The sequence below is a fragment of the Talpa occidentalis genome, unplaced genomic scaffold (genome assembly GCF_014898055.3).
Source record: "Talpa occidentalis isolate TD23 unplaced genomic scaffold, MPIMG_talOcc4v2.1 talOcc4.17, whole genome shotgun sequence".
Lineage (NCBI taxonomy): Eukaryota > Metazoa > Chordata > Mammalia > Eulipotyphla > Talpidae > Talpa > Talpa occidentalis.
In genome coordinates this window covers 36,027,325-36,099,413 of record NW_023601754.1, presented here as the reverse complement: position 1 = coordinate 36,099,413, position 72,089 = coordinate 36,027,325, and the positions used below count along the sequence as shown (strand labels likewise).

At 37.4% G+C, this 72,089-nt stretch overlaps 1 long non-coding RNA gene across 1 annotated transcript; it reads right to left on the bottom strand.

Annotated features, from left to right (window-relative positions):
- Positions 1–51,470: 51,470 nt before the first annotated feature.
- Positions 51,471–58,287, bottom strand: LOC129146078 (uncharacterized). The gene is made up of 3 exons (XR_008552484.1): positions 58,149–58,287; positions 53,235–53,463; positions 51,471–51,513 (listed from the first exon to the last, which is right to left on the bottom strand). It is a non-coding gene; the product is annotated as an uncharacterized LOC129146078 (long non-coding RNA).
- Positions 58,288–72,089: the final 13,802 nt, after the last annotated feature.

Sequence of the window (72,089 nt, the reverse complement as noted above, 5' to 3'; positions counted from 1 at the left end):
AGATCTGAAACACTATAGGAAAAATACCCCCCCTCTAGAAGAAAGAGGGATGCTTTGCTTTCTTCCAGGAAAAACACCCAAAGCTTCCAGGGTCCCTCAGGCTGAACACACACTGTTGGTCTCAGAGAAATCAATATTGGCCTTTGTTCCATTTTGAAGAATCAAACAGCCCCATGCCAACTGGAGTGGGATGTGCAAAGCATATGATAGCCTGTTCTGGCCCAGTCTGGCCAGCAATTGTAAAGGAGGCTACTTGATAACTCTGGTGACTATGACAATGAAACCCACTGGAAACTTGAAAATGAAAATGTCACTACATCACTTATATTTATTTCTTAAAGATAGAAGTGGAAACATTTTAAAGCAAATACTGTCTTGAAATCATGGAATATCTCCAAAACCTTTTGCTGTTGAGCTAGTCCAAGATCTGGGTCTTCTTTATACACAGTTTCAAATGTTTCAAATGTTTTTTGACTATGAGCTCATGTGTTGTTCAGAGAAGTTCAGGAATGGGACAGGTAACAGTAGACCTGTTCCACTTGAATGGCCTGTAACATTTCTGGCCTCCACATCCCCTTCTCTCTCAATGACATCAAATTCCACAGTCCCCATCTCCTATAGCAAAGATACTTCATGGGATTATTCTTTCTGGCAGCCTGATGTACAAATACATCTTCCTTGGGGTCATCCTTATTTATGAAGCCATACCCATTCCTTGCATCGAACCATTTTACTGTACATAAACCTTCCTGGTGATCATCATCTTGTCCCCACTGGTGAGCATAGCCTATAAGAACTCACGTGCTGCTGCCAGTGGTTTGGGTGTGGTGTCTGCAGTTTGGAGGTTTGGTTGGGAGACAGGTGCTGCTGGGTTTTGGTCTTGCTGCTCATGGTTGTGGTGATGGTGATGATAGTGGCGGTGGAGATGGAGATGGAGATGACGATGATGATTTCAGCTATGGCAGCTGCCACTCCTTCTGGAGTGTGGTGGTAACAAGGCAGGTGGAGTTAAGGTTGTTTAGGGCTCTCTTTGGTGTCAGCTTTCCTCTCCTGCTACCAAGCTGCAATGTTATTCTTGACTCAATGGGAAGAAATTATATAATTAAAAAAATCGAACCCTTGATTTTGAGATAATTGCAAATTCACATGCAGTTGTCAGAAATAATGCCAATAGGTCCCTGTACTCAGCTTTCCTGGTGTTAACATCTTGCATCATTGTAATGCAATATCACAACTAGCATACTGACATAGATGCAATCCCCCAATCTTATTCAAATTTTCCCAACTTTACTTGTACTCATTCATGTATATAATTGGTGCTGAGCTATTTTATCACCTGTGCAGAGTTATGTGTCCATCACCACAGTCCAGACACGGAACAGTTCTCACTGCATAGAACCTTCCACCCACCATCACATTCATGTCCCTGCCATTCTCATCCCCCGTCCTATCCCCTGGCAACTACTAATCCATTTTCCACAATTTTGTCATTTCAAAAATTTTCTATGAATGAATTTTACACTTTATATAACCTTTTGGGAGTTTCTTTTTCAATAACACCTTGTCAATATGCATGTATGACTAGTTTGTTTCTTCTCATTGCTGAGTATGAATGTACCATATTTAATTTAATCACTACCCACTGAATTGTTTTCCATTTTGGTTGTTAAGAGTGAAACCCCTATGAATTTACTTATGTATGAATGTAAGCTTTCATTTCTCTGGGGTAAATGCCTAAGGGTGCAATTGCTGGTCAAATGGTAACCATGTGTTTAACTTTCTTTTTTATTTTAAACTGCCAACATATTTTCCAGAGTTACTGGATTATTCTAAGCATGGGTTAATCTGCCTATTTATTGTTTTTTTTTTCTTTGCAATAACTTTTATTGTCCTCATTACTTTCTATTATAAAAATATGTGGGAAAAGAATTCCAATGTTTTCTAAAACTAGAATTATACTTAGGAATGCTTATGTGCATAAGACTTAGCAGCATGAATATGGGCAACTATAGACCTTTTGCATGAGATAATCCATTTGCAAACTCTACTCTGTTCATTAACCTCTCAATCACTTAATCTTAACTATTATTATTATTATTTTAATCAAAGCCATTCCACATGCTCTTTGGGATGTAAATGACCAGGTTAGGACAGAGGACACCAGCTCTGAGATCAGAGAGTTTGGGTGAGTTTGGGTGAGGGAAGCTTCTCCCATAGGAGATGGAGAGCAGTGGACTGGACCTCAGGCAGAATGTGTAACTTTCCCAAGCCTTCTCTGACTCTTTACAAACTGATCTGTGAAAGGATGCAGTAGAACATCTGTCTAGTAGGATGTTGAAAGTTGCAGAACAAACACACAGAGGACTGGACGTATGTAGGAAGCCCAGGAATAAGAGTGGTCATCTGTGACTTTGGTAGCTATTTGATACGTACAGATTCCTCATTGCCTTTCCTTTAAAAAAATATGTTATACTTCCTGAATTTCTCCTTGTTTGTTTTCTCTGAGTAATCAAGGCCAAATCCATGCCTTCAGTGAGAGTTGTCTTCAGTAAGAGGATTTCTCTTTTTCATTTTGAGATAGCCTTTTTGGCTGTAGAATTCCAATCCATTTTAAAAATACTTATGTTAATGAAAGGATTCTGGGTTTTATGGAGAAAGAAATGATAACTGCAGCTGGTTGGAGATTGTAATCTGGTTAGTCACACTGTGATGGAACTCAAGTGACTGGAAAACTGAACCCGGAACTTGGTGTGCTTCTCAGCGGCACAATCATAGAGAACCTGTGCAATCCCCCTTGTCTCTGGGTTTATAAAAGGTAACCAGGACTGTAGGAAATAGTGTATGAAGTGCATGCCTTGTGCCATATGCTGGACATACTTTGTTTTATTGAATCCTTTATGTAATCCCATAGGGGAGTTAACGGTCTCTCCATTTAATGTATGCAAATACATGTCTTAGAGAGACTCAGTAATTTGCTTAAAAGTAGTTACAATCCTACTGGTTAGTACTACAGAACTAGTAGTTTGCTAAAGTAAACTTGAGATTTACATGAGTCTGGTGGGCAACTTTATTTTTTCTGTGCATAGACGGAATGATGGCAGGCCTGAGGTACTTGAAGCTCTTTGCTACTTTCTGTAATCATATTAATTAGGATTTTCCCAGACTTGGAAGAATATAAGCACAACTCTAAACTGACATCAAATCAAAGGGAATTTATAGGCTGACAGTTAGAAACATTAGCTTTAGGTAGAACTAGACCCAGGTGCTCAAACAATATCATCAAAAGTGAGTTGTCCACACTCCCAGGTTCTATAATTCTGCTTCTGTAATTCAGTTTTGGTTTCCATTTCAGGCAGATGCGCCACTCTGGATGCTCCCACGACATTGCTGACTCACTCTTTCACTTTCCAGGTCTGTAGGGGAGGCCCCTGGTCCAGTTGCTTCAGAAAAGCTCTGGGATTAACTGTGGATTGATGGAAGCTTATACCAAACCTGAAATAAACACTGTGGCCAAAAATGAAACTAAGTAGATTAGAAAAGCCTATTATGTGAGCCAACCTCTAGATCTAGGGGATGTGTCAAACACATAAACACAAAGTGGAAAGAAGTGGCTCCTTGAGAAAAAGATTGGGTTGCTTTATTATAAAAATGGCAGGTGAACATTGGATAGGAAAAAAACAATGATACTCTTATTAACACCATCTTATCAAAATTTCTATTATTTTTCCCTCTTCTTGCTCCCCCCACCTTTTCTCCCTATTTTCTATGAAGTTTACTAAGTTCACTCATATAGACTACTTTCTTGGGTCCTTTATTGCCCATTATAAGATTGCTAATAAATGATTTATTATTACTTTCATTTTATAGAGTAAGACATTGAGAATGAAGTGAACCTCTTTTCTCTACAAGCGTTTGTGCATGAAGAAAAAATAGAACTGGGGCGGTTCAGTATTATCTATATGTCTAAACAAGAGAGGGATAATCATTTGGGCCCATGAGAAATCAAACCTGGAACCTTGACCTCATTAGCACTGAGCTTTTTGGAAATATAAGGCAGTGAATGGTATGAGAGAATTAAAGCACATCCCAAATGTCTAATGTGTTACTAGACTGAGAAGGCCCAAGGGCAAATGTGGCTCATTCTATGACTACAATATGAGCTATCTGTCATTAGGAGCCCTTGGAGAGGATTTATAAAGAAACACACTCTATGTAGTTAGAAGCAAACCCTCTTCTTTATTCATTGTTGATTGTTTTTTTTTTTAACGTTGAGGGAATTGCTGCTTAATCTCTAAAGAAGCTATAAATGTGTTTGAGGCATAGTAGAATGGGATCTGTGGTTCTTCTGGAAGGGTGATAAATCACAGGCATCATTAGCCTGGCTCTCCTTGAGCAAGAGGTGTGTCAAGTTTAAGCTTAGGAAATGAACCTCCATTGCATAGTGTGATTATGTGTTTGGGGTTTAACAGGCTTTATTGAATCATCTACAGCTTTAAGAGATGTCTCTGTCTAAGGTCTGTATTGTCAAAAAAAAGTAAAAAGTGGAATCACATAAAAATATCAGCAATGCTAAGTAATTTTTCTCTACCTTCTATTAAAATCTATCAAAAGGAGGCAGTATACTCCTTGTGAACAATCACTCACATAAGACATGTTTCATAAGTATTTATTGTGTATCTTGCATCTGCCAAGTACTTGGATTAAAATGATGAACAGGACACGTGGTCTTTGCCTTCAAATATCTTAGGTTCTAGATTAGGGTGGGCAGAAGTCAGGCAGATAGCAGATTGAATCTGGATTTTCTCATTAGCAAATCAAATGTTTCTCACAGTCTCTAAAGTCAGTTTTCTTAGCTTTAGATGAGTACATATCACATCCTATAGAAATAAACCTAGAGAATATCTCTAGAACACCTGACATCTGGCAAAGATTAGGATGTCACGTAGTTGAGAATTTTTCCTCTTTTCCATCACTCTGTCTTGACAGCTCACCTTTCTCTCCCTCTTCCCTGCCAATTGATCGAGAACTGAAAGCAGAATTCACTGTGTTGTTTGGGAGGAGTCATTCTGTCCAGATTCTCCTATATTTTCCCTATCCAAGTGGTCACCAACAGAATGGAGGATGCTGGGATGGAGCATAGACATGCTCATCTTAGAGGAAATAAGCATTTCCTCTCAAAGCAAAATAATCAGCATAAATCTAGGGAGCATTAGATGCATATACTTTCTAAATCCAGAAGAAATCTTTACAATCATCTGGCCCATATGTGCATCAGAATTACCTGAAGCCCTGGATAAAATACATTCAAAAACCATGATGCGGTAAATATTGCTTGGGTTTTCCTGTTTGAAAAACATTCACCACTATGGTACATTCATAGATGGATTCAGTGCTAACAAGAAACAAGCTATCAAGTCATGAAAAGACACTGGAGGAACCTTAGGCACTAATTACTAAATGGAAGATGACAATTTGAAGAGCTTATGTACTGTATGGTTCCAACTATATGGCAATCTGGAGAAGGTAAAACTGGAGACAATAAAAAGATTAGTGATTGCGAGGAGTCTGGAAACAGGGATTAGGAGGAGGAGCACAGAGTATTTTTACTGCAGTGAAATGTCTCTATGATACTTACTGGTAGTTATATGTCATTACACATTGCCAAGATCCATAGAGTGTGCAACTTTGGACTTTGATATAAATGTGTTAATGTTGATTCATCAATGGTAACAAAGTTTTTACATTCGGGATGCCAATGGTAGGGGAAGCTGAGTACCTCTGTACTTTCAGTATTGCTGTGAACCTAAAATTACTCTAAAAAATTAAGTATTAATTAAACTAAAGTTGCCAAGACAGAGGCAGCAACAGAGCTTACACCTCCTGACCCTTCTCCAGTGCTCTTCTCCCCTCTCCCCGCACTATGTTCATGGGTCCTGGTAGTGTCCACCAGTGGCCCTGTATTCTGAATAAGCAAAGAATATGGCTCAGCTTCCCAGGTGTCTCACTCCCTTAGCAGGTAGGGAAGAAGTCAAGATGATTCATACTATATTAATTGCTTCTCAAGCCAGATTAGTGGGAAAAGCATCCTGAGATTGTGGAGAATATCCAGGAGCTACGTCTTAATTTTCTGAAATGCTATTGGCATGGTATTTTACTTCTTCCATCTCAGTTTTCCTAACATTTACCACCTGCTGTGTCCTCCTTCTACTCTGTAACGTTGCTAGGAAGGTGACAGTTATATCTCTCTTCAAGGGGGGGATAAAGGCACCACAGCTCCTGTGCATGGACTGTGTGCCCTGTGCCATCTCTTTGAATTACTACAACACTCTCCCACTGTAACTATTTGCTACTAAAATTATCTAGGATGATGCGGAGAGTCAGCAAAATTAGTATATAATATGCAAGGTTGCAGATACAGTCGGTGGCACAACTCCATCTTGAACCTAAGTCTTTCTGACTCTAAAGCCCAAAATCTTTTCTCTGACTCAGGTTGTAAAAGGAGCTGTAAACACAGGAGGTTTACTATTACTCTTTGCTCGTGGGCGCTAGGATATACATCTTCCCAAAGAGGAAAGTTGACCTTTTCTCAGCATATCTGAAAAGACAACCCTGTGGTCCATGGGAAGTTCTTTATACTCCTCAAAATTCATAACGAGCAAGAAGCTTGCCTGGAGTCCATTTGGTAATTTATTTCAGGATGTCTGGCTCTGGAAGCTCATGGGATGCATATCAAGCAGTATGTGAAGCCCTTGGACTGAATAAACAGCTGAAGCAGGAAGTGGTGGATCAGCTTCAGATGGGGCAGAGGTGACTTGGCATCAAACCAGCCAGTGCAGCTCCTTTCATTTCTCCTCATTGGGATGATTACTAAATGTATTTGTTTCATTTTGATATTTTTTTTCCTTTTGGCATAGAAGAGGGATATTTATCTCATGATAGGATTTTAAAGCTGAGTGTCAGGTTTTGGGTCTCTAAATGCCACTCTAGTATTAACATCACAAAATACATTACATTTCAATGTTTGTATGAGAAAAGCAAAACATAACAGAGGCCCAGAGTTGACAGTAAAGGGCTTGGGAGTTATTTGTTCTCTATTGCAATTCCCTAGCCCGTTTGGTGCTTATGATGGGTTAGAAAGACATTGACAGAAGGGGAGAAATAGCCAGGTAATGAAGCTCATTGTAGAGAAATGAATGATATTGCACCATCAAAGTGCAATTCATAAATTAGGATTTGCCAGAAATGGAATACAGGTTCAGAATAGCCAGTGTGTATATTCAAGCTCTTCCATCCACCAGCTTTGTCTCTTGGGAATTTTAGTTTTCCCAAAAGTAAAATTGGAGCAGGGAGGATTCAATGGGCTAAGGCATATAAAGTATTTAAATCCTGCACACTTAGAAAATGCTCAGAAAATGTGAATTCCCTTTCTCTTTATTCCATTGTTCAGGGTTGATATATATGACTAGGAGGAAGACCTCTAGCATAATTTTTTTTGGATGGTAATAAAAAAAACCTCACTCCAAAGAATGAAAAAGAAGGACATATCCGTATCTACTGCAATTTGCGTTGCATTATTTTCAGATATTTGACCATCCTTCTGGTAGAGGATACTTTATATCTCCATGCCTCATGTTCACAGTTTAAGACTTGAACCCTCTCCATCTATTTTTTTAAATTTTATTATTATTATTATTATACAAGAGCTGGGGCACAGGCCAGAGACGTGGGAGGGTGAGAGGATTCACCAGAGACAGAGTGGGGAGCAGAACAAGCAGACGACAGAAATACACTGCTGAGGGGAGCGGCGGGTGCAACAGGAGAGGTCTCCTGCACCATGTGGGAATCTCCCCGGCCAGCTGGGAATTGAACCCGTGCTGCAGAGGCCACGGACAGCTTCACAGTGCTGTGCTCAACCTGCTGCACCACCGGGGAGGCCCTCCATCTATTCTTATGTTTGCTTAATTCCAGAGTCTTGGTTCCTTTTCTTTTCTTATCCTGTGTCTTTCCCTTGAGTAAGGCCATTGCTTCCTGTTCTCTGGGTTGGCCATTGTTCTCCTTCCTATCACCTGCCACCTACCCTTTGATCTCCTCAACTCTAGCTGCTCTCAAGTGAAGGAACCCTATCTTCTGGAACCAATCAAGCCTTGCTTCACTTGACTGAACTCTTTTGCCGACTCAGCTCCCTGCAAAGGGGAACCCAAAAAACTATCTTTACCAGCCAAAACATTTTGTGATGGTCATTGAACTTTTACAATAAACACAAACTTTTAAGAACTGAGCTTGTTCTACCAGTAGTATATTTGAAAAAGCACATTAAGTTGCAAGTTTGTTTTCTTCTTTTTTCCAAGTAGCAATGCAGAAGAGAAGCAACCTAATGTAGAGAAAGAAAATGAAATACTTACAAAGTTGCAGAATGTGAACCCAGTAAGATAAAACCAAGCAGGCCTGTTGGAGATAATGGTTATCTGTTTGCAGTAAACATGAAGTGAGAACAATTCATGACTTGTGATAACATTCAACAGAAAGGAAGTAAATTAGATGTAGACAAGGCCAGGAGAGGATTATAAACACACAGGGCCAGACAATATGGAGGGAGGGAGGGAAGGAGGGGGCAGGATTTTATCTTTATCAGGTAATTGAAATAATTCTTTATATTAGTGTGAGTTTGAAGTGGAAATGAGTCATGAGGAGGTGGTGGGGGGAATAAAAGGGGTAGCGAGACAGATAATAATGCAAAGATCACTAGAAACTATTGGTTTGGGCTGGGAAGCTGAAGAATCATGGAAGATCTACACTGTGCCAAAGGCCTTTTACATAGACAATCTTGTTCCAGTCTCAAGACATGACTGTGAAGTGTGACTACACTCCCATTTTTGATGCAGAGATTCAGATATGTAATTTGTTCAAGTATTTTTAGTTATTAGTGGAGTTGAGATAAAAACTCAGGCGGCTGACTTAAAAACTTTGTTCTTTCTAAATACATCATGGTATCTTATAACTGTGGAATCATACCATTGGAATGCAAAACACTACTAGATACAGTTGGGCTAGTAAGGGTGTGTGATGAACACACACATACATACACACACACAAACACACACACTCAATTACACTAGCGTTTAACTTTGTATATCCATCAGAGTTTATATCTAGAAATCACTTAACAGAGCATTTTGTCCTGTTTGCCATATTTTGTGTCGTATTCGGCTTCTTTGCCTATCTGTTAAGTCATAAAATTGGGCTTTTCCTTCATCCCTTCCTTTCTATTAACCCTGTATTCAGTGACTTTCCATCTTATCATTCTGCCTCCAAAATATTGCCAATTTTCTTCTCTCCATTCACACAACAGAAAAATTCACTTAGTTAACAAAAGGAAAAAAATTAAATTGAGAAAAATCACAATACTCCCATAGCTCTACCTACTAAACATGGCAGTTGTATTTTAATGTATTTTCTTCCAGTCCTTCTTATAGCACAGGTTTAACAACTGGTCTGTACAGATACTCTATTGCAAATTTCTTGCCTTTGTGATAGAGAGACATTTAAAACGACAAGAAGGTTATTTTATTACTAGGAGGTTGATTCTGCTTCAGACATCAACCCAAGCATAAATACTGTTTGGAGAAATTTGAGTGAGGAGATGTTCAACATTTATTTTATGTATGCCACCTGCTAGACCGTGTGTTAGCCATATGAGGAGGGAAAGCAAAATAAAGTTTAGTTCTTCCCTCAAAACACTTAGGTACTTTTCATGGGGAAGGAAGGTTCACATTCATGTTTTATTTCCTGTGAATTGACTGTATTACATTGGCTCAAGCTTGTTCTGCTTAGTTGAGATTATGTTTCTACAGGGCCAAAAAAGAAAGTTTTTTTTGAAGAAGTTTCTGTCAGGGAGTCTCTTTCTCAAAAATAAACAGAAAAATAATCCCCACAGATTAGTCAGTCTTTGTAAAATAATTTTAACACAATATCCAGCTGATCATTTGGGAGGCAAGTGAGTCAGCTGGTGGGGAGTAAACTGTAGCTACTTGGTTGTCATGGAAACTTTTCTTCCAGACCAGGAAAAAGGCAGTCACGGGGAAACATGCCATGTGGAAAAATAGCCCATTTCTCCATGATCTGTTCTCTCTGTTTATCACAAGTCAACATCCTACTGGGACTGGGAGTGAAGAGAATTGCAGGCATCCTCATCACACAGAGGAGAGAAACATTTCCCTGTGTGCAAAGAGAGGCCCACGGGACATGGGTTGAACAGAAGTGTGCAGATAAAAGTTGGAAAGCCAAGGTCATACATTTATTTTTATTCTTTTTCCTTTTACTATTTTTTATTAAAAAAGTGATTGCTTGCAAGTTATTGAAAGACTTACTCTCAGTTGCTCACAGATGCTGGGTGAGGAGGATTGTGGATATGGAACCTTGACTAGCATTTGCCCTGCTGACTGAGACACTTTATGGTACATCTTGCTCAGAAGTGAAGTCTGTGTAACCTGTTTAGCTCATTAGGAAAAAACAAGAGTTATCCTGTGATTGGTTTTAGGATCAGTTTTATGTTAAGGAATATTTAAATTGTATGTAGGTGTAAAAGTTACTTTTTTTTTTTTTTAAGATTTATTTATTTATTTTATACAACAACTGGGATACAGGCCAGAGGCGCGGGAGGGTAAGAGGATTCACCAGAGACAGAGCTGGGAACAGAACAGGCAGACTGATGAAATACACTGCTGAGGGGAGCAGCGGGTGATGCAGGAGAGGTCTGCTGTGCCATGTGGGACCCTCGCTGGCTGGCCGGGATTGAACCTGCGCTGCAGAGGCTGCGGAGAGCTCCATAGCGTGGTGCTCAACCGCCTGTGCCACCAGGGGAGGCCCATAAAAGTTACTTTTAGTATTTGGTCTAACTTGGTTATTGTTTATAAAAGCTTTTGACTCTTTCTAATAACAAGCCAATAATAAATGTGTAATAGAATAATTTCAAAAGGTAGAATTATACATCCCTTACACAACTCTCTTCAAAATGGCGATAGATAGTTGCTTTGATTTTCAACTCTCCTAAGCTATGACCTCTTTAATGCTTTGCTTGATGCTTCATTTGTTTTTGTTAACATTAGCATGGTGCTCAGTTCATATGTGTTTGATTCATTGGGCAAGTTCTACGTACTAGAATGGGTTATATTGATAAACAGTGTTTGTTCAATGAATAATTGGATGAATAGTTGACATTAGTCTGAACTTCTTTGTTATCCATGTTTTGGAGAGTAGACTGGTGATTGATTAGAATAAAATTCATCACAGTTATTTTCCTGATGACAGCCTTCCTGAAATATGTCCTGTTTTTCCCTCTTTCTCATTGGCAAATAAAGTTTTATGCAAAACTCTAAATGTTGAACCCAAATATAGTTCCCCTACTTGAAGCTGGTAATTTCTTAGATGTCTGAATGCTGGGGCATGGAGAAGAAAAAGCATGGGAAATCTCATCTGCTTTTTCTCTCTCTCTCTTTTTTTCTCTAGAACATCTTAAAATTTTAATCCTTTCTTTACAGGTTACTTAGACCACTTTTGATGAAAAAATGGCCTTAAGTTAGTAACTGCCACAAATGGATACTAGGCAGTAGCACTTATCAGTTTTCCAGAATCCTGCTTTGCTGGGTGTGTGAATGCACTGCTTGGGGTCTCTGCTCACACTTGCTGGAATCAGTCATAGCAAATTTTCATATACAGGTCACTTTTCCCCATATTTATTTGTAAACTTTTCAATATTCTTACAGAATTATTGATGGTCCTCGAGTATTCTTTAGCTAGGTCAGCCTGAAAGGGGTATTTGGGCAGGGGTGGTTAAGGTTTTAAATAACTGGAGCTTTTGCAACATTTAAAAATGCTTAGGGAATGGAGTTCCGTGAAGGTATTGGTTTTGTTATGTTCATTTGTGTGTTTCTAGGACTTTTAAAAGCTTGATATGTGCTAGATCTCAGTGCTGTTACATGAATGAATGACTGTCATGATCAAGGTGGTGTGTTACAATTTATTTTTCAGTAAGTTGAGAAAAACGAGTTTTTATTCATTAGTACTGTTTCTTATTCTCTTTTGTGAAGTGAATGACCATGATTAGACCAGTCTATTAGTTTCAAAACAGAGCAGGACAACCTGATCCATGATACCAGTCTAATGACAAACACCTTCTAGTTAAGAGTTACTCAAACACAGACAATAAAATGATCTGGGAAGGAATTGGATTCATGGAACACAAAGACAAGAAATGAACAGACATGTGTGGAAGGACAAATCTGTGAAATTCTTTTTTTTTTTAAGATTTATTTATTTATGCATATAAGAACTGGGGTACAGGCCAGAGGTGGGGAGGGTGAGAGGATTCACCAGAGACAGAGTGGGGAGCAGAACAGGCAGAGTGATTGAAATACACTGCTGAGGGGAGCAGCAGGCCGGACAGGAAAGGTCTGCTGCACCATGTGGGTAGTTTCCTGGCTGGGGATCAAACTCATGCTGCAGTGGCTGCAAATAGCTTCGTAGGTTGTGAAGAAAAATAAATTAGTGAAACCCCATAAATAAGTAAATAAATTAACCCATAAATAAATAAATAAATAAACAGAGAAATACTTAACCCATTTTAAGAGACTGAAAGTTTTACCAAGTTTGTCTATTAGAGAACCTTGATTGACCTTATGAAACTAAATTTATTTCTGTACTGGTCCAAAACAAGTATTTTTCTTATTAAACGAATACTTTATATCACATATTGCCATATAGAAAATATGTTCTCTGTTGATGATTTTGTTTACATTATAGTTATATTGACAATATTTGAATTATCACCAAACTTCTGGCTTCTAGAACGGACAGTTTACCCAGTGAGGGTGGTAAATGGTAATTTAGGCAGTGTTGTTAGTGATGAAGGATTTATTGTAACAGCTTGGATTTTGTTTTTCACACCCAAAGAGGAAAATTACCTTTGATATCTTACAAAGGCCATAAAGATCAATTTGTAATTGGAAATCCCAGTGTACCAGCTTAAATTTTTTATTGTTAAAAAATTTACACATTTACAAATTCTACATTGTTGTGTTTCAACAACAGATTGGTTCATTCAAGATCTATCAATAGTGAATCATAATCTTGATAAAATATCTTGTGGAATTAAATTTATTTTCTCATTTTAAATAACACATGCTATTTTTAAAAATAGTTTATTTTCAATTATAATAGTAATGCTTGTTCATTATAGAGAATTAAAGAAAAAGCATAATCTTAAACACTTAGGGACATCATTGCTTTCATATTTTTAAGCTTTATTTGTTTCATTTGTACAAATTAAACATATTTAGAGAAGAAATTAAGAGAATTCATACGTGCAAACAATAAAGAAATTAAATCACTCATAATTTCACCACTAAGAGATGACTCCTTTTAACATCTTGGCCTCAATACTTATATTTAAGATATGAATTTTATTTTTAGCTAAAGGAAGTATACATATTGAGTTATAATTTTTTGTCATTTAATGCTTTATTTTCATGTTTCTAGGCCAATAAAATTCTTTTATAACACCACTTTCACTGAATCTGTAAAATTTGGTCTCACAAAAATTTATTTTGCCAATCTCATGTTATTAGCATTTTATATAAAAACCTCTGAAAAATGTCTTCACTAAGTTTTTATACCTATGCTTAGTTATAATTTTTGGATAAATTCCTACAAGTGAAAATTCTGTTCAGGGAAGTAGAACATTTTTCATCTCCACTGAGAGTATATGAATTGTCATACATTTTATTTATCATCATGCTCGTGCATTGCATATAATTACATAAATATATGTTAATGTACTGGTGAAAAAGGGGTATTTCATTGTGTTGGTAATTTGACTGGAAGAGCAAATATTCACATACATTATTTCATGTAATGAGAATTTTGTGCGGAAACTTGTGTTAACCAGGCCCATAGAATAATAAGAAACTGGATACCAATGAGTCTAATGCTGAATTGGATAGAGGAAAGTTTTTCAAGATGAAGTATAATTCTTCCCAGTTTGTCTCATCTTCTACCTTCATTACTTCATTTTAACTTCATGTTAAAAAATATTTTAACATTTTATTCCTGAATCAAAAAGCCTGTCTTTATATATAGTTATACATAGGTAGTAGAAAAGAATAAGAGAGAGGAATTCAACTTACTAGCAGAAACATAAATAACCCAACTAAAAAAATGGGCTTAATAAAACTGGAGGGAGGTCTCATGCTCCCCAATTTCAAATGGTTTTATAAAGTGATAATCAAAACAGTATTGAAACAAAAAAAGGCACATGGATCAATGGAACAGAACTGAGGGCCCAGAAATAGACCCACATATAGGGCCAACTAATTGATCACAAGAAAACCTACAGCACAAACTGAAAGAAGGAAATCTCTTTAGTAAATAGTTGTTGCAAAAAAAAAAAATAGATGATTACATGCAAAAGAATGAAACTAGACCACCACTACTGTCTTTAACAGTTTACATAAAAATTAACTTGATGTTGATTAAAGACATGAGTGTGCTACTTGAAACCATAAAATCTATAGAAGAAAAGATAGGTAAGAAGTTCCTTCACTTGGCCTTAGGGATTTCTTGGGGGTTCAACTCTAATGGAAAGGGAAAAAAAGTAAAAATAGACAGGACATATAAACTAAATAGCTCTGCATAGGGAAAGAAACTATAATCAATATGAAAAGGCATTATACTGAATCGGAGAAGATATTTGCAAATCATACATCCAACCAGGGGGTAATATCCAAAATATGTAAAGAACTCATAAAACGCAACAACAAAAAACACCTGATTTAAAAAATGTATAGAGTATCTGAATAGACATATTTCCAAAGAAGGCATACGATGGCCAACAGATACATGAAAAGATGTTCACCATTTTTTATTATTAGGGAATTACAAATCAGAACAACAAGGTATTATCTCATGTTTGTGAGAATAGTTCTTAACAAAAGGGCAGGAAACAGCAAGTGTTGACAAGGATGTGGAGAAAAGGGAAACTGGTAATAAAACAGAAAAGGAAACCCTTGGGCACTGTTGCTGGGAATGTCAGCAGGTACAGACATTATGGAAAACAGTAGAATAGAGTACCATATAATCCTGCTATCTTATTTCTGGGAACTTATCCAAAGAATATGCAAATACTAACTTGAATCAGTATTTGTACCACCATATTCATCACAGCATTATTCACAATAGCCCAGAGTTGGAAACAATCATCTGCCCGGTGGCAGATGATTGAATAAACAAAATGTGATATACATAGACAGTGGAAAACTACTCAGTTGCCAAAAAAAAAAAAAAGAAGATAAAGTCCAATGATACCCATGGACTTAGAGGACATTACACTAAGTGGAATAAGTCAGTCTGAGAAAGACAAAAATTGAATGATTTCACTTATATGTGGTAGATAAAGAAATAAAGCAAACGAATGAACAAAACAGACATAACTTTTAGAGTGTAAGAACAAAACTGTGGCTACCAGAAGGGAAATGGAAAGGAGATCGGTAAATTGGGTACAAGGACTCTGTTGTATGGTGATGGGCGGAAACTAGACTTTTGTAGTATATACAAGGTTGATTTATAATGCTGTAAACTTGAAACATAGTTGTTATAAACCAGTTACTTAAAAAAAAAAAACTGAAGTAATAAACGTTAATGAAAAAATGGGGTTAAGATCTTAGAAGAGGTTGAGTTAGATGGCAAAAATCCTGTACACTGGCTTCTGCATCAGGAAAGTGAGCTGGCTTACTTTGGGCAAAAGTTGTCTTTAAATTAAAATTTAAGTTGATAATATGAAATTTTGGACTATGCTAATTTTTCTATAGCATGTTATAAATATGCTCTTATATTAGTAACGTGTTCAATTTATTATTTTTGTAAAGAAAATCTGGGTATATTTGGTGATCCAGAGATATGTGTAGCCATGGCAAATAGTATAGCAAACACTCCTAGCTCCAGCTCCATAGTATGTATGTGTTACTTTTTTTTTTAGGATTTATTTATTTATACAAGAACTGGGGTGTAGTCAGAAGCACGGGAGGGTGAGAGAATTCACCGGAGACAGAGCAGGGAGCAGAACAGGCAGATGGACCAAAGACACTGCAGAGGGGAGCAGCGGGTGAGGCAGGAGAGGTCTGCCACTCCATGTGGGTTTCTCCCTGGCCAGCCCACTGGGAATCGAACCCGCACTGCAGAGGCTGAGAACAGCTTCACAGCACGGCACTCAACCCACTGTGCCACTGGGGAGGCCCTGTGTTATATTTTTTAAAAAAGTGTATAGATACACTATCACCTCTGAGACTGTGTAGAAGCATGTCGATTTCTGGAAGTAATATGATAGTTTGAGAATCAAACTTCTATTGTGGCTGGATGAACACAGTATCAAAAATCTTTTTTTTTTTCTGAAACACACTAATGTGCACAAGTATTACATAATATTACATGAAGTTGCTAAATAAAAGACAGCTTAATGTTGTGATCACTGTATATACCTGTAGTGATTTATATTAGTGCCAATTTCAACAAAAATGTAAACAATAGGAAAAAAGGGGATATGGTCCTGAGTAGAAATTTTTTAAGAAATGACATAAGTGGCCAACAGATAGATGAAAAGTTGCTCAACATCACTAGTCATAAAGGAAATAGATTCAAAACCACAATGAGAAACCATGTCAGTCAAAATCACCTCTCCCTTCTTAAGACAGCTATTGTTAAGAAGGCAAAAGATCCAACCACTATGGAGAGCTGTGTGGAGATTTCTTGACCTACTAAACCTAGAGCTTCCATATGATCCAGCAATTCCACTCCTAGGTATTTACCCAAAGGACACAGAAACATCCATTCCAAAGAACACCTGCACCCCTATGTTTATAGCAGCACTATTTACAATAGCTAAGCTTTGGAAACAGCCCAAATGCCCAAAAATAGAAGACTGGATCAAGAAGATGTGGTCATATACACCATGGAATATTACTCAGCATTCAAAAAAGATAAACACATGCCATTTGCAGCAACATGGATGGAGCTGGAAGGGAACATGCTCAGCGAAATAAGCCAGAAAGAAAAAGAAAAATACCAGATGGCCTCACTCATAGCAGGAATCTAGAAAACTTAAATAAGGGACCAGGAAAAAGAATAACTATAAGAAAGTAAAAATCAAAATCAACAAACAACTATGAACCAGAGACACTCTATGGGGGGTCAGTAGCGGGGAGGGGAGGGATTGGGGTCAAATAAGGGGGTTGAAATTGTATGGGGAATATAAAAATAAAATTTAAGTAAATTAAAAAAAAAACCAAAAAAAAAAAAAGAAGGCAAAAGATAATGAGCATTGGTGAGATGTGGAGGAAGGGGAACCCTTGAGCACTGCTCATGGGAATGTAAATTGCTCAAAAACTAAAAAATAGAACTGTATGACCCAGCAATCCCACTTTTGGGTCTGTATCGGAAGGATATAAAATCATTGTCTCAAAAAGGTATCTGGACCTCCCATGTTCATTGCAGCAGCATTTACAGTAAACATGTTGTGGAAACAAACTATGTGTCCATTGGTAGGTGAATGGAAAATGAAAATGTCACACACACACACACACACACACACACACACACACACGAACATTTTAAAAACATAAGTAAAGGAGGAAAACCTGACATTTACAAGAATATGGAAGACATTATGCTAAGTGAAATAATCCAGACACAGGAAGGAAAATACTACAAGGTTTCACTTTTATGTGGAATCTAAAATGTCAAACTCAAAGAAACAGAGTAGAGTGCTGTTTACCAGGGTTAAAAGGTTGGGGTTATGTTGGTCAAATGGTACACATTTTCAGTTATAAGATAAATAAGATTGGGAGATCTATTGTACAGTTTGATGACTCTAGTTAATAGCTAAGAGTTGATCTTAAGTAAGATACTTTCTCCTAGCACTTTAACACTCTTCCATTTTTATATTTCACATGGTATTTCATACTGATTTTTCCTCATATTCTTAATTATACACTCTTTATTTGTCATGTTTAAACAATAGAGCATTATGAATATTCCTTTTTGGCAGTGCTTTTGCTCCAGTTTCATAGGTCAACTGGAGTTCCTAGCCCAGTTGGCTATGACTGGAGAAACAGCACTCAGAAACTACAAGAATGACAAGCTGTTTAATAACCCTGTCCACAGAAGGGCCTTTTTTTTTCTGGCAGAAACTCAAAATAGAGTAATTCCTTTTAAAATTTAATTTTCATTTTATTATATGTAAATGGAATTGAATAAATTTCAGATAACCACTGGTCATTTGTATTTCTTATTTCATAAATTTATTGTTAATATTTCATATTCAGTAATTAAAATAAAATGCAAAATATTATTTAACAGGAAAATACTTAATGTGATGTTTTTATTTCCTGTGTGTTTGAATCAAGCAATTTGGAAGTTGAGAGAGTATATTGGAAATTCTTAAATCACTTCAAATTGTTTAGACCCACTATTAATTTTATATCACAAGTGAATAGTTAATGCAGAGTTAGCAAGTTTGTCACTGCGTTTTAATTAAACATAAGTTGATTGTAAAGAGAGAATTATTGAGCATTTGAGAGATATATCTAATGGCTATATAATTAGATGAAAATTACATAAGCACGGAATGCCCAATTTAATTTTTGGTATACTAGCTGTGTATGAAATATACAGATATTTCATTCACATTTATCAAAGTAGCCTACAGCAAGATAACTAGGGAGCCCTTTAGAAAATAGTGGCATTTAATAGACATTAATTAATACCAATCTTCCTTCAAATAGCCTATTAAGTAAAAAAAAAAATTGCATGTGAAATAGTTTATCAATGAAAATCAAAACACCTATCTTTTGTTTGCAAAGTTAATTGCCACTCATTTATTTTTATTTATTTAAGTTAAATAATAACTTTCTTTGCTTTGTTGATAAGTAAATAGCTACTACAGTCAATGAATCTCAATTAAATGTTGATGGTAGCTAACAATCATTTTATAAAAATAATAATACAGGTAGTGAGAAACCATAAAGTCTAAATATATTATGTTGAAGTAATTGAACTATTTGACTAAGTTTCATTTGCATGTCCTTAAGATTAGGTAAAGTTCAAATAATAATTTTTAAAATCCTCCTTTTTTTGTGCACAGCTCTTACACCTTCAGTACTTTTTCCTAAAAACTTTAGTTGCCTTTATCTCTCTAGGCTCTCAGTTCCATTTTCTTTACTCAAGTAGTCTTCCAGGTTTTGTGCTCCTGCAGTGTGGCCATAAGGCTTTCTATGTATTGAGTCAAACATACAGGTCATCTCTTTTGTTCCCCAAATCTTTCATTTAAAATTTTTTTAATTAGTAATTTTTTTCTTACATAGTTGTAGTCCCCATAGTTTTCCCACCACCACATCACCTGTGAACCACCGCCATATTCCCTTGTGTTCATATCTCCCTCTTTTGAACCCCCATCCCCCGCTTTGCTATATGCCTCAGTTCTATGGTCAGCTTTATGCTAGTTTTGACATTTTCTTGACATTTTGTTTGGTTTCCCAAGTTTTTTTTTTTTTTTTATAGAGGCATGCTTTATTTATTTATTTGTTTGTTTGTTTGTTTTGTTTATACATGCACTGGGTACAGTCAGAAGCGCGGGAGGGTGAGAGAATTCACCAGAGCCAGAGCGGGGAGCAGAGCAGGCAGAAGGACCGAAGTACACTGCTGAGGGGAGCAGCGGGCGGCAGGAGAGGTCTGCGCGCCATGTGGGACCCTCCTCCAGTGGCCGGGGAGCAGCCGGGGATCGAACCGGCGCCACAGAGGCTGCGGGCAGCTTCGCAACCCAGTGCTCAACCGCTGCGCCACCGGGGAGGCCCAGTTTCCCAAGTCTTAAGGATCACTTTCCTTTATTGTCTCATGCCCAGTGTCTTGAAAACCATTGTTTCATATATTTCATCCAGTTTTTTTTATCCCCAAGAGTGATGGTTAATCCACCATGTTACCCCAGTAAGTCTCAGAAATGTAAGTCTCTCTGAATAACTTTATTTGAATCATTTATGAGAGTCCTACTATTATTACTATTTTGAGTTAACAATGTGCTAGCTTCCTGACATATTCCTTTCCATTTATTCAATTTAAATTTTAAACAACCTAGTCAGTTAGATACTATTGTTGTATGCATTTCATAACTCAGAAAACAAAGAGCTCAAGAGAATTGTTCATCATCCAACAATTAAATATTGAGGCCATCTTTCAAATCTAGACAGTTTAATTCAAGTTGATATGCACACTTGTACATCACAACAGATTTTGAGAATAAACACAAACTACACATTTTTTAATCATTATACAAGATACTTTTAAATCTATTTTCAAACGTTGTCAGTGTGAGAATTAATTTTATATGTCAACTTGACTGTGATAGGGGTTACCCAGATAGCTGGCAAAATGCTATTTCTAGGTGTGCCTTTGAAGGTATTTCTCAAAGACATTAGCATTTGAATTGGTGAAGTGAATAAGGCAGATGGTCCTCTACAATGCAGGTGAGCATCTTCCAGTCTGTTGAGTGACTGACTAGAGCAAAAAGGTGGAAAAAAGGATAAATTCTTTCTTTTTGCTTACAGTGTGACTTCTATTTATGATCTGCCTCAGATATAAGCATTCCTAGTTCTTTTGTTTTCAGACTCAGATCTATGTGAGTCAACTCCTGCAATAAACATATTTATATACATATGTGAGTATACATTATCTGTTTATGTTTTCATATATTTATATACAAACATGTATGCTCATATATAAACACATTTATATACCTATATGTATATACTATATATAAATAATATGTGTGGTATATATACACTTCATTTACATGCGGTATCACGTAACAGAGTTTTGGTCAATGTTAGCCTGCATATATATAATAGTGATCCCAGTAGGCTGTATCATAAAACCTCAGTGTGTGTAGTATGCTATATGCTCTAGGTTTCTGTAATCACACTCTATAGTATTTGTAGAATGACATTATCCTTTAATGATTCATTTCTTGGAATGAATCTCCATCATTAAGCAACAAATGTATATGTTATTGGTTTATACTGTTAGCTTTATTTCTCTGGAAAACCCTGACTAATGTTAGCTGTGACCTATAATAGAAAAAGGCACAACACACTAAACTAAACTAAACCAAAATGTTTAGTTTAGTATGTAACTAAACTAAACCAAAATTTCATGGCAAAATATTCACTGTTATGGATGCTGGTTGCTTTTTTTTCTATTTTATTTTATTTATTTATTTTAAGATTTTTTTTTATTTATACAAGCACTGGGTACAGTCAGAGTGTAGGAGGGTGAGAGAATTCACCAGAGCCAGAGCAGGGAACAGAGCAGGCAGACTGATGAAATACACTGCTGAGGGAGGCAGCGGACACAGCAGGAGAGGTCTGTCACGCCATGTGGGACCCTTGCTGGTGGCCGGGGATCGAACCGGTGCTGCAGAGGCTGCGGGCAGCTTCGCAGCCCAGCACTCAACTGCTGCGCCACTAGGGGAGGCCCTTTTTCTATTTTATTACTAATGCTTATGTGACTCCTTAAATTAACTCTATGATTAATTAATATATTTGACTTTAATTTGGAAGAACTAAATGGGCAACTCTCGTCCCAAGACCATGCACCTGTGTCTATGCAGGTGTCTCTCTTAACAAAACCGTTCCTTTCAAATGCAGCTCTTTCTGCCTACTTGTGTCTGTGTAAGCATCTTCTTGTCTTTTCCTTTTTTTCCTGATTAACCTGCCCTTTTTGGATTGAAAAAAAAGAAAAACAAAATGACATAATATTAATTGAATTGACTTATTCTAAGACCTCCTTCTGAGATTGCAGACTCTTTCTCTGACTCTTGTTTTGATTTTATTTGATGGAAATTTTTCAGTAATGAAGTAGATCCAAGGGCTAATTATAAGTTCATCATGTCCACCTAAGTTCTGGAAGTTATGACTTTGTAATAGTAGTATTGCAATTATTATTATTAAAATTAAGTTTTGTGAATTTTATCATGAATGGTGTCTGATAGATGCTGTGAACTGAGTGGAAATGTTTATTGCTCCTCATAGTCCTCAGCCAGTCAGTACTTTCATAAAATGAAAGTTCTGATATGATACTCTGCCAACTAATTGCAACCTGCTCAAAAAGGAGGACTTAAAACATTGTTATTGGAACTTTACCTATTTTTTCATTTTTTTAAAGCTTTATTTATCTAATCTTAAGTACTTGCAAATGAAACTTAGTCATGTAGTTTTCTTACTTCAGCGTAATGTATTTAGACTTTATGGTTTCTCACTGCCTGTAATATTATTTTTATAAAATGATTATTAGCTACCATCAACATTTAATTGAGATTCAATGACTATTGTAGCTATTTACTTATTAACAAAGCAAGGAAAGTTATTTAACTTTAATAAATGAAAATATATGCATGACAGTCAATTAACTTTGCAAATAAAAGATAGGCATTTTGATTTTTAGTGATAAACTATTTCATACACAATGGGTTTTAGATATTAAGTTTCATAGAAAATACATAAAATATAAAGAGAAAAGCATGAAAAATGTAAATCTGGAAAGTAACAGCATTTAGGGGATAAGCAGAGGAAGAGAAACCACTAAATGAATTCATTATTTTTTGGAGGTAACTAGGAGCATAAAACTAGAGTGAGTGTGTGTTTGTGTGTGTGTTGGTAGCTGTGAGGTTTTGCACTGAGCTTGTCTTGAAGCTGTATTTTCATTAAAGCACATTGCAATATCTCAGACTGTGTTTATGGGGTAGGGCTGTTGAAGATTAATGTTGTCAGTCTTTCTTGACCACACTGAGACAGACTCATTAAGGAGACTAAGCAAGTAGAGTCAGAGATAAGAAGAGAGTAGACATTGGTATCAAGTGTTGGAGAGCAGGCACATACGATAAGGACTGTAGTTTGTCAGGCTGCCAGCAGGAAACAGATTGCACTCTCAAAGTGGGCTATTTGAGGAGAGCTTAATAAAGAGTGTAGGGAAATGCCATGTGATCTTGCCTTTCATCAGGGTTAGTGAGAGGTGATGCCATGATTGGTCCCCAGTCTAAAGGGCCAAGAGGAGGGAGTGGTAACCAGCACCTGGTTATCAGAGACCTTGGTGGGAGAGTGCTGCTCATGGAGCTCTGCTCTTTGATTAAAGTGCTTTGCAGGGTGGGGCTGGAAGGAAGGTAATTACTCTGACTCTTGACTCCTCCCCTCGCTTATGCCTGTGGTCTCCTTTGAAGCAAGGGAGTGAGTCAATGTAGTCCATCTAAATGAGCGTAGGTGTGTAGAACAAGTTGGAGGAGTGATGGGGGAGGATCTGAAAGGGGCAAATGAAATACAAATAGTACAAACTGAGAAATATCTGTTGGAATTCATTGCAAGAGGTTGATGGGGGATTCTAGCTAAAAACTTTCAGGACAGCACTGGGACAGACGGTAGATAGCAGAGAGTAAATTGAGGTAGGAATGGGAGTGAAAAGGAGGAGTTACTGTTTAAGGGAGTGTTTAGAAATAAATAAAAAAAGGGGAGTGACTAGAAATAAATTCTGAGTAAATGAGTTAAAAGGTGTGTTAAATCAATTCCAAAGAGCACCTGCACTCCTATGTTTATAGCAGCACTGTTTACAATAGCTAAGCTTTGGAAACAACCCAAATGCCCAAAAATAGATGACTGGATCAAGAAGATGTGGTACATATATACCATGGAATATTACTCAGCATTCAAAAAAGATAAACACATGCAATTTGCAGCAACATGGATGGCACTGGAAGGGATCATGCTCAGCGAAATAAGCCAAAAAGAAAAAGAAAAATACCGGATGGTCTCACTCATAGCAGGAATCTAGAAAACTTAAATAAGGGACCAGGAAAATGAATATAAGAAAGTGAAAATCAAAATCAACAAAAAACTATGAACCAGAGACACTTTTTGGGGGGTGGGGGACGGGAGGGGAAGGATTGGGGTCAGAATGGGGCGTTTGCAATTGTATGGGGGAATATAAAAATAAAATTTAATATTAAAAAATAAAATAAAAGGTGTGTTAAGATCCTTATTCATGTGCAAAGTCACTGACTCAAAATAGTGCCTGTTTCTCAAGATCTTCCTGTAGTTATCCAGAACTGCAAGGAAGGCAAAGCCAGATCAATATAAAATGCATTCATTAGGGCCAACAGGTAAGAGATTGTATGTCCGCCTTACTCTACATTCATCCTTATGCCTGTAAGCACCCCACACACTGTCTCCCCCACTGGAGTAGGGATCTTCTTTATGTCATTATAACTTCGGCCTAGTTCAGTGTTTAGAGTATAGAAGTTACTCAGTGAAAATGATTGAATACCAAACTGCTTAAATTCTCAAAACCATGGAAACCTTCCAAAGGTATAATCTGATGTAGGAACACAATTTGATTATACTTCATTGTTTTGTTTTTTTAAAAAAACTATTTAATTCTTCATTAGAGCCTTTCTAGTATATACTGCACATCTTCCCTTTATCACCCTTTTTCTGCCAATGAGTTGTTTTCCTTAAATTAGTTTTAACTTGTCTTCTCAGGAGAGAGTTTGATTTTTTTTTTTCAACATGACCTATCAGCTTTGCACAAATACCAGGCTATCTCTCATGTGAATTTAATTCACCGCTGAAGCTGTTTCACTCCATGAAGTCTCTGGAAGGATTTTCTAGTAGTTGTCCCATCTTAACTGGTTCCATTTCCAAACTGATGATACAGCTCTGAAGTCTAAGATTGAGAAATATTTTCTGTCTCACTGATTGTAAGAGGTTAGACCTTCTTAAGTACATGTCGACTATTTTAAGTGTAACTCTCTTACTTATGAAGGATTTTGATATATTTAGAAAATTTCAATCATGTTTTTGAAGGAAAATATAAAAAGACTCTTGCTTTGCTTTTTTCAACTCTTTGACATTTTTGAACAATTTCCATTTTTCTCTTAAGTTATATATTACTTGAAATGAAATTCTACTTAATTCATTTATAAAAAATAATACCATGAAATACTAAAGCAAACAGCCTAAACAACAAAATATTAAAAGGTAATGAAGCTGGAAAATTGTAAATTCTAAAACAAAAAGTGATATTAATTTTCCCATTATGACCCAGGCTAGCTTCTGGGGTCCTTTATACAGCAGGCAGAAGCATAGTACATAAACAATAATAAATTAAGTTGAATTTATTTTTTTCTGTGATTTTAATAGTTTGCGTTTAACCTCTAAGATCAAACTCTCCAATTGATTGTTGAAACTAGTGTAATAGGATTAGAATGCTTAAATTGTGCAGCAAAAGCAGAACTTCCTGCTTTTGAAATGTACCTGTTTCATGAAATACGCACTTTTACATATGAAGATAGATCAAAATTTTATATTTTTAAGCTTCCAATGTAGATTTGCTACCATGATATACATTTGCAATTAAATACTGGAAGGTTTGTAGTTGCTGACATAATTGTTGCATTGAGACCACTAGAGAATGGATTTCCATGTGGCATAGAGTCCTAAGTCTTTGTGATTCCAAAACACACCGTTTATGGAAATTGTTATACATTGCTCCTAAAAAATACTCATATTTCATTTTTATTAAAATATTAAAAATTATCTATTTGACCATTTGTATTATTTAATTTTGAACACTTTACATTTTGGTGTGTACAAAATGCTATTTAAGTAATTGAGATTTTTTGTAGTAATTTGATGCTACAAATCAGTCTTCTGTAATTAAAAATCTTCAAACTGAACATAGCAGTTGCTTTCCCATATACTGTATTTAAGTGATAAAAATGGATAAAATTTAACCAGGGATTATGCCTATTTCCTATGAAATATCAAAATTCCATTTCATTAAGTTTAGGGTTTTTTTTTTAAAGGAAATAATATGGTCTTGAAAGAAAGAAAATAAACTTCTTAGAAAGATCTCAAAAGATTATTAATAGATGAGATTTGAATAAGACTGATCAAATGCTGAAATGGATGCTTTCTTTCTTCTTCTTCTTCTTCTTTTTTTTTTTTCTTGATTGCCCACATTGTCTGGAGACTGTTCAGCAGAACAAAGGGTTTTATGGATGAAAGACTGATATGAAGAAACATGAATGTCAACTCAGGATCTGAAAGACAGTCTGCTAATGAAATATTCTAAAAGTCATTTTCAAGGTGGTTGAAAGTTCTCACTGATGGGCACCAATGCTTTTGATAAAAAAAATTACACATATCAAATAATTACACGTATTGACTCTGGGGACAGAAAAAATAAGGTTAGCTTAGGTGCACCCAAATATTATGGGAAGATTTGTATATTATACTTTCTTTCCACGGGGGTATAAATGATCAGATGCCTGATAACAGAACTTTTCTAGTGAATTTTTTACCTCTTACATGTGAAAAATGCCTTTTTTCTGCTATGTAGGTTATGCTAACTAGCTGTGACCTATGATTTACTGCCTTAATGGTTGGCTCTTTATGTCCAAAGTGTAGAAAAGAGATGATTATCTTTAAAAATTGAACTTTCCCAAAACATCCTTGAGTGAACTTCCCCGATAAATGTGAGAAGTAATGCCTTTTCCCCAAAGGTCCACTGATCCACTCTATTAATATACCCACCTGCCAATGACACCTACTTATCCTCTATTCTATGGTACATATTCTTTCTCCATATTAAATATTTATAGTAGGAGTATATATATTTTCAGTAATATTTTTAAAAAATATATATCCCCATATGTAAATATGAGATGGATGTATGTAAGGTGTATACATTTTTATTTTTATTTATTTTTAAAGATTTATTTATATAAGAACTGGGGTATAGGCCAGATGTGCGGGAGGGTAAGAGGATTCACCAGAGATAGAGTGGGGAACAGAACAGGCAGATTGACAAAATACACTGCTGAGGGGAGCAGCAGGCGAGACAGGAGAGGTCTGCCATGCCATGTGGGTATCTCCGGGGCTGGCAAGGATCGAACTGACACTGCAGAGGCTGCGGGTAGCTTCACAGTGCTGCGCTCAACCACCTGTGCCACTAGGGAGCCCCAGGTTTATACATTTTTAAATAATATAACTTATTTATATATATTTTAAGTCATTGTGCATTTTTGTCCAATGTTTGCTTCTTTCTCTCAGGTGTAGTCCCCATAAAATTCCCACCATCAGTTCACCTGTGCACCATTACCATAGTCCCTTATTTCTTCCTTCCCCTGTTTTGATCCCTCTCCTTCGCCCTCCCCTGCAGAATGTCTCTGATTTATAGTTGCTTGATAATTTTTTTTAAAATTGTTATTATTTTTTCACGATTCCTTATTTATTTCCCCTATATTCCTCCTATACATGAAACCATCCACTATTTTTCTTTTTCCTTCTAACTTATTTTACTGAGCATAATCCCTTCTAGCTCTATCCATGTTGCTGCGAATGGCATGAGTTTATCTTTTTTGATTGCTGAATAGTATTCCGTTCTATATATAGACCACATCTTCTTGATCCAGTCATCTATTCTTGGGCATTTGGATTGTTTCCATACTTACCTATTACTAATAGTGCTGCAATAAACATAGGGGTGCAGGTATCCTTTTGAATTAATATTTTTATGTCCTTTGGGTAAATACCTAGGAGTGGAATTGCTGGGTCATATGGTAGCTCCATTTTTAGTAGCTTGAGGAACCCTCACATAGCTTTCCATAGTGGTTGCACCAGTTGCATTCCTGCTAACAGTGTAAGAGAGTTCTTTTTTCTTCACATCCTTTCCAACATTTGTTGTTGCAAGTTTTTTTGGTGTGTGCCATTCTCACTGGTGTGAGATAGTATCTCATTGTGGTTTTGATTTGCATTTCTCTGATTATGAATGATGTTGAACATATTTTCATATACCTGTTAGTCATTTGCATTTCCTCTTTGTAGAAGCGTCTTTTTAACTCTTCTGCCCATTTTTTGACTGGATTGTTTACTTTGTTTTTGTTGAGTCCTTTGAGCTCTTTGTAGATTTTTGTAATCAATCCTAGAGAGTGATCTATGTGCACTTGAGAAAAATGTGTCCTCAGATCTTTTTGGGTGTAGTGTCCTATTGATGTCTGTTAAGCACATGAGGTCTAGGTCTTTATTTAGGGCTCTAGTGTCCTTGTTTATTTTTTGTCTCATTTATATGTCCATTGGTGAGAGTGGAGTGTTGAAGTCTCCTACTATGTATATATTTTCTCTAATGTCTGTTTTCAGAGCTGATAATAATTGTCTTATATATTTTGGTGCTCCTCCATTTGGTGAGTATATGTTAAAGAGTATTATATCTTCCTGATGTATTGTCCCGTTAATCATAATGTAGTGTCCATCTATGTCTCTTTTTACGTTTTTTTAGTTTGAAGTCTATTTCGTCTGATACAAGTATAGCTGTTACTGCCTTCTCTTTTGGTCCATTTGCTTGGGCTTTATTTTCCAACCTTTTACTTTCAGTCTATATTTATCTTTTGTAGTTAAGTGTATTTCCTGGAGAAAGCATAAGGTTGAATTTTGTTTTTTAATCCAACCTGCTTCTCTGTGTCCTTTTATTGATGAGTTTAGTTCATTTACATTTAGGGTTAATACTGATACATTAGTGTCTGTATTTGCCATTTTGTGATTTTATTCCTTACCTTACTCTGTTGCTCCTATTCATTCCTCTATTGGTTTTGGTGTTAGGATTTCTTGTAGTATTTTTTGGAGTGGGGTTTTAGTAGTAATGAATTTCTGGAGATTCTGTTTGTCTGAAAAGGTCCTTCCTTATTTTTCCTTCATGGAGGAAGGAGAGCTTTGCAGGGTGAAGTATTCTTTTTTTTTTGTTTGTTTGTTTTGTTTTTAAATTTTTCTAGAGGCATGTTTTATTTATTTGTTTGTTTGTTTGTTTTGTTAATACATGCACTGGGTACAGTCAGAAGCACGGGAGGGTGAGAGAATTCACCAGAGCCAGAGCAGGGAGCAGAGCAGGCAGAAGGACCGAAGGACACTGCTGAGGGGAGCAGCGGGCGGCAGGAGAGGTCTGCGCGCCATGTGGGACCCTCCTCTGGTGGCTGGGGAGCAGCAGGGGATCGAACCGATGCCACAGAGGCCGTGGGCAGCTTCGCAACCCAGAGCTCAACCGCTGAGCCACCAGGGAGGCCCAGGGTGAAGTATTCTTGATTGGCATTTGTTGACTTGGAGTTTGTTAAATATGTCGCTTTATTCTCTTCTTGCCCATAGCATTTCTTTGGAGAAGTCTGATGTCAGCCTGATTGGTTTTCCTTTATAGATTATCTGTTTCTTTTCCCTCATTAGCGTCATTATTTATTCCTTTTCTTGGACTCCTAGAAGTTTTACTATTATTTGTCTTGTTATAGTTTTCCTTTCATTGTGGTAATCTGGTGTATTAGTTTCCTGTATGCCTATTTTCATCTCCTTCTTCATGTTTGGGAAGTTCTCTTTGATTATCTCCTTGAATAGTTTCTTGGTTCCTTTGTCTCTCTCCTCATCTTCTGGGATTCCTATATCTCTTATATTTCCTTTCCTCATGGTGTCAGATAGTTCTTGAAGTGTTTATTGATTCTTTTTCTTTTGTACTTCTCTTTCCTTTTCTTTTTGATTCTTTTCAAATGTGTATCTTCAAGATTACTGATTCATCCTTCCATTTCATCAATTCTGTTGTTTTTTTTACCAATTTCTGTTGCCTTTTCCCCAATTTTTGTTGCTTTTTCCCAGAGTTCTTTAGCTCCACCCTTAATCTTTTAACATCTTGCATTCCTTCATTTCCTTCCTTGAAGACTCAATTTCATTCTTCAGTTCATTAATTATATTTTTCATAGCATTCTTTTCCTTTTCATCTTCTTTATGGTTTTTAATCATGGTGATTCTAAGTTCTCTATATGGCAGGCAGAGAAGTTCTTCCATGTCATTGTTGTTGAATTCTGGGGGCTGATTTTCTTTTGTGGTGTGCCCTTCCCCAGAGGGCTTGCTTGGTTATATGCATTTTTCCTTCTCCCTATTGTTTGTTTTCTAATTTCTCCTTTGCATTGGGACTCTGTGCCACTGTTATTGGCGGGGATCTCTTTGGGGTGCTCCTTTTGGGATGTTGGGAACTAGTGGCCAAGCTGAGTCTGGCACTGTTACACCAGACTCCACAAGGATAGTGATGCTGTGGGTGGATTGATGGGTGCTGTCCCTGATGATCACTGAGTCTCAGCATGTTGCTGCTCTCTTCCCCTACATGCCCATCTTAACCTTTGCTGTACCCTCCCTCTGTTTTTACTCATTTCTAGAAGGGGATCATGCGGTTTCTAGCTTCCAACAGCCCCACCAGCAGGCCCATACTTTCCTGGGACCATAGTCCACCTTGATGGTGGAGCCCTCCCTCCGTCATATACATTTGTGTGTGCTTATAATTTAATACAACTTTGCATTTGGCTGTCCTTGGGATTTGTCTGCATCAGTTTTCTGTGACTTTGATAATAATCATGCAAGGATGATGAGGACTCTCTTTCAGTAGTGTCTATCATGGTGCCCCATACAGAGAGGCCCTTAATTAAGGGTAACAATGGTTCTATGACATGACCAAATTAATGGATGCATGGTTCATTAGGTTTTTTAAACACTCCATATCAGATTGACCGTGGGATGTCTACCTTCTGCCTCTGTCACAATCCCAGGTGACTGACTAAATGACAGTGGTATGACAATAATAATAAACTTTGTATGCCTGGGTCTGGGTTGGACTTAGTTTATTAAAGGAAACTAAACTTGATGGATGGACTCTGTCTCCACTGTATTTTATACTTTCATGAATGAAATTTCAGTGACATGCATTGTGGATACACACAAAAATTTTATGTGATACTTAATGCTCTTTGGGACTGATGTGGTCCTGGTCTCTCAAACCCATCTGCCTTGGTAGAGAATAGGTTATTGACAGTTTATTTTGTTATTATTTTTTAAAGATTTATTTATTTATTTATACAAGCACTGGGTACAGTCAGAAGCGTGGGAGGGTGAGAGAATTCACCAGAGCCAGAGCGGGGAGGAGAACAGCCAGACAGATGGAGGACACTGCTGAGAGGAACAGCGGGAGCAGCAGGAGAGGTCTGCGGGCCATGTGGGACCCTCACAGAAGGCCAGGGATCTAACCGGCGCTGCAGAGGCTGTGGGCAACTTCGCAGCCCAGTGCTCAACTGCTGCGCCACCAGGGGAGACCCTATTGACAGTTTATAATACACTTTCGCCTTAAACTATTTTTTCAAATTGGAGCTCCTTTTCAGCATCCTAGATCCAAACACAATGCTGTCTTTTCTTTGAAATGTAGTGACATTCTCCCAGCAAAGTTGATTACATTGATGGGGCCCTCCTGGTGGCGCAGGCGGTTGAGTGCAGTGCTGTGAGGCTGTCCACAGCCTCTGCAGTGCTGGTTTGATCCCTGCTGGTCTTGGAGCAACCCACCTGGTAAGCAGACCTCTCCTGTCTCACCCGCTGCTCCCCTCAGCAGTGTATTTTGTCAGTCTGCCTTTTCTGTTCCCCACTCTATCTCTGGTGAATCCTCTCACCCTCCCACGCATCTGGACTGCACCCCAGCTCTTATATAGATAAAATGAATCTTTAAAAAAAAAAGTTGATCACATTGTATATGTTGTCATAGTGGGGCTTTTTGGCATATGTATATTATGATAATTTCATATCATATTGTAATTTACAAGTATATTTATACATCTCACACTACTCAGAGAGATCCTAGAGGTTAGGTGCTCACACTTATTCATTAAAAAATCTCCAAGAGCAGAAGTAGGCACCACCTCGGTGAATTTGAATTTCAAAAAATTGTTCAAAGGTAAATTAGAATGTGTAAATTGAATCTGTATAATTAATAAGGAACCTTAAAAGAAAATGGAGTCCAAGATGTGGCAACATTCAGAGAGTTTTAAAAATGCTGTCACTTTGTAGAAAGTTTTGCACTGTTTTGCCCTTTTGCACTGCTGATGGGAATGAGAAAGGATGTAGCCACTGTGGAAAACATTATAGCAGAAATTAAAAGTAGAATTAATATATGATTTAGAAATTCCACTTCTGTGCATTTACCCAACAGAATTGAAACCTGTAAGTTGAAAGCAATCAAAATGTCCATTGATGGATGAACAGATAAGCAAAATGTATGGACAATGGAATAGGCTTCATTGAGTTTGCCAATGAGGAAGGAGGTACACAAAATTAGCATCATATAATTTGGATTTATTTTAGAAATCTGGATTGCTACTGAAGCTAGGTTTCCACATCCTGCCTGTGTTTGCATTTGGAAACCAGAGTATGGATAAATAGATGAAACAGACATGAAGAGAAAGACATTGTCCCAAGAGGCCATAAACAACACTGAGACACAGTTCATTTGTTTATTTATTCAAAAATTTATTAATTGCCAGGTTTGAGTCCTAGCACTATTATATGTATTGGGGATGTAATAGAGTGAGGGTTTTAAGGAGAACAATTTTTTTAATTTAAATTTTTTTATTACATTGTACATCATCTTTCTATAGTTACTGTTCCCCTTAGGTGTGGCCCTCTCACCAATGATTCACCCACCTACCACTCCCCTATGTCTCCCTTCCCCACTCCAGTAACTCCCACTCCTCCCGTGTGTAAACTATAACCCATGTGGGTTTACAGAGCTTGTCTTTTTCCTGGAACCTTGTCCTTTTCCTGGGTGAGGACTTGAGCTCCTGGACCGCAGCAGACCAGGCTGCTCTGACCCCCAGGAGCAACTGTGAGGAAGATAGCAAAGCAGAGCCATTCAGGAACCTCTTGTAGGGCAGGTGTGTGGAGTGGTAGGAGAACAATTATGATGAGATTTTTATTCTCATATAGCTGACATATTGTTGGAGAGACAAAATAAATGAAATAATTTCAAATGACAATACTATATTGACTAACATTACAATGGTCACTACTGTCTTTATGATTAATGACAGTGCAAGTAGTTAGCAAAAACACCAGAGATTTGGCCATAATTGGCAAAGAAAGAGGGAAGTCCTACTTCTTACCAGAATTACACTCTTAGATATAATATTTAAGACTGTGTAGTTAAGAAGTGATGACAGCACATCAAAGAAAAGGTGGATAAATAAATTGTAAACACATTGTCAGCAGGGCTTGGTGCATAACTGCCCTCTTTAGAGTGATGAATTGTGTTGTTTTGAAAAGAAGAAAGTAGTTTTGTGTATGCCTTGTATTTTTATGCTTTATAGAAAAGATTAAAAGGGTATTGTCACATATGACCTATCATTTATTTTAGAAAAGAGTGTGCTAAAAATTTGTAGAGACTCTAAATCAGGCTTTAAGCTATCCTTTAGGGCATGTCCCTTTCTATGGGATGATGTTCAGGTTATGTGTTGTAGGTCATATTTGGAAACTGTCATGTGATATCTGTCATCAACCTCCTCATTCAGTCTCTGATTCCTTTAGTTGTGCCTTTATTTTTGTATTTGCTGAGTATTCCTTATGATGCAGTCACCACGTTGGATACTGAAATGAGCAGGAGAGACACAGTGGGTTGGGAAGTTGTGACCCTGATGCAGGATGGTCAGGGAATGCAACTCTAACATGGGGACTTAGACAGTGGGGCCGTGAGCACCACAGACCTGTCATGTTGAAAAGCCGGAAGCTGGTTGTTCAGAGCATGAATGTAGAAAATAGCCAAATACTCAGGTCCTGAAAATGGGTGGTATCTTAGTTTCAGTAAGTCGGTGACTGAAGGATGAGGAGTGTCACAGGAAGTGGAAAAGGTAGGCAGGAGTGAGACCAGGCTGGACCTTGAGACCAACCTTTTGCTCTGCTTGTGTGACTGGTGTTTAGGTGAGACAGTATGTTTAACTTTGCTCTTCCATCCCTCATCCTTAATGCAAAACAAACAAAACTTGTACCTCTCTAAAATCAGAGGGGGAAGTGTCACATTATGCAACTATGCACTCATATGTCTCTTCCTCCCATTCACACCAGCCATGTCAAACCACTACCTCTAACTCCTCCATGAATGCAGTGTCCATTCTTTGGTTCAGATATTCACAAATGATTTGTAGTTGCTGGAAAGTATTTTATGTTTCCTATTTTATGAGGTGTGCTTAGGGCTATGGGATAGCACAAAGGATAAAAATAAATTTGGGGGCATCATTTATGTATTTATATATATCTATTTTTTCTTTTTCTTTTGTTTTTTACAATATTGGATTTCTCCCCTCAGGTGTGGTCACTATAGTTTTCCTACCACCCAAGCAGCCATGTCCCCCACCATAGTCCACTGTGTGCTCCTCCCATTTTTTTTCTCCATTCCTCTCCTTCCCCCTACCCTTCTGGATGCTTCACATCTATGGTCTGCTTTCAAGAGTTGTTTTTAGTTTGTCTTTGTCTGAACCTTTGTTTGGTTTCTCTACATTCCACATATAATTGAAGTCATCCAGTATTTATCTTTCTCCTTCTGGCTCACTTCACTTAGGATAATCCCTTCCATTTTCAGCTTAAAAATAATTTTTAAGAGACTTTTAACACTCTATACAGTCTTTGAGTGACCACCGAGCCACTAGAAATCACAAAAGAGAGGCTACTGGTTGATACATTTGACACCACATCGAATATTTAAAATTAATTATTATTCTTCGGCTATTAGCTAGTCCTTATGTCAATTATAATATCAGTAGTGATGTCTTAATTTACTTATGCATCCAAGGTACATACAGAGTACCTATTGCACAGTGTAGGCATTTATCCTGGGTCCTAAAGAGACAAAGACTCTCATAGTCATGGTCCTTACTGCCTCTGGAAAAAAATTATTTATTCATTTTTTTTAAATAAAGAAATTTTTTTTAAAGATTTATTTATTTTTATACAAGAGCTGGGGTACAGGCCAGAGGTGCGGGAGGGTGAGAGGATTCACCAGAGACAGAGAGGGGAGCAGAACAGGCAGACAGTCTGAAAGCACTGCTGAGGGGAGCAGTGGGGGAGATAGGAGAGGTCTGACGCGACATGTGGGAAACTCCCTGGCTGGCTGGAAATCGAACCCGTTCTGCAGAGGCTGCGGACACTTCACAGTGCTATGCTCTACCTGCTGCACCACTGGGGAGGCCCTGGAATAAATTTAATATAAAAAAGGGACTGCAATTAATAGCTGTATTGTAGTAACTACATCTGAAGAGGTGTTAGCCTATTCCTTAAATCACATCTAGTATTATAAACTAATGTTACTTCAAAGAAACAAACAAATAAAAAGGAAATGGGACACAACATTAGTCATACACAAATCCCAGCCAAGTGACACTGAACACTGACAACTGTCGAATAATGTCAAATAACAAAGCTGGTTGTATATGCAAAACACAGGAATATACGTCAAAGGTTCTTGAGGATGCACTTATTCTCAGGAATTCTTGATGCCTCCCTAAGTAATGAGATACAGCTTTTTTTTTTCTTTTGAAAGCTATTTCAATAAAAATATTGAAATCTTTCACAATATATTGATAGAATTTGGATTAAAAAAACAAAGCAAAATGTGTACATCTCTTTCACCTCACAAATATAGTCCTGGGGTAATTTTCCAAACATCTTTGTTTAGAGATCCAGATATGCAGGTTTTTGTTCTTGTTTGTTTTTACTCTTTTCTCCCTTTTATCTCACTAACCACTAAATGTGAGCCCTCTTGTCTTGTCTGTTACTGAGACTGGAATCCTTATCCATATTTCCACATGGCCAACACCACACTCTCATTCAAACCCCTGTTTTGAAGGTCATCTTATCACAGAGAACATCAGTTATGCCCCATCACTCTGTCTTCTTATCGTGACTTATTATGATTATTATATTTTTATTGTAGGATTTAGACGCTAGCCTGCCATATTTGTGTGCGTTGTTTTTCTTGTCTTGTTTTTACATCTCTGTTCCTGAAATGTGAGCCCTGCAAAGCCTTTGTGTTCTCAATCTGAAAAGAGGCAGATATTGAGCAATGAAAAAATATTCCATAAATGTTCTTGAATGAATAACAAAACCAAAACAAGCTAAATGTCCAACAGTAGATTCTTTTTTTTTTTTTTAAAGATTTATTTATTTATTTATACAAGCACTGGGTACAGTCAGAACTGCGGGAGGGTGAGAGAATTCACCAGAGACAGAGCGGGGAACAGAGCAGGCAGACAGATGAAGTACACTGCTGAGGGGAGCAGAGCAGGCAGACAGATGAAGTACACTGCTGAGGGGAGCAGCGGGCGCAGCAGGAGAGGTCTGTGCACCATGTGGGACCCTCTCCAGGTGGTTGGGGATCGCACTGGTGCTGCAGAGGCTGCAGGCAGCTTTGCAGCCCAGCGCTCAACTGCTGCGCCACCAGGGGAGGCCCCTCAACAGTAGATTCTTGTTACAATGTATTAGGTAACCATATAATGAAATTCTACATTGTCTTTAAAATGGCCTTCTATAGTTAAGAGGTGGAGGAATGGATTTTGTATTTATACTTCTTTAAGAACATAGTGAGCTGTTAGTAATAGATTGTAAAAATGGTCTAATTTTCAAGGCAGGATTTTCACTGTTCAGTATTTCTGTCTGTCTGTCTTTATCTATTCATCTATGAATCGATGATACACACTTACATATTTATGTATTTTTGTGTTTATATGAAAAAGAAACCAATACGTTAATAATAATTTTTTTCTGTGTGGATAGAGTTCATTTCAATTTATGTTTTGAATTTTCTATAAATACTTTATATTTGTTCTTTGTGCATCTCTATTTTTTACACGGTGCTTTTTGTGTTAAAAACAAACACTAAAGTAATAAAGGCATTTAAAATCCTCAGATTAAGCAGTTGTTCTGAGCATTAAGGAATTTGAAGATTTTGCTAGTTTGTTTTTCCAGAGTTACCTACACTGACTAAATTTCAAATGTGTTGGCTCTAATATCTTTATGTTGGCAGATATTTATTTAATGCTTAATTCACGAATTTGTTAGAAATTATATGTGCAGAAGTGCTACAGAGTAGTATTACTGTAATAGACAATTTCTAAGTATCCTGTATATACACTTTTAAAATTGGCACCTAATATATATTTTTAAAGAAATAACAATTTATTATAAATAGCAAAATATGTCTTCTGATTTTAATGTGGTTTTTGAGTTTTGATTGCTTTTTTATTCTCCTAGCTGCAAAATTTATCAGTAGTGGCTTTTACTTATGAAAAAACCCATTTATCCTTTCATTCCTTAGATAAGGACTACGAAAGTTATGGTGCTACTGCTTTGAGGATCTTAAAGGATAATTTTATGAAAATAATGCTCCATATAAATGACAATCCTTATGCACTCTCAATATTTCCCCCACTATGGAGCCACCCATGAATTCCCAAGAATACATTTTAAACTTCTTTAAACTTTGAAAATCTTAAATTAAATGCTTAGCTCCCTTTAAATGTGTGACACCATCCATCACAATTTTATATTTAGACACATAATAATGTATAATCTCAGCTTGCTGTCCACTTGTAAAAATGGGAATAGACTTGGAGAAATAAGCAATTTCCCAACAGAAAATTGGAAATTCTGCCAACCAATTCCAAGTGACCTGCCATCAATCAGTGTTCAATTCTCTGGGGCTATTGTTGAAGGGTATCACTATTAGTGAAGGGCTTCACCTGGTGACTAATGGTATATAACAAATACATTGAAGAACTATAGACACCCCCTCCCCCTAATTTGTAATTGTCTGATAACTTTCAGCAAAGACTTTTCCCGGCAACTGAGAAACTGAGATTTTTATAACCTCCTTGCAGTTCTCTTATTAAAATCTCTGTTTTTAGAGAAATAGGTGAAATGATTATGCCATGCAATTAAATTAAATTAGCTGACAAAATATTTCTTTATGACTAAACTGCTTAATGTAGGCATTTAGAAATATGTGGTATCATTTAGGATATGTGCAAATGTGACAATTATTCTGATTCAGAAGTTAAATAAGAAGTCTCAGTTTGTAATAAAATCTCCTTGTTTGGTATTATTAAGTAATTATGATTAATGTCTGAAATGTAATGTTCCATGGTTATAATTTCCTTGTTTGCTTGAGCAAGTACATTAGGAATTCATTAAAATGCAGGTTCTTCAGATACCTGCAAACTGCAAGTGCAGTAAGGACTTTGCTGGAGGTTAGGAAACATTTTTCAATAAGAAACCACGACTGAGGTGAACCAACAGCTGGCAAATAACTATGATAAATTTCTGGTACTGAAATGTAGGGATAGACAAATGGGTTTATTCATTGTTGTCAAAAATCAAATCCATTCCAATGTAAAGATCTAATTGCAAGGCATACCTGCCACCTCCCCAACTCTGAGCTATATAGGTGGAAGCAGGTAAGACCTACAACTTCAAAAAGTGGTTAGTATTGATAGGAAGCCATGGATATATGAAGGAAAAAAATCTGATGTCCCATCCTCCAAAAAAAACCCAGTTTATTTTAAAGTAGTGAAAATAATAAAATTAATTAATTGATTGCTAAATTAATCAATGCAGCACTCCTGGATCACCTGCTTCACCAGATGGCTGTAAAGAACAGATGAAATGAGGTACATAAAATACCCAATCTTCTGCCTATCTGGAAAGTGTCATTTAAAGTATGCCCTGGAGTTAGTTGTGTGGTGGTCAATCAGTTGGCCTTTGTCCACTTAGGATGAAGTGATCACTGAAGAGTCCCTCCATTTCCTAGAGAGGTTGTCTCCAACCAAAGAAGGCAGAAGTTTGGTGTTACTTCCTCTTCTTATAAGGGCACTAATTCCACCATCAGGGTCCACTGCATGGCTTCATCTAAATCTAACTCCCAAAGGCCCCCCTCTTAATAGCATCATATTGGAACTTGGGGCTTCAACCTATGAATTTTGAGGACACAGATATATTCAGTCACAATAAGGATTATGATGGCATATACATTAGACCTATAAATCATGACATGTATACAAAGGGGAACTTCCACAAGAAGGATCAGGATGTTCCTTATGTCATCCCTTGAGAGCGATACACAGCAATTAAAGGAAGTATTGTACAGGAAGTGATGAAGATGGAACATGTTTCACAGTCTGTGCTATAGTGAAGAAATGATTGCATAAGGAGTCAGATTTACTCTTTAGTCTTCACTTGTTTTATGGCCTTGGAACATTGGACTATTCAGCTCTTTGAAAATCTGAAAAATGGAAATCATATAAGTTTTGTCCATCTCACAAGGAGTTTACAAGAGCAAAATTATGTTTGTATATGAAAGTGGTGCCAAATGATAGGCAAAATGGAACGAATTATTGTCTGTATTAGTTTTATATTGCTGCTGTAACAAAGTACCAAAAACTTACTAGTTTAAAACAACACACATTTATTATGTTATTGGTCTAGAGATCAGAAGTCCAAAATGAGTCTTTTGGGGCTACACTCAGGGAGTAAGCAGGCCATTTTCTTGGGGGGGGGCACTAAAAAATCCATTCCTTGCCCTTTCTTGCTTAGAGTGACTGCCCACATTCCTTGGCTTGTGGCCCTCCATCTCTGACCTCTGCTACTGTTGTCACATTGCCTTCTCAGACTCTAACACTCCTGCTTCTGCCCCCACCTCCTTTTATTGTGGTAAAAACCACACAGCATAAAATTCGCCATATTAACCATTTTTAAGTGTGCAGTACGGTAGTATTAACTATATGCACATTTGTTTCGTAACAGAGCTCTAGAGGTTTTTTTTTTATTATTATTTTGGGACACTGAAACTATACCCACTGAATAACAGCTTCTCCAGTCTCAGCATTGTAAGAAATCTGGTGATTATATTGCACCATCTAGATAATGTAGGACAATCTGCTCAATTTCAAAATCCTTAATTATATCTGCAAAGTTCTTTTATATTCACAGGTTCCAGAGACTAGGGCATAGACGTCTTTAAGAGCCGTTATTCTGTCTACCACATTATCTAAGAGATAGTTCATGTAATTAATATAAGAAACTTGAGAATCAGAAACAATCAGAAATGTTCAGGGGAGGGAAACACCAACTATTTTATATATAATTGTATTTTTTGTTCCACAATTAGCCTGTATTCTGGGAAAATAGAAATACATACAATAATGGAATGGACTATTGTATGTAGGTTATATTGGCTCAGAACATCATGTTTCCTGATGAGATGGGGTATACATGAAGAAATAACAATGCTAGTCTAATACTAGCAACAACTTTTTTCTCTCTTTAATATTAACAAGCCATATGTTCAAATTTATGTCTAGGAGATCAGCCTTATTGAAGTCTTTCTATGAGTTTGTTTGAAGAGATTAGAGAAATGAAGTCCATATTTTCTCCTAAAGTTAGAAGGGGGTAACTGTGCAAGTTGTGGTGCTACTACTGTTGTTCTCCAGACTTGCTGGGGCATGAGCGACCCTACCATATACACAACTTAATCTGAAAATCTAGGAGGAATGCTGCAGTGAGAACAGAGTCCCCAAAAGACTAGAATAGAGATTGTCTCTTTCAGGGGCGTAGTCATAAGCAAATTGTGGTATTATTGTCTGTATTCGTTCCTTATTGCTGCTGTAGGACATAGACATCTTGACCAACCTTGATATTCCTTCAGGGACTTTCTCAGGAGGCACAGTGCCATGGGTTATCCTCTAGAAGAGAGGATGTATGATCCAGAGTGAGCCTTCAAAATGTCCCCTAAAGATTAAACTCACTGGGAACCCAGAAAGAAAAGAAGAAATAAAACCAGAGAATGGGCTTTCCAGTGTTTGGGTTCTGTTTTATATTTGGACTAAATTGAAAGAAGACAGCCTCTTAATTCTGCAGGCTCCAAAATAAAAAAGGACAGAGATAAGTATGATGGGAGGTTGGATGAGCCCCCACTGATGGATTTTCTTTTTCTTTTTTAAAAAATATTTTTGAAGTCCAGGACTTCTTTAAACAAACACATTTTTTAAAAAGATTTTTATTTATGTATACAAGAGCTGGGGTACAGGGCAGAGATGGGGGGGGGGGGGTGAGAGGATCCACCAGAGACAGAGTGGGGAACAGAACTGGCAGACTGACTGAAATACACTGCTGAGGGGAGCAGAGGGCGAGACAGGAGAGGTCTGCTGCGCCATGTGGGTTTCTCCCTGGCCAGCCGGGGATCGAACTTGTAATGCATAGGCTGAGGATTGCCTCACAGTGTGGTGCTTAAACCCTTGTGCCACCAGGGAATCCCCATTGATGGATTTTCCATAAGTCTTAGATCCTGTCTTCATAAAACTCTTTAGTTGCTAGGCCAGATTCTGAATTCAAGGGACATCTGATTACTGACTGTGAGTCCTCTACTCATAATACAACCCCACAATTCAGTGGATCTTTGATCTCCACTTATCTGATAACTAGTCTCTAACCAGGTCTGCCTAGAACACTCTTTTCCTTCTATTATCTTACAAATTCCTAATAACTCTTTAAATGTTGGCCCATGTATGATTTCCTTGAGGAAGATTTTCCCAAGGGCAAGAGTGATCTTAAGTCATGACCTTGATCTTCATTTTAGAATGCTTCTTTTGGTAGTTTGTATTTTTTGGCATTTTTATTTTGGCTACTCAATTTCACAACAGTAAATTTTTTTTTTTTTGGTCCCTTAAACCTGCTAGATTGTGAGTTCTCCAGGACAATGAGTGTGATTCATCCCTCTCCATTTTACACCCAGTAACCCGGGTCTAGCACACAATGGGTGCTTTATGAATATGTAAATGAAGGAGTGAATAAATGAATGCAGAAGAGATATTCCAGCCCAAGATTGAGATGCTGAAACATAACTGCACAGTTCTCCTTAGAATCATGCTTGTTACCACGAGATGAGACTTGATGAAAACAGAAACTCATCACTACTCAAACTTGATTAACTCATAATTTCATCTAATTTAGAGCAGCCACAGGTAAACATATTGGTGGTAACAAACTTATCTTAAAAATAAAGACTTCTGGTATTTTATACCTTCTTTTTTTTTTAAATTTCAGTAATAGTGAAGTGAGAGATTTATTTTTAAAAGTAAAACTACATATTAAGAATATCAGTGACTATCTAATATTGAATTCTTATATGTCAGGTGCTATGCTAAGTACTGGAGTAGAATTCAATTCTTAGAACCACTGGATTTTGTTCATTTAAGAGGAGAGAGGATTGGAAGTGCTTGCTTTTTGTTCCAGAGCCACCACATTCTTCTGCTGGGGATTTAACTTGACTGTTGCTTCTCCAGAAGCTATGCTTTTAACTAATAAACCAACCAACCAACCAACCAGAGTTTATGCAACTCTCCCAGGTTTGGTAATCAGAAAAGTCTAAAATGCTATAATCATGCTTCTTATGACATGTGCTTAAATCAGCATGTCTCTGGCAGCAATAAGAAAGAAAGACCACTATAACAGATAGCCAACAGAGACAGGATCATTCATAAGTATAGTAACATTCACAACATGTGATTCTGTAAAGGGTAAACCATGTTGATCTAAGGCAGTGACCAGTTCAGTGTGAGAGTAACAGATTGCCTTGTGACTGCCATTTCACACCACTCTCCAGGTTCATCACAGTCATTGTCTTTGAATTTATCAGTTATTCTTTTTCTGGGCCCTTGATTCCATTGCCCCCACCTTCTGAAACTCTTTTTACAGTTCTTTAAACATCTGGATTACTATCATTCTTTGTGCCTGGAACATGGTAGACAATCAGTAAATGAATTTTGAAAAAGGGGAAAAAAACAGAGACAAAGGAGTTGCTGGTCTGTTTAGTATCATTTTTATACTGGTTGGCCTCTAGTTCTTTCCTCCCTACTGTACTTTGAGATATTATTAATGTTAAGCATATGTCAGTTTTTTCTACACATCCCCAGAAGAAGGGGAAGGGAAGTGAACATATGTTAATTATTTGAACATTTTATTTTATTATTTTTTTCATTTCGTCTCTATTTTTATTTATTTATTTTTGAGTTTTTTTTTTTAATTTATTTATTAATTTATACATGCATTGGGCACAGTCAGAAGCGTGGGAGGGTGAGAGGATTCACCAGAGACAGAGCGGGGAACAGAACAGACAGACCAACGAAATGGGGAGCAGCGGGCACGGCAGGAGAGGTCTATGCGCCATGTGGGACCCTCGCCCGTGGCCGGGGATCCAACCGGCGCTGCAGAGGCTGTGAGCAGCTTCACAGGCCAGCGCTCAACCACTGCACCACCATGGAAGAGGCCCTATTTTAATTTTTTTTAAGATTTATTTTTTAATATTCCCCATACAATTGTACCCTCCCCTTATTTTGACCCCAATTTCCCGCCCCCCCCCCATAGTGTGTCTCTGGTTTATAGTTGCTTGTTGATTTTGAGTTTTTTTTATTATAGTTATTCTTTTTCCAGGTCCCTTATTTAGGTGTTCTAGATTCCTGCTATGAGTGAGACCATCTGGTATTTTTGTTTTTCTTTCTGGCTTATTTAGCTGAGCATGAACCCTTCCAGCTACATCCATGTTGCTGCAAATAGCATGAGTTTATCTTTTTTGATTGCTGAGTAATATTCCATTGTGTATATATACCTCATCTTGATCCAGTCATCTATTTTTGGGCATTTGGGTTGTTTCCACTATATTTATAGTGCTGCTATAAACATAGGAGTGCAGGTGCCCTTTGGAATTAATGTTTCTGTGTCATTTGGGTAAATACCTAGGAGTGGAATTGCTGGATCATATGGAAGCTCTATCTTCAGTAGGTTGAGGAATCTCCACACAGCTTTCCATACTGGTTGGACCAGTTTGCACTCCCACCAGCAGTGCAGGAGAGTTCCTTTTTCTCCACATCCTCGCCAACATTTGTTGTTGCTAGTTTTTTTTTTTTTCAGTGGTTTTTTTTTTTTTTAAGATTTATTTATTTATTTATGCAAGCACTGGGTACAGTCCGAAGCGCAGGAGGGTGAGAGAATTCACCAGAGCCAGAGCGGGGAGCAGAGCAGGCAGAAGGACCGAAGTACACTGCTGAGGGGAGCAGCGGGCGGCAGGAGAGGCCTGCGCACCATGTGGGACCCTCCTCCGGTGGCCGGGGAGCAGCCGGGGAACAAACCGGTGCCACAGAGGCTGCGGGCAGCTTCGCAACCCAGCACTCAACCGCTGCGCCACCGGGGAGGCCCTGTTGCTAGTTTTTTTAATATGTGCCATTCTCACTGGTGTAAGATGGTGTCTCATTGTAGTTTTGATTTGCATTTTCCTGATTACAAATGATGTTGAACATTTTTTCATATGCCTGTTGGCCATTTGCATTTCCTCTTTGGAGAAGTTTCTCTTTAGCTCTTCTGCCCATTTTTTGACTGGATTATTTTCTTTGTTTTTGTTGAGTTTCATTAGCTCCTTATATATTTTTTTAATTTTATATATTTTTGCATCATTTTTCATTTTTGCACAATGTATGCGTTTTCATCTTGGTTATATTCCCCATTTTTGATGTACTAGATTCTTATCCAGTGGTATCACTGCATAATTGCATAGTATAGTTGCTAACTCCATTTTTTGTACAGTGGATGGCAAGAACCGTCAGGGTGTCCAGATTCCTACTGCCTAGTGATGTCTATCTTAACATCATAGTGTTTTACCATAGCAGCAGCCTCACATATCATGTTTTCCCTGTATTTTCATGCATCATTTCCCCATGTGCTTTATTTAATCTTCTGTTGTTTTGCTTGTCATGGCCCCTAAGTGTCCAAAATCTGCTGCTGGTATTGTATTCGCACAGCGATGAAATTGCTAATGATGCATTTCTCAAAGCATATACGCATCATTAAATGATACCAGACTATATATAACTGCCCCCTAGGTACTGAAAAATCTCTGTAGCGATTTACAGACACTGAATTTGAGACTTGAAGAGGTTAATATTGTAGTCACAACTATTAAAACACATAACCCGCATTGTAACCCAGCTCTATCTGATTTCAGAGACCGCCATCTTTCCATTATACCTTCTACCAGAGTGATACGTTTTGATGAAATAATCACAGGTACTTATTGTGGAAATCAAGATGTGTAAGAATAGGGACTAATTTTAGGAATTGTCAGTATTCCTAGGTGTTTGCTTGTGGTGGAGCTCAGGAGTTTTTTCCATCTAGTGCATCCCCTTCTTTATTCTGGTCATTGTGAAAAATATCTATCTTGATAGACTGTTGAAAGAACATTTGAATTGTATTTTAATTATAAGTTATACCAGACAAAGCAGAAGTGCAACTTTTCTGTTAGGAAGATAGAAGAACAGGAATTAAGATTAGAATTAGGAATAGAAGTAGGAACATCAGCCAACCAAACATTTCACAATAGGTCTCAAGTACCAGAAATTGAGGTATGAAATGGAAAGAGAAAACCTAGGATCAGGAACACTGGATGCAAAACTGTTCTATCCCCAAGTCGGGCAATATGGGGGTATTATGCATAGAGAAAAACCTCTGACATCTTATTGAGCACCAAACCTATTAAATATGTTATCTTTGAGCTTCAGAGTTGGTGGTAGTGTGTAGAGGCTGGGAGGCTGGGTTTTGGAGTCAGACATGTGAATTTAATTCCTAGTCAGGTCTTTTTTATTTTATTTTATTTTATTTTTTTTTATAGAGGCATGCTTTATTTATTTGTTTGCTGGTTTGTTTGTTTGTTTTGTTTATACAAGCACTGGGTACAGTCAGAAGCGCGGGAGGGCGAGAGAATTCACCAGAGCCAGAGCGGGGAGCAGAGCGGGCAGAAGGACCGAAGTACACTGCTGAGGGGAGCAGCGGGCGGCAGGAGAGGTCTGCGCGCCATGTGGGACCCTCCTCTGGTGGCCGGGGAGCAGCCGGGGATCGAACCGGCGCCGCAGAGGCCGCGCGCAGCTTCGCAACCCAGCGCTCAACCGCTGCGCCACCGGGGAGGCCCCCTAGTCAGGTCTTATAATTATCAGCTACTTGACACTTAGGTCTGTAAGTGAAACACTCTTAGCCTCAGTTTCTTTACAGAGAAATGAAGAGTATCTTATACTAGGGTTGTGTGGACTAATTTCAGTAATGCTGCAAAATGTTGTGCACAGAGAAAGTGCTTTATAAAATGAGCTGTAGCTACAGTTAATAATAATATAGAGTTAATAATAATAATATATTAATAATAATATTAATACTCTATCATACTGGTAAAGATTAGAAATAGTAATGGTGCATTATTTTGTTCATAACATGTAAGCATTAAATAGAATTACTTGTAATTTGATTTTCATGAAGTGGTAAAGTGCTTAAAAAAGATGCTTTACTTGAATTGTATGCCATTTTTGTACTTTATCTTAAACTGAGACATTATTCTTTTAATAGATATTTAGTGCGGTTATGGATTATGCTGTCTTCCTTCATTTGTTTGAATAATTACTTTATGACTGAGACTTATAGAAACTTGATTAAAAGTCACCAATAATACTGTTTCTTTTCTGCTCTTCATGTTATTTAGTAAGGTGTGAAAAACAATTATATCTATTAATAAAAAGCTGACTAAACAGCCAAGCAGTCAGTATCGTTACCTTTTTTTTTTTTTCTTGCCTGGATTTTCAGGATAATCAATGGCCATTTTTGTAACTGTGAGTAATTGAGCTCTCCTTTGGGAACCTGAAAATGGAAAAAAAAAAAAAAAGAAAGAAAATAACTTTAAAAATTCAGAGTCACCAGTACAGATTCTGCATGCTAATCTTGAATTTAGCCTGTGGGCAAGCCAGTACTCTCCCAGTCTGAATTCCATTCCCATCCCAGTGGCTCTCAGGAGAGCAGAGTTCAGAATCAAACAAGCATCTGTGCTAATCATACTTTTAAGGCATTTAAGGAAACCATTTATCAGAATCAGAATGTTTCTAAAGTGGTGTTTGTCAGCTGAGACAGTTAAGATTTGTTGTAACGACAAAAGAGAATGAGGTTAAATTAATCAAGCTATCACCAAACTTTTGCTCTGGTGAAGAAACTCAACTTTCATTGTGGAAATCAGATGAAGGGTCCATGTAGAGTTGGGTGTCTGTGGCCACTGAAAAAATATTTTAGAAAGGAATAATGATGTGCATCTCACCTCCCTGTCCCCAAAATGCCAAATTGCCTTGGAAGGTTCCCTCTGTTATGGTAAAAGCATTGAAGTTGGAACAGGTAGCAAGTTTTTCTCAAAATGATTTTTGCTTCATTTAAAAGGCATACAGTTTGACATCATATCATAGTGTAACATCATCAATTATCTACCTACCTACCTATCTACCTGTCTACCTATCTACCTGTTTACCTATCTATCTATCATCATCTTCATCACCATTATCTTATCAGTCCTTCTATCTCAAAATGTGGAGGCAAATATACATCAATCTCCTAGCTTTGCAATTTAACTGGTCTTTTAGGCCATTTCTGGGTACCAGTGATAGAGTCAAGACCTCAAGGATTACTTTATAGCACCAGGCTGACTGTTTATTGGCTAGATAACCTTCCTGGTCCTTCCTCTAATTAAAATTCAGTTCCTAATTAAAAACCAGAGATTTTTACAGTTGATGTAAATAGTTTGGTCCAGTGCTGCCCAAAGTGATTGTAGGATCCAGAAATACCTATTTTAAACAAGTTAGCCAAGTTATTTTGATATACTCTAAAGACTGTGAATTAGTACTAATCTATCTTGACTTAGTATAATCTTGACTTAGTATGGATATAATTTAAATTTCATGCTTAGTGGAAGGATTAGGTGTCCTGCTGAGCCACCAACACTCTCTCACTTGGTAACTGTAATAACTGGGTGCTAAATTGGTCTTCATGGTCAGGTTTTTGTGCAATTTGGTGCCTTCCAATTTAGAGGCTTTATGAGGTAAAATATTCCCTTTTGGTTGAGAAGACATTCATTGTTTAGCCCCCAAAACTAAGCAGTCTGTCCTTCTTGCTGAGGACAGACTTAGTGAAAGAAAGGAGGCAATATATAAAATGATTAAGAATGCACGTTCTGGAAATTATTTTCTATTGAGTTCTAGTAGAACTCAATAATAAACTTCCTTATTAACCTCATGGAATCTTTGTAAATTGTGATAATTATAGAGTTTTGTTAAGATTAATGAGATAATGCTTGCAGAAGCTTATCCCTAGTTCTGCCATATAGGGAGTGCAAAATACATATTGCTAAATTTTGGAGATTAATATGAACTTTCCAATAATGGGATGGAGACCAATAATGGAAAAAATGTTTTGTGAGTTTCACCTTCAGAAATCAAGGTGTAAATAGACATTGGGGCATATACCTACCCAGTAATTTCATTTCTGGTTATTTAACCATGAGAAATACAAAATATGTCCTATTGGCAAAGATTTTCATCATAGTTTTATTCATAAAATCCTAAAACAATTCTCAAATGTCCATCTGCATCAACAGCAGAATTAACATTTAAGTTGTGGTATTTTCATACAACAGAATACTAGCCAGTGATAAAAAGAAATGCTTTCCTGATGTACATAACACCATGAATAAATCTCAGAGCATTATGTTCAGCAGAAGAAGCCAGACACAAAAGCTGTCTTTCGTGTGTTCTGTATATGAATTTCTCAACAGGAAAAATTAAGATGTTGTGAGGGAAATTGGAGCAGCAGTTGCCAGGGGGTAGTGTTGACTGGAGAAGAATATTGGGAACTTTCTGGGAAGATGGGAAATATTTCACCTCTTGAATGGGATGGTAGTTATGAAGGTGTATAAATTGCTAACAACATAGCAAAATTAGTTTAATGTTTTATTCAGTTTATCTGTTTGTTTCCCTGTACACCACTTAAAATGAATCCTGGTGTTTGTCTTTCCCTGTCAGACTTATTTCACTGAAAATAATACCTTCTAGTTTCATTCATGTTGCTGCAAATAACAGAATTTCCATTTTTTTATAGCTCAGTAGTATTCTACCATGTATGCACATATGTATATGTATTATAACTTAGGCTTGTGAAGACTGATTATATGTGTTATAACACTTGTGTATGTATATATACAATAGAATACTATATACACAATACACAATATATATACTGTATACACGAATACATATATATGTGTATATATATATACACACACACACACACCATATCTGCTCTATCCATTTATCTGTCAATAATCAGGTTGCTTCTAGCTCTTGGCATAATATGAGCATTTCATGCTATAGAAATTAAAATTCAATAAAAAATAACCCTCAAGAAAATTCAGCAGGTCTCCTACTTACCATTGCAGAAGTTACTGTGAAAGCATAGTCTCTATGACCTTTCTAAGATTTCACAACCTCTAGGAATTCTCTGCTGTTTCCTCACTTGCGCGATTCTCCAGGATGAATAGCAGTCTGACTCCACAATAAGAAACAGCTCATGACATTGTTGAGAACAAAAAGAAGCTGGAGAGACTGGGCTGTATTCAAAGCCAGTTAATGAGCAAACTGTATGTTAGACACAATTTACTACCTTCTAACTCTCAAGGGGAAATTTTGTTTTATTTTCAAATTCTCTTAGAACTCTTTGGTTCAAACTAAGAATGATTTATGTTGGATTTATTCCTATTACTTCCTAGTATCTGTCGCCACTAAGCCTATCATATTGAGCTCACTCACTCAGCAAGCAGTCAGCAAGCCATAGCTGAATGCCTACTTCCTGCTCAGTACGGTCTTTAAAGAGGTAGAAAATAGGTGTTAACATGATGTTTTAGAGCTGGACAATCCATGTGGTTAAATAACCTCTTCTACCTGTGGAAATTGCAACACAGAGAGGGCAATTGGCTTAATCAAGTTTACTTTTCCACTCCTGGGCGGAAATCTCCTGAATGCCAATCAAAGAATCTTTTGCTTTTAGAGGATTTGTGATCTATTTGCAATACTCTTGGAGGCACAAGCCTAAGATTAATTAGAACATAAACAGGGAAACAGGAGAATAGGGAAAAGAGATTTAATGTTTGGGCATTTATTATGTACCAGATAATTTTCTCTTAAGTCTCCAAGATATGGATGTTTTTATTTCTAGTTCATTGTTGAGAAATCTGGGGCTCAGAAATTCCATGACTATCCTAAGGTGGAAAGTGGAAGAACCTAGGTATGGGTATGTCAGGCCCAAAATCTTTAAGTACATGATATGAGGCTGGCACAGTGTAAAGCAATCTTTTGAGAAAGTAAATTGAGCAAGAAAATACTCAACATCCAGAATTTCAGAGTTAGTTTGGGGTGTTCACTGTGGAGTGGGAATTTGCATCTTGCAGTGACAGAAGAGAAAGGCAGGATGTGGACTGTTCATCTGGCTTTTTTTTTTTTTTTAACATACACTATTAGTGCCATAAAACCTCTAATCAAGCATTTAATACTTTTTCTTTTTTGCCACTCAGTAAAAGACTTTTTATTTCAATTCCCCTCCTAGGTGTTCCATGTCAGGCAATTACTCTTCTAGAAGGTTTTCAAAGTCTAAGAAATTAAATGGGCGGTTCTTAAAGCAACACTCTCTTGAAAGCATAATTGCAGTTAAGTAGTAACAAACCAGAGCACACACATCGAGTTTTCTCTCAACACTAGGGTTGCTGTTAGTGTGAGTTCCTGGTGTATCAGAAACGAAACGGGACCGTGCACATAGCAATCACCCCTGTGATCCCGAAAGCAGAGCATGCTGTGTAACTATATCATATTAGCTTTGCAGAAAGCTACCATTCCTCTGGCTTTCCCCCTGTGGTTATTTGCTTATTTTATTGCAATTTTATAGCTGATAGTTAGATTACTTGAAACTCTAATGTGACAAAGGACTGAGATAAGTTTCTGGAAGTGCTTAGGAGGGAACTCTGGGGCAGAATATGGTGTGATCAGCATTAATGCTGCTGCAATCCAGGTTTTTCCCAAGGACTCAGAGCCCCCTACCTGACCAACCAGGAAAGAGCAACAGCTTTCATCAAGCTAGGAACCTGCTTATGTAGCTGCTCACAGAGCCCAATGATACATTTCATAGCATTGTGGTAGGCAGAATTCCAGAGGTGCTTTCAGATTTCTGTACTCCGGTTAGCCAAATAATAGTTTAGGTATTGATGTGAAGGGTTTTTATTTTTTTTTTTTATTTTTTTTTTTAATATTAAATTTTATTTTTATATTCCCCCATACAATTGCAAACGCCCTATTCTGACCCCAATCCTTCCCTCCCGCCCCCCACCCCCAAAAAGTGTCTCTGGTTCATAGTTTTTTGTTGATTTTGATTTTCACTTTCTTATATTCATTTTCCTGGTCCCTTATTTAAGTTTTCTAGATTCCTGCTATGAGTGAGACCATCCGGTATTTTTCTTTTTCTTTTTGGCTTATTTCGCTGAGCATGATCCCTTCCAGCGCCATCCATGTTGCTGCAAATTGCATGTGTTTATCTTTTTGAATGCTGAGTTGCCGCGGACCAGCACAGCAGTAGACGATGAGGCCGTCTCAGGGTTGAGAGACTGCGCAGGGTGGTCAGGGATTCGGTTAAAGAAATGACAAACAGACACACTTCAAGAGTGAAAATCTGAGTGTAATTTTATTTGAGTTGGTGACCAGTATATATATGTTTTCTAAAGGCATAGGAATGGCGAACATCAGTGAAGAAATTAGCTTGCTTATAGGTTTAGCTTATCATTGACAGGGCAGTGATTTACATCTGGACCCAGGCACATTCCTAAGTAGTTAGGCTATTAATTTTCTTTTTGTTTTATATGATTACTTTTTGTTTTAACTACTCACTATTACTATTAATTAACACAGGTGAATTTTACTTTTCACAATGTAATATTTTTATCATTTAGATTAATACAAACTAGGCTAAGTATACAACAGAGAAATTATTAAGCTAGCAGTTCAATTAATACACAGAGTTTAGTAACGTTTCATTTGAATCAGCCTAGTTATTAGATTTCGTATGTTCTTTTTTAATCGGCAAACCAATGACCTTTTAAACAGAGAAAGAGAAAAGATTTTAGAGAGACAGTTGTATTAGAATAAAGTTTGTGGGTCTAGAGAAGGTGAGATAAGTTTCCCAGCGAACAGCATTCCTGTAGTGGCTTCTGGTGGTCGTTATCTTTCAACAGGTTTCCGTCTTATCTATGTCTTCAGGCGGTTTTTGCTGTTCTCCTCCTGCGCGCTGGTTGCCCAGCCGGACCTAGGGATTCCTAGAGGTCACTGCAGGAGGAGGTGCAGCAAGTATATCTTCAGGGGGTTTTGCTGTTCTCCGCCTGCACGCTGGTTGCCCAGCCGGACCTAGGGACCGTGGCGCAAGCCATTAGCCCTAAGGGTCACTGCAGGGGGAGGTGCAGCAGGTCCTCCTTTGTTTTTTTTTTAAAACGGAGTTGGTAGGCGTACATGTCACGTTGAAGGCGGTAGATCGACCTGTGAAGTGAGCGGACACAGAGGGGAGTTAAAAGACAAAGGAGAAGGACAAGTAGGGAAAGAGCAATGAAGGAAAGAACAAGATGATACCAGTGAGTAGGAGTCAAAGATTGGAGAGTAGAAGCTAGAGAATGGGCAAAGGAAGAGACTGAAGTATCCAGATGAGATTTACTGACAGAAGAAATTTCAGATTGGAGAGATGAGAGGTCATGAGAAAGGTCATTGTTACGCCAGATACCCAATAGGTGATGTTTGGTAAGATTCCAATGTAAGGAAGAGTTATAACGCAGAGGCGTAACGCAAATGAAACGAAACTGAGCATGGCATCGAGTAGACAGTTGTTGTTTGAGGAGTTGAACCTCATCGCCAATAGCAATAACAATTTCTTCCAGAGCATTTAACTTTCTTTCCAACTTGTAGTCAATGTCCCGCTGTGTAGAGAGCGCCATGGACACATTTTTGGTAAGGTCATTTACAAAAGAAGCTGTCTTAGCTTCCTGAATTAAAGCAACAGAGGAAGCAGCTAAAGAGGTAACTAAGGAAATTAATGCAGCAATACCAAGAATAAGAGCAACAATAAAACATTTAGGACGAAGAAGAGCATGCACCTCATCCAAGATTTGCATGGCAGTATTATCATACCAAGGCATATCATGTAAATCAACAGGTAACATAACATAGGGGGGTCTTTTGAGCAAGACCACCACAGGATATAGACGAACAAGAGGGGGGGTAATACAATTAGTAACCACACAACCGGAACATTGGACAGAATAAGAGTTCCCACGGGATTGGATACGTGTGGATGAAGCATTTCCCAGGAGCAGAGCAAAGGGGTATCCAACGCAGGCACGCACTGGGATCTTAGCGGTGTCCTGTCCAGGTTGTTTGAAGTGTACATCATCAAAGGCAGTGAAAAGACGAAAGAGTTCAGGCTTCATGACAGAGCTTTCTGTCCAGGGAACCGGGTTATTCAGTCCTGCCAATGGAGGCAAGCTTCCTCATCATTTTCAGAGGTCTCTGGAACCCTACGAACAAAGCAGTAGTTTCTCCACATTTTAGTTTAGCTCTATGTTACTCCCTGGAAGAATTGTACTCAAAGTCACACAAAAGGTTAGCTCTGCTAGAAAAAGAAAAAAAAATATATATATATATAACATTGCTGTAGAGTCTGGTCAGTCAAAACAAGAAAATTTTGTTGAATGAAGGCAAAACGTAAAAACATTTTCAACGTTATGTCAAACAAAACAGTAAAAATCAGGTGTATTTTCAACAGTCTATACAGTTCTTTGTAGAAAATTTTTACTCTCAAAAGTTTATCATTTTGAATCAATTGAGGCCTTTTTTTCTTATTTTGTGTAGAAACAAGTCCTGCAGACATTAAACCATTGAAGTATATAATATTACAAGGCAACAATAATTATTGACAATTTACATATATATTAGGTATTGAAAGATTTTGTTTTAGAAAACCAATGTTAACATTTTTGTACATGCCAAAGTTTTACAATTTTCCCAAGTGACAATGCTTCCCTTCCAGTTTTACTTTACTAGGTAAACCAAATCGAACAAATTTATCTAACGGCTTTTCCCAGAGGAAAGGGAGAAAACTTGTGGAGTGTCTCAGGAGCTCTACTGAGGTTCCACAAAATTTCCTTGCATCAGCCAAATGACAGGCTACCAAATTTGTACTTGAATTTAGATTTCCGGGAAGCTTTGCCATAAATATTAGAAAAACAACAGAAACAACAATATTAAATTTCTATGAAGATACTGGCTTAGTTTAGTATTACAGTGTTGACAATTTTACTGAAATGGCCTGTGTGGCCACATGAAAGCAAGCTTTAGTATTAATTAATCTTTTTTATTATGTGAATAAATTGATTAAATAATGCAATACAGTCAAATTTCTAACACATATCATTGTTTCTTTTCAAACCCATTATTTGCAGGTTTTATAAATCAAGGCAAATAAAATTCACTTCCCCTCAACCTTCTACAACTTACTACATACCCTCAATTTTAGCTTTTTCTCTATTCTTCCACATTCTGGCACAACCAGATATTTTAATTTTAAGACAAAACTACTTTCCCTTTTCTTTTTATTTTACTTACTATCAGTTATCAATTGCTCTCCCTCTTTTCTTCAGACACCACTAAAACTTTCAACAAATCATGATGTTGGTTTTCTTTCAGTATTCCAGAACACAAGGAGGTGCTTGGTGTGTTCACCACCCCAAAATGCTACTTAAAACATTGCAGATTTTTAAAATTGACTTAAAAACAGTATAGCTTGGTTTTAATATGACAAAAAATTTACATATATAAGTATATATATATATATATACATTTCTAGTTAAGGAAAGAATACTTTAAAGATACATTTACACAGAGTAGATTATTAATATTTAACACTATAACTTTAAGGATATATGCTTTGAATTATATCATAAAATTTGAACTAGCTCTTATATATTAAAAATTTGGATTATGATCTCAAAATTTGTTTTTATTAGAACTTATATAGGCGCCATTTATAACTAGTCCTCCGGAGGTAAAAAACAAAACAAACACAAAGAAAGACAAACAGATACAGAGATTTTTTTTTTTTTTTAATATACATTTAAATTTTGGCCATGTGCATATATTTTGAAACACAATTATTTTACCAATATGTATGAAGATACTGAGGTTTTTAATGAGTTAACAGTTAAAATCTGTACACAGAATAAGTGTTTAATTTTAATTATTACCAAAGACTTTGGGCTGGAGACCACAGCAGTCATGGCAGTTTTTACTAATTATTTTTGATAAGAAATATTTTTGGAGTTTACATTTTTAAGAAATGATTTTTTGGCTTTAGGTTGTTAACACATTATCTCACTGGGAACGGTCATATTTTAAAACATAAAAGAACACTGTTATCTTGAAAACAGGAGAAGAGATAAATTTTTACAGTATGCCTGTAAAATTTGAGGTTTAGAATTTAGCTCAAAAATGTCTGTATTATTACTTTATGTTTTACCAGGTTAGTTTGTTTTAACAAGAAACTTAATTTTTTACAGGTCCAATAAATAAAATTAAAAGCTTTTATTTAACCAATAAGCATTTTGTATAGCTTGTTAGCAGGTCAAAAGTAACTCAGCAGTTTTTGCCTAAGACAATTTAGACTTTAAAATCAGAGAAACACAGGGAAATGGAACTTTTTTTTTTTTTTTTTTTTTTAGAATGAACCAAAATAGTTATTTAAGGTGGATGGATAATAGAAAAGTTTAGTCCTTCACAGCAGGAAGGTAGTAGAGACCTGTCAGTGATCCCAACACTGGAGAAAAAGTCCAGGCAGCTGCTTGTTGAGGTCAAGGGCAGCCTCCACCAGCCCACTGCAGTGGGTTTATACTATTTTAATAAAAACCTTTTAGTCATATTATAGTCATATAGTCTCATACACTCATATTTAACCATTTTTTATCACTTTAACAATTGTGAATGAACTTTGAATACTATTATTTATAAATGCCTTATTTATTTATTTATTTATTTTTAAAGAAACAAATGGCAAAACTTCACCAGGGGGAACCTAGCCTCTTCCCCAAATAATTAACAGGAAAAGATTGGAGTTTTTGTTTTTTTTTTGTTTGTTTGTTTTTTTTTTTTTTTTTTCATTTAAGATCATGTCACATTATCTCTTATTTTTTTTGAGTTTTTATTTTTATCTCAACAATTTTAGTCAAGTCCGAGCTGGAAATTTGGGCTGGATTTTGGAATGGTTTTATAATTGGGAGTCAGATTGACTTTTGGCTTTTGAAAAACAATTTAACTATTTCAAGAATCCTGATCACTTTCTCTAATACTGCAGGCTATTTTCTCTTTTACCTTTTGTTTTGCATCTTTCATTTTGCCTCCAGCCAGGCAAAAAAACGACCTATCTGTTTAGGTAATTGTTCTGTTGATATGGGGCTGTCAGCTGAGTCCTCTTTGATGTTATTTAGGGATACAGACAGCCATAAGTTTTTGAATTTTTTTTTTTTTTTCAGGTGTAATTAGTTCTTTACAGAGGGAATTAGCATTTTTCCATGCAAGTTGTTTAAACAACAAATGTTGTACTCTGGAAGATGGAAGAACCTTATCCAGAGCATTTTTTAATCTGGCCACAAAATCCTGGTATCTTTCATCCTGGCATTGGTGTATATCAGTAAGGTTAGCAGGCTTATGTTCAGGTGAAGGAAGATTTTTCCAGTCAACTTATTAATTTTGACTAAGACATCTTTTGGTAGGGCAGTCTGTCTGCGTACCTCAGTATATTTGTCTGTTCCCATGAACATAGAAAGGGAAATTTTCTCAGCCTTGACCTCATCATCATATTTTTTAAAGAAGGCATGTACTTGGTCCTCATATTCCATGCGAAATAATACATACATTCCCGAGGGAAGTACAGCCTTGGCAAGATTATGCCAATCATAAGGGGTCATCCAAGTGGCCGATAGCATGTCAATAATTTGATAAATATAAGGGGAGTTATGACCTGTTGTCTGAACAGCTAACTGTAATTCTTTTAGGGTTTTTATAGGGATGGCCTCCCATGCAGGGCCATCGTCATCAGCACGAGTCAAAGTCGGAGGTCCGGCCACGGGAAAGGCAAATGAAAAATCTCCCGTCTTACTGGCCTCCCTTGCTGATCCTAGAATGCCACCCAGCGGCCCTCGATGGGCCTTGATATGATTAGGATTATTATCTAATGCAATTTTAGGTTTGGTAACAACTGGAAAAAGGTTAGCGGGTGGGCGGGAGGGTTTATCATTTTTGAAAGTCAATTTGTCTAGCATTTCAGTATATTCATGATCATTAAACTCATCCTCTGACTGGGAAAGAGATTCCTTCAATACGGGAGCAGAGGCTTGAGCGAATAATGACGTGTTTAGATCATTATTGTTTTTAGGATTATCCTGAACTTCATCCTGTTGGCTTTCCCACAATTCTGCCTCAGTGGCATCAACCAGCAGATCTTTAACTTGTACCCACAAAGACAAAGCCTGTTTCGGAACCTGAGACGGTCCATGAAGGCCATAAAACTCTCTTACTTCTTTTTCTACTTTCTTCCAAGTTTCCAGTGACAGACTGCCTTCTTCTGGAAACTACGGGCATACCCATAATATGAATTCATAAAGTTGCAGTAGAGCTTTTTTATTTACTTTAATACCTCGTGTTTCAATCATATTTTTTAATATAGATAGAAAAAGATCTCTATTTTTGGTCTGCTGTTGACCCATGGTCTCGTGGTGCTTTCGTTCACTCAAGCAGAGATTTCTTTCAACTGTGCTGTCCGGCCCGTGTCCCTCGCGGGAACTTGCGGAGGCGTCTTAGCTAAGGTCTGTCCGTATAAGTCCCGGACCAGGCTACTCCGAAGAGCAGATGACCGTTATGCCATATGACGTTCCTCCACGGGAATCGCGGGTGCAGCCCACTCAGACTCCGTAGCTACGAGGCCGTGGAGCCGTATTCATACACTCTCACACACACACAGCACCACGAGCATTCACTCTTAGAAAAACTTCTCACTATTTCAAACTGATCACCCTTTATCAGCAAGCTCCGGACGCTTCAGTGAGGATCCTATCCCTGACTTTTAAAAGAGGGTATTTTTAAGGGAATCACATTCACACTCACACACAAGAAGGGAGATAGCTTACCCAAACGCAATCTCTTCGTTACTCACCTCTCCTTTGGGTGGAAAAACTCAGCAATATTTGAATTTGGGCCCCACGTTCAGGCGCCACCTGCCGCGGACCAGCACAGCAGTAGACGATGAGGCCGTCTCAGGGTTGAGAGACTGCGCAGGGTGGTCACGGATTCGGTTAAAGAAATGACAAACAGACACACTTCAAGAGTGAAAATCTGAGTGTAATTTTATTTGAGTTGGTGACCAGTATATATATGTTTTCTAAAGGCATAGGAATGGCGAACATCAGTGAAGAAATTAGCTTGCTTATAGGTTTAGCTTATCATTGACAGGGCAGTGATTTACATCTGGACCCAGGCACATTCCTAAGTAGTTAGGCTATTAATTTTTCTTTTTGTTTTATATGATTACTTTTTGTTTTAACTACTCACTATTACTATTAATTAACACAGGTGAATTTTACTTTTCACAATGTAATATTTTTATCATTTAGATTAATACAAACTAGGCTAAGTATACAACAGAGAAATTATTAAGCTAGCAGTTCAATTAATACACAGAGTTTAGTAACGTTTCATTTGAATCAGCCTAGTTATTAGATTTCGTATGTTCTTTTTTAATCGGCAAACCAATGACCTTTTAAACAGAGAAAGAGAAAAGATTTTAGAGAGACAGTTGTATTAGAATAAAGTTTGTGGGTCTAGAGAAGGTGAGATAAGTTTCCGAGCGAACAGCATTCCTGTAGTGGCTTCTGGTGGTCGTTATCTTTCAACAGGTTTCCGTCTTATCTATGTCTTCAGGCGGTTTTTTGCTGTTCTCCTCCTGCGCGCTGGTTGCCCAGCCGGACCTAGGGATTCCTAGAGGTCACTGCAGGAGGAGGTGCAGCAAGTATATCTTCAGGGGGTTTTGCTGTTCTCCGCCTGCGCGCTGGTTGCCCAGCCGGACCTAGGGACCGTGGCGCAAGCCATTAGCCCTAAGGGTCACTGCAGGGGGAGGTGCAGCACTGAGTAATATTCCATGGTGTATATGTACCACATCTTCTTGATCCAGTCATCTATTTTTGGGCATTTGGATTGTTTCCAAAGCTTAGCTATTGTAAACAGTGCTGCTATAAACATAGGGGTGCAGGTGCTCTTTGGAATTGATGTTTCTGTGTCCTTTGGGTAAATACCTAGGAGTGGAATTGCTGGATCATATGGAAGCTCTATGTTTAGTAGGTCCAGAAATCTCCACACAGCTCTCCATAGTGGTTGGACCAGTTTGCACTCCCACCAACAGTGCAGAAGAGTTCCTTTTTCTCCACATCCTCGCCAACATTTGTTGTTGCGAGTTTTTTTAATATGTGCCATTCTCACTGGTGTGAGATGGTATCTCATGGTAGTTTTGATTTGCATTTCCCTGATTACAAGTGATGTTGAACATTTTTTCATATGTCTGTTGGCCATTTGCATTTCCTCTTCAGAGAAGTTTCTTTTTAGCTCTTCTGCCCATTTTTTGACTGGATTATTTTCTTTGTTGTTGCTGAGTCTCATCAGCTCTTTGCAGATTTTTGTGATCAGTCCTTTATCATTAGTGTTGGGTGCAAAAATGTTCTCCAGTTGGTGGGGTTTCTCTTTGTTTTTGTTATTGTCTCTTTTGCTGTGCAGAAGCTCTTTAATTTGATGTAGTCCCAGCTGTTCGATGTGAAGGGTTTTTAAAGGTAGCATTCAGGTCACTAATGAGCTGCTCAATCTGTGGTTACTTGTAGCAATAGAAAGTTAATACAAATGTTGTAAGGGGGATTGAAGAATCTCCCTTCACATTTTCAACTTCTTCAGGTTTTAGACTAAGGTACTCTTTTTGTACAGCAGGTCACTCTGCAGAGATTCCAATTAATAGCTTCATTTGTGTGTGTATGTGTGTGTGTACGTGTCTGTTCAAGGGGGGAGTAATAAAATGAACATTGAGTCAAAATTTCATTGGGATGGACCTCTTTAATAAGGATTCTCTTCTATACTTTCTATTCGGTCAACTTTGAAGAGTTAGTTCTCAATGTTAGGATAGTTGAGACTTCAGGAAGTCTCTGGAAGTTTGCTATTCAGTTTACCTAAGCCACAAAACCTCCTGGCCAAACTGCTACAAATTGGGTGTCTTAAAACAACAGAAATTTATTGTTTCATAGTTTTGGAGGTTAGAAGTCCAAAATGAAGATGCTGACAGGGAGACTGCTCTCTCTGAGGGTTTTGGGGAGCTCTTTCTTGCCACTTCTTTGTTCCTGGTAGTTGGTAGCCACCTTCATATTTCTTGGCATGGAGATATGTCATTCCTATCTCTGCTCCCATCATTACCTGGCGTTGTCTTTGCAGGGTCTCACGTGGCATTTCCCCCTCAACATGTTCTGTGTCAAAATTTCCTTCTTATAAAGACCAGTAATTAGATTAGGGGCCACCATAGTCCAGTATTACCTCACCTTAACTTGACAACCTCTGCACAGATCCTATGTCCAAATAAGGTCACATTCTGAGGTTCCAGGTGAACAAGAAATTTTGGTGGACTCTAATCCAGCACAGATGTGCTATTTGCTGCTTTAATTTTGGGGAAAAAATAAAGCACTGAAGGAACTACTTAAAATATCCAAAATCATTGTTTCTTCATTTAAACACTTCAAAAGCTTTATTCTGTTGTTTTTGTATGGCACTAAATCAAAATAGGTGAGATTTAACTTAAACCCTAATGAAATATTTCACAAGACTTTAAGGCAATAGAATAAAAATCATGCTTTCATAATGTCCCTAAAAGAGACAGTGAGTAGTTTAGAATTATAGATTGTTGAGTTTGGTTATTTACCTCCGAGCAATCACAAGAACACTTTCAGGCTAGTTAATCTGTTTTAAGAAAACAACAACAACACACACACACACACACACACACACACACACTCTCTCCCCCTCACCCGCCACCACATACAAATACCATGTGTTGGTCTGATTGGTCTGCATGGGAGGGGGTGAATGGAAGAAATGCATAACACCAAAGGATCAATTAATGACAATTCTTTTATGCCAATAAGCAGTACTTAACATTTGGTTCATAGACCAAAATTCAATTCACAGACAATTTTTTTTTATTGTGGAAAATCAAGCACACCTCCATAAATTGTGTATGTCCATTTGCTTAATTTGCATGGACTGTTCTTTTTCACTCTCACATTAAGATGCAACATTCAAATATTTGTGTAACCAAAACTTTCCTCAGCCCTGGATATTCAAAATTTTGCATTTATCTGGATGTTCTACTATAGGCTAATCCTTATTAGTGTAACATATTTTCATCCACTTTGGTTCTATACCCAAATGCAGTGTATTTGAATGTGCATACATGTTACTCAATGCTTTAGCTCATACTTGGGTATCAACTTGGGTAACAATGACAGGTGGCAGTTAAAAAATTAAATAGGCACCTTCTTTGTGTCTTCATGTGTCCTCTTTGAAGGTCTGCTGTGCCTGGAGAAGTACAGGTAGTGCCTGTTTAGTGTTAATGAGCTTGGAGCCTGAATTGCCTTGTTTCACCAACTGCTCCCTTTTCTTCACCATCCTCATAGACATTCTTGAAAGGTCCATGCAGGAGGCCTGAATGCAGGAGCCAACCAGGAAGCCCACCTGGGGGGCAGGAATGCAAGATACCTGCCTGGAGGACTCAGACAATGAGCTTCCCCCCTCCCCCCACGAGTCTCTTCTCAGACAAAGAACTCCTACCTGCCCCACGAACCTTTTCGCTCCCTACAAACTTTTCCCGCTGAACGAGCCCACCTGACCTCTCCTCACCCTATAAAACCCTGCTTCCCCCTGACAACGTGCGTGGCTTCACTGACCCCCACCTTGGGTCTGTGAGGTCCGCCTGGGGCGCAATAAACTTTCCCTCCCTTTGAGAAATGTAGCCTGGCTCTCCTTTTCTTTACCGCCCCGAACCTTTCAATTCTGTCTTTGTTTAACCCCTTCAGAGGATCAGATCCCTATGGGTTTCAGAATCTTTTTCATTTCCTTATCACCCATCTTGACTCTTGAACCTAATGTAGCGTTTCTGCAGGCAGATGTCAGGAGATTCTCCCTCCCTTTTGAATCTCACCATCTCTTATCTGTTCTCCCTAACTCTAATCTTGCCCTACTCCATTCTGTCCCCCATAGCCAAAGAAATTGAAGAAGTTAGACTGATTTCCCAACTCCTGTTGCATTCAGTGTCCAAACTGACACAGTTTGTGCTATTCTTTGTCACATTTCCCGTTACTCTCTCTGGTTTCATCCTTTGTTCCCCTTCTTTGTGAACCATCTTTTACTGCAGACATAAGGGATTACTTGCAGCTTCCCAGTTATTTTATGTTCCTTCCTATCTCCAGGTCTTTATATAATCTGTTCCCCCCCCCCCTTACATTCTTTCCTTTCCTCTGTTCATTAGATAATTGGTATTTGTCCACATTTACCTAAATGTTATTCTCTAATCTCTGAGGATTTTATTAGGGAATCTTTTCTTTACTCAAATCATTCTAAACTTTTCCCAGTTAGTGCATATAATGAGCATCACAATGATCTGTTAATTCATCCTATCTCCCCAAGGTTAATTGTATGCCTGGATGTGTCTTGTTTCAGCTTGGCACATAGAAACCTTTCAAGAAACAAATTTGGAACTTATAAGTAATGACTATTGATAAGCCTTGGAATCCTATCCAGAATTCCAGGAGTGTCTTTCTGTCATAGACACCTACAGTATATGCCTGGTTGTAACTCATAGGCAAATTCTAGACCTGTCCTATATAACATAAAGCTTTGAGAAGTGAAATGCTAGCATTAGTAAGAATGAAGTTTGCTGGCACAAGCTTGATTACAGGAAAAAAGGCCCTGTTATTATTATTTAGAATTCAGAAGATGGGTATTAGCAGACATCAAACCATGATCACCATGAATGTGTAGCCTCTGACATGCAGGTCTCTCCACTTAGGAGAGACCAGTGAATGATTAATAGTTACGGTTTCCACGAACCAGGTATAAATTCACAAATTGTGCTGTTACTGATGAGCAGAGTCATTTTGGATACATTTGAATCAGAATGCTTGCTGGGTTTGTCTAATGCCTGCACAATTAACAAACAATCATTTTGCAATTTGGGCTGCAAGTGCTGTGTTTGGATATAACACAGGAACAAGCAGAAGAAGGCTGTGTTTCTCTTGACGATGGAAATATTTGGAAGAGTGCTGTTCAGTCATTCATATGCATGGGATACCTGGGGATCTTGTTAAAATGCAAATTCTGATTCAGTACATCTGGAGGGGGCCCAAGAATCTGCATTTCTAACAAAAATGCCAAGCAATTCTAAGAACCCCACTTAAAATAGCAAGTTTCTAGAAAATAAGAAGTGAGGTTTAAGAGTTTTGTTTATTTTTTACTCTGCCTTCAGCAGGGATGTTGTAAGAAATTAACCTGGGGGGAAAAAAAGAAATTAACCTAGGGAGACACAGATGGAAGGTTCAGAGAATGCATCTTTAACCTTAGTGGCTGGACACTTAGTGGCTGGGACAGAGAATCATCTCCAAATAACAAAAAGGGAAAATTCCAACAGTTATGGAGGGCAATTTCCCTAAATCTCTCCCTAATATGTAGGCTTTTGTAGGTTAGTTTTGTCCATTTTAGTTCCATGTCTTAGCTCTGGAGAACACACTGATGTAACTTCTTTAGGAAGATCCCCCAAATGAGAAACAGGTATATAATTTTAAAAATGGAAGTATTTTACATTTTCTTTTGGTCTTCCAACTTATGTTTTCTTTCTTCCAACTTATATTTTCTGCTAGTTTTTACTAGCAGAAAAAAAAATCACCAATAAAACAACAACAAAACCCCTACATCTCTGGTATCTACTTGATTCTGCTTTAGGGATTGAATAACCACTTCCTCCAAGAGTGCATTGATAGAGGTTCTTTTTACTTGAACTTTTAACTCCTATTGTCTTATTTAACATTAAAATAAAGTAGTTTAGCTCTGAATGCTCAGAGGGAAGCAGGAAAATTCCTGACCTTCAGTTTTCTGTTTGGGCAGCAACAAAATGACTAAAATCTCAGCCACTGAATGAGTAGAGCTTAATGGGTCATGTTCTGATCCAACATTTTTCAGCATGCTGCCTAAGGTTGTTTCTCAAATACTCGCTTTTATTTGCTTAAAGAAAGAAATCAAACCAAATCTCCACCTAACACCAAACATTTGATTAAGTCAGCTTTAGCAGCTCACCTGTATATGAACATGAATATATTGTTTTGGTGATGCCCTAGTCAAGGAATATAATCAGATTTTACCTTCTTGTGTGGCTAAGGTTTTTAGGGTTGATCTCAGAATAAAGTGGATCTGTCAGATCTAATAGTCTGATTAAGAAGATATATTCAAAAATTCTCAACTTCATAAGACTACCTGCCTTTTACAGAATACCCCAGAGGGCCAGGGACTATGCTAAGGACTTTATATCTGTTAGCAAATTTAATAACAACTCTAACTGAATGAGATGGGTGTGTTTATATCTCATTACCCTCTAACTAGTGAATACATGAGACTTTTAGAAATAAAGATAAAACAAAAATGAAAGCAATGAAATTCAGAAAAGATAATCAAATCATTCAAGGCCATACCACTAGCAGTGTTAGTCTAGATTGACTTGTTGTTCGTGCTAATATTTTAACAAGTTGGCTTTACTTCCTGCTGCCTCTGTATCTATGCTATGTATTTTTTTTTCTGGAGGTGCATTGCTACAGTATGTGCTTCATGTTATAGTAAGTTTTTAAAAGTGGATATGGAAATAACCTAGGAAACCTTTGTGGAAACCATAGTTCCTCTCTGATTTTGTCAGATGATTAATGCACCCTTGGGAAGTGGTGAGTCATTTTACTTCTTGGGACTCCCTCTTTTTAAAAACATGTCAAAATTGGGCCTCCCCGGTGGCACAGTGGTTGAGCGCTGGGCTGTGAAGCTGCCCGCAGCCTCTACAGTGCTGGTTCGATCCCTGGCCGCAGGGCAAGTGTCCCACATGGCATGCAGACCTCTTCTGCCGCGCCCACTGCTCTCCTCAGCAGTGTACTTTGTCAGTCTGCCTGTTCTGTTCCCCGCTCTGGCTCTGGTGAATCCTCTCACCCTCCCACGCTTCTAACTGTTCCCAGTGCTTGTATAAATAAATAAATCTTAAAAAAAAAGTCAAAATTGAGCAAGAAACTTAGAAAACTTAGTTACGTTACTGTCGTTCTGGTGGGGTTTGGGCTGTGAACTTCTTTCTCTTGCTGAAGTGTCTCTTTTGCACTCCCTAGCCTTTCTTCCCACCTTTCCTTCAAAGGTCAAGAATTTTCTCTCTAATTCCATTTCACCATTCCATCTTTCTCTGTGCCCAAGGTTCCTGTTTATGAGTTCACTGCAGTTACTTACATGCCAGAAAGCTTACTGTGGATTCAACTGCAATTTGGAAACATTTTTGAAAATGGACTCAACAAGTGTACAATATCCCCAGTCAACTGCCAAGTATTGGCTGTGTCTTGGTATGCTGTCAGGTGATCAGAACTGTCAACTAAGTAATGTCTTAACTTTGGGAAGTTTAACTTAGACTTTTTGTCAAAATGAATGATTTGAATGAAATAATTTTTACCTGCTACTTAACTAATTATAGTTGACAGGTTTAGAGGAAACCCAACAAGTCCAGGGAAGCCCAAATTCTCCCATTGGGCTCTTGGTTTATATTAACAAGCTCTTGGATGAAACCATCACTCACCTGTATTACAGCATCATACTATATAGGGATCTGTTTACAAAAGGGAACATTTTGGTTTTTCTCCTCAGAAAGCAGAATGAAAAGTTCACCTTAGCTCCAAATTTTAACTTGCAATGTTCCTTCCTATTTCAGTGCCATCATTGATTTGCATGGTTTTTGTGAATATCTCCAGCCTCTGTAATAGGGGTGTCTGAATAGATCTGGCCAAGCTTTGACAGCTGTAAACTTTTTTTTTTCTTTTTAAAGATTTATTTATTTATTTATACAAGCACTGGGTACAGTCAGAAGCGCGGGAGGGTGAGAGAATTCACCAGAGCCAGAGCGGGGAGCAGAGCAGGCAGAAGGACAGAAGTACACTGCTGAGGGGAGCAGCGGGCGGCAGGAGAGGTCTGCGCGTCATGTGGGACCTTCACCCAGTGGCCGGGGATTGAACAGGCGCTGCAGAGTCTGCGGGCAGCTTCGCAACCCAGCGCTCAATAGCTGCGCCACCGGGGAGGTCCGACAGCTATAAACTTTTAATGAATGATTCTCTGCAGCAGACCTGTAAAGAACATATCATCATAGCCACACTTACAACAAACACTTATAAGGTTCCAAGAACTGTGCTAAACATATGAAATGCATTTTCTCATTTAACCCTCAACTCTCAATGTATAAATGAGGAAGCTGAAGCAGAGAGAGGTAGACTACCAGAGAGGTAGACTATGGTGGAGGATTTATGGGTGTTTTGGTGGTAGGCGTGGTGTGAAGGGAATTGAGCCTATTCCCTTAAATCACATAGTCTTGTAAACCAACATTATCAAAAATAAAACATAATCCAATTAAAATCTCTTCTTTATATTAGGAATTTATTGAGGTATGCACAAATTTGGCTAGGCTTCAGGAAGATTTGGAGCCCATGACAGTAATACCTACATGTTTTGAACCTAACCTTTTAAAAATTTGGCTGAAATGATACAGCCAATAGGAGAGCAAAACACTGTATTCTGCTGACTCTTAAATATCCCTCCAAACTATTCCCACCATGTTGCCCCTTGCTGACATGCTTTTTGTACTGATCTTTAGATTTCAAGTGGGTTACAAAGATAATGTTGAAAGGGAGGCTGAGGCCACAATAGTGCACAATATTTCTGTTTTAAATGCTCTCTAGTTTCATAGAAACTAAGTAAACTAGGTACCCCTAACCCAAATACTAGTGAGGTTAGATTAATTATGATACATCCAAATGATGAAATGTAACATGCTCTTCCAAATCACAGATAGAGTATTTATAATGGCATAGGAAAATGTTGCTGATATGATTTCAGTGAAAATCAAAGGGCAAGAAACTACATAACCTGTGTGATTGCAATTACATTAAAAAGTAAAACCTCCATGTGGAAATGAATAGAAGCTAGTGGTTATAGCTAGGCTGTAGATCATGAATGATTTGTAGATTCCCCTGAATATCTTTTCTTGATTTCTCTGAGGAACATTATTAGTTGTATGTAAAATAAGATACAAAATCAAAATATACAAATATAAATATACTTAAAAAATAAAGTATAAGAGTATTAAGTTGACGTAGACCTAAATTTTGGTAACTGAAGATTATAAAAGTTAATGCATATAAAATGCTTAAAAGATGGCTGGCTGGTTGTAGGTGTTCAATAAAGTCTCTCTTCTTTTTTATCTTCTGTATTCAGTGATGAGCCCTTATGTGAAATAATCTGTGTAGATGTTGTTTATGAAGGTCAAATTGACCATGAATGAAATTTAAGTCTACAGAATCCAAATAAAGTGTGGGTTACTGAGATGACTTTTGAACTATAGATTTTGTCTGATTCTATGATCTACCCCACTATGATCCAATATAATGTAGCATAATTAAGGGAGTAACATTTACATTTGAATTCACAATAGTGTATGTGTTTACATGTTCCCAAGGTTAATTGCCATTTCTGAACATCTTTGAATGTGCCAACAATCTTTAAGGGAGACTTACACCTTCACTTTTCCTAGTAGGTTGAGAACAAATGATTAGAGAATTCCCCAATTGGATCATATAGATATTAATTTGAGAGTAAGGAAACATTCTTCATTGCCAAGTAGAACTGGAACCCAGTTGCACTGGCAATGTTTCTTCAGTTTTCCTCTTTCTTTTTTTAAGTTGGAAACTCTTTGCTAGTTCATTGTTCTGTCAGAGTATTTAAAATAAAAGTACTCTTGCTTTTGTTTAACAAGTCTTATGTTTGTACTAAATCTTCCTCCACTTCTCCTCCTCACACCACTTTGCTTTCTTAGCTGTGAGTTTGATGCCTCTAAAGCCTGCCTCAATGTACCAATTACAAGCATTTAAGATGAAACTAAGCCACAGATTATACAAATGAAAGGAGTAAAAATAACAGCATTTTGTATAAACAAGGGCAGATAGACAATTTGTTCTAGTCAAAGATAAATAAAGTTAAACTCAACCCAAATTACCATGTGTCAAGCTAATCAGAGGAAATGCTATTTCTCTAATACTATTATGTAAAAATAATTGAAATGACATTTAGCAAAAATCTAACAGAGGTAATTTTTTTTTAAAGAGGCCCACAAACTTCCAGATACTTCAACTCATTCTAACAGCTATTTGTATTGTGTGCTCAACTGAAATAATTGAAGAACATACTTTCAAAGTGTGTTCCTTCTGCTTGAGAAAATCAAGGTCATCTCTTGGGGTTCATAGTAAGCCCTGGTATGTTAAAGTGACCTTGGAAATCCCCTTGGCTGTCCTCTTGAGAATCACCCCATAGCACTTTTTGTTTGTTTATTTCCATACCTCCACCTTATCTATCAAACGCATTTACCTGGCATCCTTTCTTGCATTTTGTTTATGAAATATCTTGGCAGTAAATCAACTTTCTCAGAAGATTATTGGTGCAAGTTTTATTTACAGGTCAATTTAGACTTTATTAGGAAAGTCATCAAGGAGGAAGATTAGAACAAAGATGAAAAACATATTCATTCTTTTTGTCCTCATTCTATCTATTCTTCTCTGAGGTCAAGATTGGAAAATGAAGGCTTATACTTCACAATCACATACTGTCTGGTGCCTTATTAAATTTCATTCAGTTCTATACAGATTCTTAAGGGACCATCACTATCTTCCATTATGAAAAGTTTGAATAAAAAATGATCAAAAATTTACTTGATTGAAAACCCATCCTAAATTTGATCTGCTGTTTTTGTAAAGTAGGCCAAGAAGTTTTAGCCTGTTGGGCAGTGGGGAGCCATTGCAAGCTTGTGAACAGGAGTGACTTGATTACATCTGGCAGTGACACAAATTGATTGATCAAAAATTTATTCATTGATCACTGCTTACATTTTTCCAATTTATTATAAAAGGCATAAAAATAACATGCCAAAGCATACAGACTTGTTGGAAAGCTAAATCACTGTGGCAGACAGTGCTCACAGAATATTGTTTCAGGTTTCTTCATTTCCCAGGCTTTCTTGGAGGTAAGAAACTTGTTTTGGCTTATGGTCTTTGAGACACATATATCATGACTGAGCTAGTCCAGAAAGAACTGGTTTGCCTCCTCCCTCCTGTCTCTCACTGTAATAAATTGCCTATAAGCAAGAGGAGGAGCGTTGCCCTGGAGCACTGTCTAACATAAAAGATAAAAGTTTGTTAAATTATGCCATTGCTATTTCAGCTTGGCCTAGATTATCTTAAGTATTATAGTGGCAAACTAGTACAAGTAAAGTATATTTATTTGTGATAATAAGAAAATATTAATGAATATATGGGCACAAATCTTTTTGTACTGCTTGGCAGAGATGTGAAAAAAAATGACAAAACTATTTTGGAGAGCAACGTGGCAGTTGGCAGTGAAATTAAGAAGGACATTGATCTCTGAACTAACAAGCCCCACTCCTGATTATATACCTCATTAACAATGTCATAGAGGTCTATAAAGGGGGTATGCCCAGCATCATTATACTCCAGCTTCTTCAAGCTCTGCCAATATGATTTTAGTGTTGATATTTATTTCTATTGCAGTAATAATGCTTTGCAGCACTGTGTAAGTTTCAGGTGTAGAGCCCGTCACCTCAACAGCTGTGCATACCTAACTGCGCCCACCACCAAATGTCTAGTTACTATCTACTACCAACCGATCAACACCCTCTCCTGTAACCACTATTCTGTTGTCATGTACAAATGTTTGGTTTGGTTTGTTCATTTGCATTGTTTCGTTATAACTTGCAAATGAGGGAAATCATACAGCATTTGTCTTTCTTTTCTTGAGTTATTTTACATAGCATATTCTTCTTAAGGTGCATCCATGTTGTTGCCCATGGTGAGATATCATTTTTTAAAAATATCTGAGTGTGTATAGATAGACACTACATCTTATTTATCCAATCATCAGTCAGTAGGCACGTAAATCATTTCCATTCCTTGCCTACTGTGAGTAGTGCTGCAGTGAACATAGAGGTGCAGATATACTTTTTTGAATTAGTGTTTTCATAGTCTTTGGATAAATAACCAGAAGTGGAGCTGCTGGATCATACAGTATCTTTTTTGGTGTGTGTGCAGTTTATTTATTTATTTATTTAATCATCCTTCATTTTTGTACAATGTATGATTTCCTATCAAATTCCCACTGCCAATTCACCCATGCACCATCACCATATTCCCTTGTGCTCTTCCCACTCCCGTCCTGATCCCTTTCCCTCCTTCTCCCCTACAGAATGTCTCTGGTCTATGGTTTTAATTTTTTGAAACACCTGCTTACAGTTTTCCGTACTGGTGGCATCAATTTATAGTCCCACCAACAGCATATGAGGGTTCCTTCCCCCACATCCTCCCCATTTGTGTTGTTCTTTAGTTTTCAGTTGGATTAAGGAAGTTTTGTGGTAGTGAAAAATTTGAGGTAATGTCTATTTTTAGTAAAACAAGTAGTATGTTAGAATCAGTGAACTATATACATATAATAAAACTTAGATGCATTTTAAATGCATGGTTTTGAATTATAAATTGAGGAAATTAAACAACAGTTTCATAAACCAAAAACACAAATACATTAAATAACATACGTTTTCTAAAGCTACATATCTAGCCAGGGCTGTGGGTAGGGAGGAAAAAGGAAATGGTCACTGAAGATAAAGGAAAAAATAAATTAAAAACAAGAGAAGGACTTTGCATAGAGAAACTGAAGAACATTTTAATTCAAACCCAAGTTAATAAAAAACATTAAAAGGAAAAAATAATTAGCTGTCCACTTCAAATTCCACCTCAAATTGACATATTTGTAATGATACTATACTGGTGAGCATCTCCTATACTGTTTACAAAAACATCGTTAAGGTTAGAAACACCTTTGTATTGGCCTTTATCACCTGCATTGTAGGGACATCTCTCTTATTATCAACATGACCTGGGTTGGCAGTGCATAAAACATCAGCTGTGAACTTCTTTAGACAATACCTAATCCAAATAATAACCCCAATTTACCTCACCTTGACTCAAAGAGCTGAACTCTTTTTTTTTTTTAACAAACTAAAACAAAAATTCAGGGGTCAGGGTCAGTACTAAAAATTAGATCTCCTATTATCACTAATCAGCTCTTTTTCCTTATCTGTATTACACATAAGAGTGTCGTGAGTGTCTGAACAAGATCAAAATAAACATCATCAGTATGAATATTCGTTGGATTAATTCATTTTGCACCAATTATGCTTGCCACTTGAAAAGCATATTTTAAGATGATTTTTCAAGCACCCAGGCAACATTTACTGGGAAAACTATGATGGCTATTAGAGGCTGAGCTGTTGATTACCAACAGGGTAAATTTTTGGCTTTATAAGATTTGTCTAAAAAAACAGCAAAGTGAATTGAAGTGGAACACAGGGCTCTACTTAGACCCTGTTCATCCTCATGGAATTTGATCCCTCCATGCAAATAAAAGGGAACTCCTTAGCTCTCATTTGGCTTTGTCGTTACGTTGGATCAGCATAGGAAATGTAAATAACTAAGAAATTTTAAAAATGTCCAAGTGTAAGTGCCCTCAAAAATGTTCTTCCCAAGAGGCATATCTCCCGGGATTTTAATCAGAGAAGAAAATCATTTTAATTCTAAACTTTTTTTCATAGTGTTCACTTCTATAATATCTCCAAGGAAATTGACATGCTAAATAGAAATGAGAGTCCAAGGGGGGAGGATCACCGCCTGAAATTGCTACT